At 38.1% G+C, this 71393-nt stretch overlaps 6 protein-coding genes across 19 annotated transcripts in view; 2 read left to right on the forward strand and 4 right to left on the reverse strand.

Annotated features, from left to right (window-relative positions):
* Positions 1-77, reverse strand: part of LOC143857807 (protein IN CHLOROPLAST ATPASE BIOGENESIS, chloroplastic-like) — a 5877-nt gene extending 5800 nt beyond the window's left edge. The window contains exon 1 of one of the 2 annotated variants that reach the window (XM_077368315.1): positions 1-77. This exon is cut by the window's left edge and continues 120 nt beyond it. In XM_077368315.1, coding sequence (XP_077224430.1) covers position 1 — 1 coding nt within the window. In that variant the 5' untranslated portion in view covers positions 2-77. The other variant, XM_077368306.1, reaches the window with a different exon arrangement.
* A 1476-nt stretch (positions 78-1553) lies between these two features.
* LOC143857844 (small ribosomal subunit protein uS9) lies at positions 1554-2472 on the forward strand. Its single transcript, XM_077368363.1, has one exon. It carries the CDS (start codon positions 1723-1725, stop codon positions 2152-2154), a length of 432 nt encoding a protein of 143 aa, XP_077224478.1. The 5' UTR covers positions 1554-1722; the 3' UTR covers positions 2155-2472.
* A 6458-nt stretch (positions 2473-8930) lies between these two features.
* On the forward strand, positions 8931-14150 carry LOC143857834 (wax ester synthase/diacylglycerol acyltransferase 11-like). The gene is made up of 7 exons (XM_077368355.1): positions 8931-9183; positions 10305-10859; positions 11763-11832; positions 11937-12007; positions 13199-13411; positions 13509-13646; positions 13757-14150. The coding sequence occupies exons 1-7, from the start codon at positions 9010-9012 to the stop codon at positions 13913-13915; spliced, it is 1380 nt and encodes a 459-aa protein (XP_077224470.1). The 5' UTR covers positions 8931-9009; the 3' UTR covers positions 13916-14150.
* A 437-nt stretch (positions 14151-14587) lies between these two features.
* CLF (SET domain-containing protein) lies at positions 14588-50691 on the reverse strand. 3 transcript variants are annotated; one of them, XM_077368335.1, is made up of 17 exons: positions 50408-50691; positions 47768-47869; positions 47198-47511; positions 35835-35996; positions 32695-32779; positions 31958-32113; positions 31809-31856; positions 31655-31729; positions 30585-31321; positions 24299-24434; positions 23968-24188; positions 19291-19422; positions 17278-17368; positions 17135-17182; positions 16934-17062; positions 16782-16859; positions 14588-14997 (listed from the first exon to the last, which is right to left on the reverse strand). In XM_077368335.1, exons 1-17 carry the CDS (start codon positions 50468-50470, stop codon positions 14806-14808), a joined length of 2769 nt encoding a protein of 922 aa, XP_077224450.1. In that variant the 5' UTR covers positions 50471-50691; the 3' UTR covers positions 14588-14805. The 3 variants fall into 3 exon arrangements, with proteins under 3 accessions (XP_077224450.1, XP_077224440.1, XP_077224460.1); XM_077368325.1 differs by having other exon boundaries at positions 24278-24434; positions 50408-50687; XM_077368345.1 differs by lacking the exons at positions 47198-47511; positions 47768-47869 and having other exon boundaries at positions 24278-24434; positions 50408-50682.
* A 6739-nt stretch (positions 50692-57430) lies between these two features.
* Positions 57431-59575, reverse strand: LOC143857853 (caffeoyl-CoA O-methyltransferase). The gene is made up of 5 exons (XM_077368373.1): positions 59402-59575; positions 59230-59309; positions 58977-59121; positions 58386-58517; positions 57431-57875 (listed from the first exon to the last, which is right to left on the reverse strand). Exons 1-5 carry the CDS (start codon positions 59495-59497, stop codon positions 57582-57584), a joined length of 747 nt encoding a protein of 248 aa, XP_077224488.1. The 5' UTR covers positions 59498-59575; the 3' UTR covers positions 57431-57581.
* Positions 59576-66475: 6900 nt separating this feature from the next.
* The window catches only part of LOC143857861 (NAC domain-containing protein 54-like), a 15290-nt gene continuing 10372 nt past the window's right edge, over positions 66476-71393 (reverse strand). For 8 of the 11 annotated variants that reach the window (XR_013238791.1, XR_013238784.1, XM_077368406.1 and 5 more), the window contains 3 exons: positions 68521-68649; positions 66908-67099; positions 66476-66767 (listed from right to left, as the gene is read on the reverse strand). Coding sequence is in view for 6 of the 11 variants with exons in the window: in XM_077368406.1 (XP_077224521.1) it covers positions 66962-67099; positions 68521-68649 (267 nt within the window). In the remaining 5 variants the exon portion in view is untranslated. Of the gene's footprint in view, positions 66768-66907; positions 67100-68520; positions 68657-71393 lie in introns of all 11 variants that reach the window. The other 3 variants (XR_013238793.1, XR_013238790.1, XR_013238788.1) reach the window with 1 other exon arrangement.

The following is a 71393-nucleotide window of genomic DNA, read 5'->3' on the forward strand; positions in this document are numbered from 1 at the left end:
TATTCTCTTCTCTCCTCTCAGTAACCACCACTCCTCTTCCTTTAGTATCAACCTTTCCTTCTCTAGGAATATCCAAAATTAAAGGGTGTAAATATCAACTCTACCCCAGCTGATATTTCCACCCCCTTGTTTATTTTACAGACTAACAAAAGTACCATTGTATATTACGAAAATGACAGATATTTTTATCTCATACAATGACGAAATTACCCCTATCATCCAATTGAGGTGCATTAATTGGGATTTAGATCGGAAAAATTGTACGGATTTTATGAAACCATGTGCTATGGCTCGATAGGAGCAGTTCACAAGCCGGGTTTATGGTAGCCGATTACGTAAATTTAGGAGTGTAACAGGATCCACTTCAGATCGGATCCACCCATGTCTTAGCCAAGATCTATGAAAACTTCTTATCGGTCGGATTGGATTTACAGTGTTCTCCAGATCCTACTTCTAGTGTCCTGGTCGTGATCCATTTCAAATTGGACCGTCCAACGAAGTGGTCTAGTACCTACTTACATTTTGCACAGTTAAATTATCAAAAGAAGATGAGCATGAGCATGAGCATGAGCATGAGCGATAGTTGTGAGGGGGAGCTGAGCGGCGGTGAAGCAGTCGGCTAGGGACCTGAGAGAGATGAATGAAAGAAATACTAAAAATAGGAATCGATCGAAAATTCATGACATATTTTTATTAAAATTCCCCTAAAATAAATTAAAGTTGTGAGAACTTAGAAGGTCTTTTTGTAAAATAGTATAATAAAATTTGATTCAGGAAAGTCTCATGAGCTTTTGTCAGTTATTTAGTCGGATCGGTAATAATTTCGGATCCTACGACAGGTCCCGAAATGTGTCCATGTATTCTAGTAATATGTTGCCGGATTAAGTTTGAATTTGGATGGATGGTCCTTCAGACCGTTTAGGTCCATTCACACCCTACCCTGTATCATGGTTTCAAATCTCAGTTTCGGAATGCGTTTCGGTCCTCACCGAAATTTCAAAATTTCGGCCGAAATCAGATGAAATCAAATTAACGCCTATTGTATCTCGTATAGAATTTTGTCTAAAATTACTGAAATTTCAGAAAATATTAAATAATTATCTAAAATTGAGTTTTTTGGGTGAAATCCCTTAAATTTCGGACGAAATTTGGGGGGATAAACAAAATTTCGACCCGGCCGAAATAAACCACCATTTCGGGTACTACCCATTTCTGTGTCGGTCTCTATTGAAACTTGAAATTTCAGTCGCAATTTAAAAACTATGCCCAGTGTCTAATCTCACAAAGACCGACAAATATGCCTTAAATCTCAAAAAATAGAAAAAATGAGACTAAAACAATTGTATCTCATTAAAATGACGAAACTGCCCTTATCATCTAATTGAGCTGCTTTTAAAGGCATCGGCCAGACATATAGTAGCAGGATCAATGGACCAGATTACCTAAACAATGTTTTAGTGGGTCCCAGTGTCTTTTAGGAAGGAGCGTAACAGCTCATTTTTATCAGTTTTCTCTCTTTCTTTTAGGACGGAAAGGCTGGAAGGCGTTTAAGATAAAGTCCGGGGTGTCATTATCAAACCAAGCGAGAGTGTGAATATCATTTTCCCGTCCCCTAAAACCCTAACCCTAACCCTAACAATACAAAGCCTCTCTTCCTCCTCTAACCTCACCCATTTCTTCTCTCCCCGTATCTCCTCTAGGGTTAGGGTTAGGGTTTCAGCAATGACAACAGTAGAATCCGTTCAATGTTTCGGCCGGAAAAAAACCGCAGTTGCAGTAACACACTGCAAACGAGGCCGAGGTCTGATCAAGATCAATGGATGTCCAATCGAACTCATCGAACCTGAAATTCTCCGTTACAAAGCCTACGAACCGATCCTTCTTCTCGGCCGGAACCGATTTTCCGGCGTTGATATGAGGATCAGAGTCAAAGGCGGTGGTCACACTTCTCAGATCTACGCGATTCGTCAGAGCATTGCAAAAGCCCTAGTTTCTTATTATCAGAAGTATGTGGACGAACAATCTAAGAAGGAGATCAAAGATATTCTCGTAAGGTATGATCGAACTCTTCTCGTTGCAGATCCGAGACGTTGCGAGCCGAAAAAGTTCGGTGGACGTGGTGCTCGCTCGAGATTCCAGAAATCCTACCGTTAGATCGTTTGATTTTGATATTCGTAATCTAGAACTTGAAATTTCGGCTTTTTCCTCTTGTTTGGGGAGTTTTTATGGAACTTTTCGTTTTGGTTTGTGATTGTGCGGTTATGTTAATCTGTTAATGTTAGGGTTTTGAATTGATAGAGTAACTGCTTAGATTTTGGGATTTCGTATGGTTTCTACAGGATTTGATGTTCTAATACTATTGCTTACAATGCACTGTTGCATTTCATAAGAACATATTAGGTCTCTGTGGTGAGATCTTGAATTATCTGTTTTGAAACTTTGGTTTTGTTTATAGTGCATTCTGTTTGAGAATCATTAGTAGGAATGGTTATGATTATGATATTTGTTGGAATTTTATTCATCTTTAGCCAACTTTTTGTTTTTGTTTGGGATGAATCTGTAGTTATGTTCATCCGTTAAGATTAGAGTTTTGCGTTGATAAAGTAACTGCTTAGATTTTGGGATTTCATATGGTTCCTCCAGGATGTCATGTTTTAATGTTATTGCACACAATGAAATGTTGTATTTCATGTGAACATCTTAAGCCTCTGATGTTTTAATACTATTGCACACAGTGTGATCGTAGGGTTATGTATTTCATGTGAACATCTTAAGTCTCGGATTTTGTAGGGTTTTGGTTACAGCATTTGATGTTTTAATGATAATGCACACAAGTGCAATGTTGCATTTCATGTGAACATCTTAAGTCTCTGCGTTGCTGTTGTGAATGATCTCTTTTGATACATTGGTTTTGTTTACAGTTCATTCTGTTTGAGGATTTATAAGTAGGAATGGTTATGATTATGATTGTTGTATTTGGTGGAAATGGGAAGATAGTAAGATAGGAAGTGGGGCATCGAGAAAGAGAGAGCGGGGAAAGGTGAGTGATGGAGGAACCATCTAAAGATGCCATAAAGAATCACGGAGTTAAACGGATGAGGCTCATCATTAATGTTTAAAGAGTTTTATTTAGTTTTTAGAGTGTTAATTTAAGTTTAATTAAGTCATAGGGGTTAGTAGTCTTTTCTCATTGGAATCACTTAAGCTCTTTTGAGTTATGAGTGTTTTAAATAGTCTTCACACATGTATTTTAAGTGGGGAATGTAGTCAAGTCATTAGAGGGGATTTTAGTCCAATAGTATTAGGTTTTTATTGTTTTTTGTTCCTCCTTCACATAGGGTTTCTCAGGCGAGATTTGAGATTTCTTATTTTCTTCCTCGACCTTTTTTTTTTTCTTGTTTTCTTGCTTTGGTGTTATTTTTCTTATAGTTTTGACCACCTCCATTGTGTGGCCTTTTTAATAATTTGTTAATTTCTCATAAAAAAAGCTTCAAGGTTTTATTTAGGGTGTTAGAACTTTCCAGTTCTCTTTCTTTTCTTATATGTGTGCGTGCGTGCGTCAGGATTGCTACTGTGATTCTAGCATAACCTTCTTCTATGGTGAGATGCGAATAAATGCCTTGAGATAAGTATCTTATTTCTTCATTACCTACAATTTATATTTTTCTTATTTTCTCTCTTCTTTTCATGCTTCTTCTCCACAAACAATATGTTCCCGAATTGAAAATATTCATTCTCCTTTTTTAAATTCTCAAACCCTCAATTATTCTTCTTGTTTTACCCATCTCATCTCACCCTAAATCTGACATGCCTTTATCTTGCCAAAACCTTTGCGCGCACCTTATTGGCATACCCTGCACCTTCCCAGCATACGTATTCACTTTTCCGGCATACATTTGCACTGCTCCAAACCTACCCTTAACCTAATAAAAATATGTTTTCAATCTAATCACATATTTTAGGATTCAAAACCTTAATTTTCACCTATCATTTTTCACTCATATTCACTACTATGTAACACACTATTGATAGTAAATTCATATCCCTACAGCCTAATCTTTGAGGGATATTTCCTTCAATAGATCTGTCCTGCATTAGCGAGGCAAAGAGAATATGTCACATATTCACTATGAGATGTGCTGTCATGACTCGAGTGCTCAGGTGTGTTGATCTTCTTATGGTTGTTGGATATCTCCTATCAGAAGCAATCCATTTGAAAGTTCATCATTATGATGTCCACATATTCCTTCACTATGGATTGTAGCTGATTTGCACAACATGAGGACGGGGGACTTCCTCCTTGACATGAAACATGTAAACCAGTACTGTCCTTTGATTCCTGAGATCGAGTCATGGTGAGAAGAGAATGACTTCCTCTTTATAAGATTTGGCTAGATCCCTTCTTTCATATGGACAAGGGTCACCTTCACGTTGGCTTTGATGATGTGTTACTTTTCCCTTAATAAACAGAATCCCTATCATATTGCTAAGGGTCTCTCCAATATGATATGAAAAGCATCCGTATCAACTACATCACTGTGTCCCTCGTCTATATTTTTCCTAATGGAAAAAGGAAATTAAACGATGTTGAGCTACCTTCTCTTCTTGGCATGCTTGAGCTATGCAATCTTATAGGGCTCTGGATGATTTCCTTTCTTGCCCTTGGGCTCATGTACCATGACTTGACAAACTACTCATTTACAACTCCCTTAATCAATAGTCATGTGACTCATGTCGCAAATCTTTCCTCCCATTATATTACATGTTCAGAATATATATTGTGATGAAACTAGTTCTCATCCAATTCTTTAGGCTGGACATCATTCTTTTAATTCCTTGAGCTTCTCCATCATCTTCTTTGCAAGTTAATTCATATTTCGGTACTTCTATTAATCCATCATCCTTATGAATCAAGGACCATTGTGTAAAACCTGGTTCTCATGAGCTTCATTGAATCACATCCGATGAGGAAGAAACCTTTTCCTTTGTAAAACCTGGTTCTCATCACCGTTGGTGTTACAAGATATTTTGCTCCACTTCAAATCTGTTCAATGGAAGTCCTAATTGGCTTCATCCTGCCGACAGGACAGTATCTCCATTCTTTAATGCTATATTTGTATGCCTGAAGACCAGATACTCCCCTGCATCTGGGGCCTTGGAGGGGCGCAGATGGGAATCAGTAGCAAGATGATTGTGCATATGGGGGAGTGGAGAGGCACCTTTCCAAGCAGCCCTACTAGGTTCTCTCTCGGGACTGCTAGGAGGGTCTGCAACGCCGTCTTCTTTTATGCTGGAAACTGTGTTCTGCAGGACTTCCACTGAAGATTGCCCACGGACCATATGTTCTCATTGACTAAGGTGTGTGTAACTGTCAGGGTGTCAGGGTCTGGTTCGCGTCATAGACTCGGTGAGTAGTAGAATAAGTAGTCAACATGGAGGAGACAAGCATTGGATTTGCCTGGAATTACCTTGGAGAATAGTGGTAAGCAGTGTTTGTTGCGTCACTTGCCTGGCGTAGACTTGGAGAGTAGGGGAATAAGTAGGGAGTGTCATTACAATATAGAGAGATAGAGAGATAGATAGAGAGCACCATTCCCAAGAAATTTCAAGCAAAACTCTACCTTTTGTGGATTTTGGCTTTCAATGTTATGAGGGGACAGGAATGTCACATCTACAGACATGCAATAATTACCCGTGAGACATCCGTGGGAGTCTTTAAGGAGTTGACGTGACACTCAAATGCCAAGCAAAATCCCTAAGGCCTGGTTTCTGTGATGGTTCCTCTTGATGTTGGAACTCGATATAGTGAAAAATATGAGGTTTGGTGGTATGTGTTTTTGGTATTTAGACTGTAGCAACATGGATAGGACAAGAGTAACAGCAATAAAGGTTGAGTCGCCAAATGAATTTGTTGCCTTGCATGTTTAGTTTAGATTATTGTTGTGCCATAGCCAAAAAAGAAAACCATAGTCAGATTTTTACTTAATGATGCGTTTTCTGAGATAGGAGTGCTCCTAAATTTTGTTGAATGTTATTAGTTGTAGCCAAGGAGTTGTTGCATTCTTCCTAAGACCTGTTCTTTGTTGACTTGGAGACTACTTTTCTTTGCCCCTCTCAGTACGGGGATAATGAGCTGGTGGACAGTATGTATTGTTTTTGGGTAACGGAAATGATAAATACACCCCTTTTCAACCATGACTACTCTTTTATTATGACTTCAATCTTTTTAGTGGACTATTTTGCCATCTTATTTTATTTGAGAAATTTTCCTCCACATTTACACTACAACAATTCATAATTCATAAAAAGGAATAGGATATTCTCACCCCTTTTTAGTTGTCTTTTCCTAAGAATAGCTGCATTCTTTCCTCTTTTTTGTCTTTTTCTAAAGGACAATTTTGGAAAAAAAAATTCTTGGTTCCCAAACTGGGGCTTCCACACAGATAACTATGGTAGCTCAGTTTTGAAATTGATAATTGGTTATGAATATATTTATATTTAGTAAACTGCATTGATTTACACAGGATTATATGTGAAATTCCAAACACCTTAATTACACAGCAAGCAAATTTTATGCTCATGACCCAACAAAATCCGAAGCGATTGCATTTGACTCCATTGGAGTGAAACAAATCAGTGGTTGTACTCATGGTTTTAAATTTCGATCGAAATACGAACTTTCTCGGTGAGAATTTTTTTATTTCGGTGGGGACTGAAACCGAAATTTGGCGAAATTTCGAATTTCGGCCTTTTCGAGAAAATACAAATTTTTTTTTTAAAAAAAAGAAAGAAATGTTACAAAATTTCGGCCGAAATGTTGGAATTTCGGTCCGAAATTTTGAAATGAATTAAATAAGCTTTTTAAATTATTACCAAATTTCGACCGGAATTTGGAAATTTCAAGGGGTTCGAAACTGATACCGAAACCGAAATTTTAAACCATGGTTGTACTAGCTGTATTGCATTTGTCAATTTCGGTGATTGGGATTCTTTTGTTTCATTCAATGCATTCGCAGTACAAGTTGAGGCAAGTGAAGGGCCAACATTTCAATTTGTGGGCTTTATCCAAATCCCCATTCCCCATCCCTGACCACTCATTCGCGAAGATGCATTTCCCTCAACACATGGAGAATCTCGCTATCAGATAGCAGAGTCAATCTATTGATTGGTATAGTTATGTTTGCTAGGCACATCTCTCCTCCTCTCCTCTATCCCCTACGAAGAAAGAAGTGCCAACCTCTCCCCTCGTCATACAGGATTCACTTATTTGGACCAAGAAGTCAGGACGGTAGCCCTTTTGAGACAAGGGGTGCCTCAAAAACCACATAGGGTGAGATGTACTGCTAAGTTTGTCATGTGCAGGGAATAATGGAATGTGAACAAAGCAAGTGAGTATTTGAAAAAGGGAAAAGAAAAAGGGAGTTATATGACTCGAGCAATTCACAATGGTTTAATCCACAGCTCTCAGGTGGAGCTTCTTAAGCCAAGCTCATCCAAGTTTGGGACTTTAAGACTCGTGAATGAGCAGTAATGTCATTTTTTACATGACCAATGTCATAATCATGATAGAGGAACTTCACTAAAAACCAATTCTTAGGGCTCCATGGAGGCTAGATCTTTCATGAGGATATTGAGAGAGAGAGAGAGAGAGAGAGAGAGAGAGAGATTACTTTTGAAGATTCTGAGGTGCTTAACTGGTTTTAAAAGGAGGTGAATAGATGATCTATAGGGAGATTTTTTAAGATTCTGAAGTGCTTTACTGATTTTAAAAGGAGGTGAATAGATCTATAGGGAGATTTTTTCTTTAGCATGTATTAGTAGATTTCAGTTGGTGTAACTAATAAACAATAATGCAGCAATATCAAATAAAACTCACGAGCTGAAAAAACTTGCCCTTACTGGACATATCACACCCAAACAAAATGAACCAGATTAGCCTTATATTTAGGGGATGATTATTGTATTTTTGTATCCAAAACTCAAATCCAAATCCAAATCCAAATACAAAAATATGAGGTATCCAAATATGGCCTCATGGTTACCAGACAGGACTTTTCCAAACCCAATCCGACCCGACGAAATGCCAACCCAGACCAACCAGAAATCTGGTTCGGGCTGAGCCCGACCCAAGTTGCACCCCTTAATATAAGGTTAATAGAGACAGATTCCCCCCCCCCCCCCCCCCCCCCACACACCCAACCCAAGTTGCACCCCTAAATATAAAGCTGATAGAGACAGATTCCCCCAACCCAAGATTGGAATGGAGGGTCAAACAAGTGTAGTTTTCAGTTTGTCAATGTTCTAGTGCCGTAAGGGTAATGTGCAGCCATTTCTGACCGTATCCTAATTAGTCCAATTTGACACAAGACCCATATAAAGCTGAACTTTCTAGACATAGTTACTACAGCTAAGGGTGTCAATTTTGGCTCGAGCTCGGAAGCTCGCTCGAGCTCGGCTCGAATCCTTAACGAGCCGAGCCGAGCCGAGCCTGGCCTAGATCGGGCTCGGTAATATATTTAAATATATATTATATATTAATATATACACTAAAAGGGTTGTCCAAGGAGTGAAAGGGGGAGGCAAAATATGTCACTTCATTTTTGGAACCCCATTTGTTACTTGGACCACCCCCCATAGTGTAAAAAAAGTAGTCAAATTACGCTAGATATGGCTGTCCAGGGAAGATGAGGGGTGTGAACTTAATATAACCCGAGCTCGGCAAGGCTCGCGAGCCTGGCCGAGCCGAGCCGAGCCTGGTTCGAGCCTGAGCCGAGTCCGAGCCCGAGCCGAGCCTAAGCCGAGCTCGGCTGGTTTACACCCCTAACTACAACTTACATAGTCATCATCAAAGTTGACCCCACATGGTGCTCCAATTAAAAATTTCATCTGCCCAGGTGTCCATTTAATTTCCTATGTATTGAATAAAATACAAGAAGACTAAAAAAACACATAAAACACAAAGCCCTTTGCTTTCTCTTCTCAGAGAGAGAGAGAGAGAGAGAGAGAGATATGGAGGAAGAAGAAGAGTTGCCTGTAACACCTGCAGGAAGGTTTTTTCTACAGCCAAAAATGCAGAACGTGATTCACTGTGTAGTGGGTGTGCACTTACCAATCGATATCGAGAATACCAAAGCTGAATTAGAGAAGACCCTCTTGAAACACCCCAGATTTTGCAGCCTCCTGGTATTATACATACCCTCTCTTCTTCTTTTTTTTATACTGGCACCCCTCTGTTTTCATGGGCTAATCTTTCATTCATCAACAACCAATCATAGAAGTTCTGAAACCAAAAATATACCCTGAGATTTTTTATGGCGGAGAGCCCTTACGGTCCGATATTTTTCAAAAAGTACTGTACGGCCCACACCATAGGATGATCCAAACCGTCCATTTGATCGGCGACATCGTAAATAGGTTGTTCCCAAAACGTCATATCCATTGGATTATCCGAACCATCCGATCTATAGAGGTTTCCATGTAGCCCCTTCATATCATAGGGTTAGGATCATTCAGTGGAAATGATTTTTTGGGTACAACCTATTTACAATGTGGACCATCAAATGGACGGTTTGGATCATCTTACGGTGTAAGCCATATAGTACTTTTTGAAAAATACTAGACCACATCGGCTTACACCGTATCAAAATTAGGAACTATGATGTATGGCCGTACAAACCCGTATTTTCTCAAAGTATGGTACGACCCACACTATAGGATGATCCTAACGGTTCGGGCCAAAATGTAACCCTAAAATTAAGGGTGGCAAAATTGGCCAAACCGAACCGGAACCGAGCTGAAACCGAACCAAAAATTCAGTTTCGGTTTAGTTAAACCAAACCGATTCAAATTCCGGTTTGGTTCGGTTTAGGGATCAAACCGAATATTTCCCAACGATTATGAGTAAGGATTGGCAAAATTGGCGGAACCGAACCGAAATCGAACCGAAAATTTAGTTCCGGTTTGGTTTTTACCAAACCGATTCAAATTTTGGTTCGGTTCGGGGGTCAAACCGAACCGAAACCGAACCATTGCCACTCCTACCTAAAATCATTTCCATAGGATGACCCTAACCCTCCGATCTATAGAAGTTTCCTTTTATAGATTGGTGCGTTAGGATCATTTTTTGGAAATGATTTCCGGGCCGCAATAGGATTGTGGCCCATCAATTGGACAGTTTGGATCATCCTATGCTGTGGGCCATATCATATTTTTTTTAAAAATACAAATTTTTAGGGCCATACATCATATAAAATCTCCAAATTTCCTTTTCATCTCTAAAATCTCACATATATGTTTATTTGAAGGTTAGAGACAAGAATGGGGTGGAACATTGGAAAAAAACCAAGGTAGAAATTGACCGACACGTGTTCATCCGGACAACCAAGCCCGAATACGAAGACTCAGAAACTGAGGAAGATTTGGTGAACCGTTACTTATCCGATCTGGCAATATCTCCACCGTTGGATGAAACAAAGCCACTATGGGAAATCCACGTGTTGCAATCTCACAAGTGTCTTGTTTTGCGGGTCCACCATGCTCTTGGTGATGGCATATCATTGATATCTCTATTCCTTGCTTGTTGTAAGAGAGTGGACAATCCTGAGCTCCCACCTACAATACCCGGGCCAAACCCGAATAGGAGAAATTCATATTCCATGTTTGGTAGGGGATGGAAATTGATTAAATCGGTGTGGTTCACGTTGATATATGTGTTGGATTTTGGTCTTCATAGTTTGTGTGTTAGGGATGCTCAGACTGTGATTAGTGGTGGGGCCGGGGTCGAGCTTTGGCCGAGGAGTTTGGCAACAGCAAGATTTAGCCTTGATGACATGAAAGTGGTGAAGAAGGCCGTCAATGGGGTAAGGAAATGTTTGTTCTATTGGCTTTAATTCAAACTTGTATTCATCATTTAGCAGGGGTGAAGCTGAAGCTTGGGTTGGAATCAAAATCAACCCAACCTGATTTTATGGTAAAAGCTCAACCCGAATTCCTAAGTCTAACCAAGTTGAGCTCCTAATTTTTTGTTGGTCTATTCCTCATTAGGATGATCATGTAGTTTGTACATTGTTGTTTTTCATTAGCCCTTGGTAGGTTGTAGCAGCATGCTAAGTTAGGTCCTTGGTGGCCCGTTCTCTGTATTTCTCCGTTTCTTTTAATATATCTGGTGGGGGTCTTGCCTAACCGCAGCTTAATCATCAAAAAAAAAAAAAAAAAAATTCCGAATCTTTCGATTTGTGAAGGTTTCTGTGTTGTCATTTTAAAACATTTGTATTCACATGTGAGGGGGAGCGTTGAAATATAAATGATAAAATAACACCAACTCTAACACCACATTATCATATTAAATCTCATTATTTTGTAACACTACACTTGATGATGTATACATAGAAATGGAAAAACCAAATTAAACAATGAGAAGTAACATGGTTGGAGTTGTGTGAATTTATGCGTGTCAATGCTCCTTTCTTTTCTTCTTATAGTATTTTAAGTAAAAAAAAAAAAAAATTCTGTCAGTTGAGCTTAATTTTGGAATTTCGGTCCGGAATTTCGAACCAAATTACCAAATTTCAGAAAGAAATTTCGGTTTTCGTTGGGGTCCGAAACGGTTACTGAAACCGAAATTTTAAACCATGCTCAAGGGAGTCAAGGGTACCTGAATTTTCTTCCAATTCTTTTATCATTTTTCCTCCACACTTTCCTTTTTAAAGTTAATTACATGTTTAAAATCGTTGTAATAATGTGTGGATGTATGATGTTTACAGACCATTAACGATGTTCTCTTCGGGATCATTTCATTTGGATTAGCTACATATTTGGAGCTTCGAGGAACAAGTAAAATGCTTTTACACTACTAACATTCCTTTTATGGTTTCATCTTATCAAGATTTCCAACACTTGATTAGCCTAACTCATCATCTTCCAATTTTCTCTACTAGAATCATCACAAAAAAGGCTTCGAATCACTGGGTTGGCATTGGTTAATACAAGACATAGTCCTGGATTGCAGGTTTTACTTCAACCTTTTATTTTTATTTTTTGTCTCATTTATATTATTTCTCCTTCTTTTATTTAAACATGTTAGATTGTGGCCGTCGATCGTAGATCTATGATGATTAGATCATGGCTTCTGACTATCATCATCACGTGAAAGAACACCGACACATATGATATGGCAAACCCACTTGAATTTGATTTTGATTTTTAAATTAAATTTAAATTTAATATTTTATATAAAATCAATTTCAATAGAGATGTGTTTATAAAAAACAAGGCATTTGGATTGAGGATTTTGGGAGAGGATGAGTCATACCATGATGAGTCAGATGGATGTGTGACCCATCATGTGGTTAGACAAATATCCCATCTAGTTAGGGGTGGCAATGGTTCGGTTTCTGTTCGGTTCAACCCCCAAACCAAAACCAAACCGAAATTTGCCAAACCAAAACCAAATTTTCGGTTCGGCCAATTTTCCCACCCCTTCCTCATAATCATTGGAAATATTCGGTTTCGGCCCCAAACCGAACCAAACCGAAATTTGAATCGGTTTGGTTTAACCAAACTGAAACCAAGTTTCCGGTTCGGTTTCGGTTCAGTTCCGTTCCGGTTCGGCCAATTTTGCCACCCCCACATCTAGTGAGAGGTTGATTGTTTTAAATTGCTATGTATAATTGGTGGAGACAATGTTTTGGATTTTGAGAAACAATTGTCAGTCCAAAACTGATTATTGGACTCCAATTTAGCTAAATTTGGAGTCCAATAATCAGTTTTGGACTCAATTGATTCTCAAAACCCAAAACAAACAGGGCTTAAGAGATCCCTCTAATACGATGTGGACAAGCAATAATCTACCGAAGGATGAATTTTCAGAGAAGAGAAAAATCAAATCTATTTTGAGATATTTGAAAATCAATGGCTACCTGAGTGAACAAGAGAGATTTGATTGGAAATCTTATACCCATACTCTCCCAGATTTCTTCTTTGGAGTGCTTCATCTTCCCCATCTTTGATTTTCAAAACAATAGCCTAATCCATTCAAGTGGGTTGTCTTGTTCAACTTTTCCATTGATAAGATTTCGAATTGATTTAGCCCAATTCATGTTGTTCCATTGATAAGATTTCGAATTGATTTTCAAAACAATAGCCTAATTCATGTTGTTCCATTGGGATAGATGATCAAGTTGAATTTTTTTTCCTGCAGGATCTCCAAAGTTTGATGAGAAAGAAGTCGAAATCAAGATGGGGAAATCAAATGGGGTACATTCTTCTCCCTTTGTATCTGCAAGAAAAGGTTGACAGCCCTCTTGAATATGTGAAGCGTGCTAAAACCATGCTTGATAAAAAGAAGCTTTCATTGGAGGCACGTTGTTCTTACAAGTTGGGGTCTTTTGTTATGTCTCTCTTTGGGCCAAAGGTGAAAAAAATTCTTACCAGAATAACCCAATTCTGAAATTGGAACCATCCCTCCCTCTCTCTGGTTTGGTTATATGAGTCTGATTCTTCTCTTGCAGATTGCAACCTCAATCAATTATAACATTATTGCAAACACAACCTTCACAATCTCAAATGTGGTGGGTCCAAAAGATGAGATGATGTTTGCTGGGAACCCTATAACATATATTCGCACCACCTCAACCAGCATACCTCATGTGAGATCTCGAAACCTCTCTCAAAATTTTCACTGTTCTACTCTCCTGTTTTTGCATTAGAGAGAACCACAGATTCTTATCTAATATGTTTCTACTTGTTCTGGGTACAGGCAATAACAATGCACATGATGAGTTATATGGACAAGGCAGAGATGCAAATTCTAGTGGCCAAAGAGATCATCCCCGACCCTCGAGTCCTCGCCAAGTGTTTCCAAGATGCATTGCTGGAAATGAAGATTGCTGCTTCTACCAAGATCAAAGAGGGATGAAATTCTTGATTTTTCAGCTTCTTCATCTTAAGGCTTTCAATCTCTTGCAGATTTAGTGAGAGGTTTACAAATATGGAAGAAATACATGTAAAAGTGATTATATCTTTCTTTTTTGTATTGGAAGATAAGATGAAAAGCTCATACAACAGATCATGTTGACAGTCATTTATAATTTGTAAAATTTGATAAGTTTCTGGAGTAAGAGAAAGGAGAAAGTTTTGGAGCACAGAAACAATATTGGTTACGTTAGATACTAGAATACTCCAAGCTGTATCTAGACCTAAAATATATAGGACATATGAACAAAACAAGGGTGAATGAGAGGGCTAAATATCTAAAGGAGATTTGAACAAAACAAGGAAGCAGAAGGGTGAATGACAGAGCTAAATATCTCAAGGAGAATTGAACAAAACAAGGAAGCAGAAGGGTGAATGACAAAGCTAAATATCTCTAGGAGATTTGAACAAAACAAGGAAGCAAAAGGGTGAATGAGAAAGCAGCTTATATTGAAAATGAAATGGGTTCTCTCATATAGGCCATTCTTATCTTTCTCTCATATATGTTGACTTTTCCTTACCCTAACCCAACCCAACCCAAATTGACATCATGTTGAACCCGTCAGGCTCGGGTTGAGCCTGGCCCAAATCATTGTAAACATGGAAGCAATTGCAATTAAAAAAAGGAATAAAAAGTTGGTTAGGATTACTCAGAAAGTACATTTAATGTCGAGAATTACAATGCAATTTGAAGATGAAGGCTGTCCACCTCATTGTAGAGTTGTAAATTCTGTATCAACATCAAAAAGAGGATTAAATGTTCCCCTGTGAATGAATTGCCAAAATATAAATGTCTAATGCAAAAAATCATGACATTAAAAAGCTTGATTTGATTCAAGCAAGCTTCTTTGCACGACCACTAGAAGGAAGTGTTTCATCCTTTTTCGAACACGGAGCATCGGGCTTCCTCGCCCAAGCAGGTGCTCTGTCTGGCTCATAACGGTAATCATAAAAGAGCTCCTCTCCGGCGCTTATCCGTTCCTTGGCAAATATTCCAACTCTGTGATCACCCGCAACCATGATGACCTATCACCATCATTGTTGTGTGAGAGAGAGCGAGAGAGAAAGATACCATACCATGAGAAATAAAAATAAAAATAAAATGAGGAATGATAGTTGCATGCGCAAGGTCTACCGAAGCTATGTCCACAAATATTTCCGATATTTTCAAAATATAGCAATTTTATCATGACATTTTGATAAAACGACAAAATCTCAATAAATTCTTGAGAATTTAAAAAAAATAGAGATATTTTCATTTATCACGATAATGTCACAACAATATCACAATATTTTTACAATATTTAATATTTTTTTCTGAATTTATATATTTTTAAATAATTCTATTTTACTATTTTTTCCTGGTATAAACCAATATAAATATATATATATATATATATATATATATTATATATATATATATATATAGCAGAAGAGAAAAGGAGAGAATTTTTTGAATTATTTCAAAATTCTATGAGAATTACACATCACTTTTTTTGACTTTTTTTAACAAAGGCACCCATTCAACCCACATATTTTCAATCCTACCCCCTCTTTTATGCTTTTTAACAAAGGCACTCATTAAAGCCACATAATTTCAATCCTACCCCCTCCTTTATGCTTTTTAACAAAGGCACCCATGAAAGCCACATAATTTCAATCTTACCCCCCTCCTTTATGATTTTTTTACCATCCGATTTAAGAGGAACAACATATTATGGAAACCTCTATAGATTGGAGGGCTAGGGTCAGCCTATGGAAATGATTTTTGGGGCACAACCTATTGTGTTGTGTTCCATCACATGGACGGTTTGGATCAACCTATGATGCGGTCCGTACAGTTCTTTGTCGGCCCGTGCATTGCACGGGGTTTTTTACTAGTCTATATATATATATATATGGGAAAGGTGTGCGTACTCGGTCGAGTAGATAAGCTTATCTACTCGGTCGGGTTAAAAACAGTGGGGCCCACATTTTTGGGGTGATCCAAACCATTCATTTGAAAGGCCCTTACCTAGATAGGGTGTCCACAAAAAATCAGCCCCATAGGATCATCCTAACCCATGCAACAGTGGAGGGAAAAATGGGGAAAAATGGACAAACACAGCTTGTCCACAAATCTGCCCATTTTCCCTCCACTGTTGGATGGGTTAGGATGATCCTATGGGGCTGATTTTTTGTGGACACCCTATCTAGGTAAAGGCCTTTCAAATGAATGGTTTGGATCACCCCAAAAATGTGGGCCCCCACTGTTTTTAACCTGACCGAATAGATAAGCTTATCTACTCGACCGAGTACGCACACCTTTCCCTATATATATATATATATATGAGGAAAGTATAAAAGATAAATAACGCCTTTCTCCAACAGCTTAAGCTTTTGGAGAAGTTGGTAAGTTAACATGGTATCAGAGCCAAAGGTCTCGAGTTCAAACCTCCCGGATAACAAAAATCCACATGCAATGGACGGCCCAAATTGGGACCAAATGTGCCACGTGTTTGCCAAGTGGGCCACAAATGCAGGGGAGTGTTAAGTATAAAAGATAAATAACGCCTTTCTCCAATAGCTGAAGCTTTTGGAGAAGTTGGTAAGTTGACATATATATCCCAGGAATGTCCCTTGCTGAGAAATTCGTGAGAAAGATATTTGTGACATAGTACAGAAGCACCTAAAATATGATTTCAAATATATAAATAAATAGCATGATATTTAATTCGGAGTGACATATGTTTGAAACATGATAGTTTGACTAATAGAACTATCCATGAAAAATCTGATATAAGAGAGAGAGAGAGAGAGAGAGAGAGAACCTTGGCATAGCAATTGGGATCTGGTGAATGATTGGCAAATTTCAGCTTGTCACCCTTCCGATAAGCGTCCAGAACAAACTGTGAATGACAAAATATTAGAATAATACCATGATTTGCACATAACTCAACATTTATAAAAGATAACAGCATACCTGATCGTTCAAATTGAAGAGAAATGATGAATTTTCACGGTCGTAGATTTTTCCGCGCTTGTCAGCCTCTCTATGTGAGATCAATTCTCCAGTGTATTCCCCTAGGTATTCATGTTTGCTCACGCTATTCTGAAGAACAAAATGAACATTTATTACCAAAGAAAACAAAGGAATCAATTATTTTTCTGAGAGTGAAACTACCTTTAGGAAAGCCCCCCAGCCGGAAACATCAGATCTTCCAAGTAAGACCTGTACATGCAAGTGAATAAAGCATAATATTGCCAGAATATTGCACAATAAATTCAGCATCAACTCTATAGCCTTAAAAGAAAAATAATAATTACCCTTTGTTGTTGTTTAAGGAGAAGTTTCATATTCTGACATTCATAATTATCACCTGTTTGGGGAGGACCTCCAAGAGTATCATCACCGCAACTGGAAGGGTAAATCAAACAACTCCAATCAAAAGAAGGCAACAACAAAGTAAGGCAAGTAAATCATAGCTATGAAAGTGGCTGTAAAGACAACAATATCAAAAAAATACAATGCCAGCAAATTTTCAAAGGATGAGAGAAGAAAAGAGAAAATAACAAACTATCCAATGAGACTAACGAGTAGGACTCAATGGCCTTCCTTCACGAAAAGTCCAAAAAATATAAATCAAACCATAGTTACCAAAAGTGCAAAGAAGCGAGAGTATGATACAAAGCAAAAGAATGTATGTACCATGTGAATGCATGAGCTAGTGGTATCTATTGCCCAATCAAAATGTACGACATATCACAATGATGCAACTAACATTGGATGAGTCCATAAGCCATGATATACATCTAACATATTTAGTAAACATGCCATTAAAAAACATATTTAGCAAATACAAATAAGTCTCATGAATCAAGCAAGTTATCAAAATTTATAAGATGTCGGCTATTTTGTGAAAGAAGACATAGATAAATGTGATGTGTTTGTGTGTGAACCCATGTCAATGGCATACATGATGCATCTTTCAAAAAAGATACAGCCTAAATGTGAGGTCAAACAAGCAGGGAGAACCTAACATTCCAGAGGGCATAATTTTGTGGCCAAATATATGATTTTGTCTAATCTATATTTTGTTTTGGAGATATTTGTGAACGTCAGCAGCACGGAACAGTTCTTGATTTCATAAAACCTCGAAATAGCTCCAGTTTGCGTGTTTTATCTGCGAATAAAAAATATTCAAAAGCATGACCAAGTCTTCTCTTCAAATGGCATAGATCATGGACTCTTATCTCATATTATGCCACAACTGAAAAGCCAAGATCTACAAAAATGTTTATTTGCGACTAAATGTAAAGAACATAACCAAAAAGGAGGAATCCAAGGGCATACAAATCCACCCTAGTATTTGTGCCAAAAAGAGGGCGAGCCTTGGCAGAACGGTAAGGTTGCTCCATTGTGACCTGGTGGTCACAGGTTCGAGTCACGGAAACAGCCTCTCAGCAAAGCAGAGGCAACCTGGTGGTCATGGGTTCGAGTCACGGAAACAGCCTCTCTGCAAAGCAGAGGTAAGGCTGCGTACATCTAGCCCTCCCCAGACCCTGCAATGGCGGGAGCCTCGTGCACTGGGCCGCCCTTCTATTTGTGCCACACGAATGCACAATGTATTAAGGTAGACCCAATTATCATCCAAGCATCATCTCATGCACATCTCATCTAGGTATAAGTATAACATGCATGTATAAATTTTTTCCAATGACATAATGTCTTCACATTTTACATATAAAGTGTAGTCTTCTGAATGTTTGCCCTATTTCGATGGCTTCTAGAATATTTTCAGTTTGGATGGGTAATTTATTGCTAAATAATGATAATTTACTTTCAATTTGTTGAATTGATTAGAACAATCTAGTTCTATTAAGATTGTTCTATTAATAGGGCAAGGCAATATATACAAATTTAGAATTACAATACAGGGAAGTATACAACGACGTGATATGAAATAATATGGTTCTGCAGATCACTTTGGTATACAAAATAAGCTCAAATATTTATCTTCCTTTTCAAATTATGTCGGTCTAGTCATTAAGTTATCACGGCACCATTTGGAGGTTTAAACCTCATGCCACTTCTTCTAGTAGTATAGTTCAGCCATCCGGAAGATTTTAACAACCTTGCCTTTGAAACATTGATTCAGAAAAGGTTTAACCACGAGACAATTTGTAAAAATATTCAATATTAACAGGAAATAATCCAATTATACCACAATGATAAAAATAAAACTGACAAGGTATTTGAAAACAGTGTATTTAAGACACAAAAGTTTTGAAACACATCATTAGTAGAATGTAAGAAAGGAATCAGGAATGAGAACTTACCCAATCCAGCAATTTCTACAGACATCTGGATCGCATTCCCTGCCAGCAGCAAAGCATGGGCATTGACGACTTCGACATTGACTCTTAGCACAATGACAACCTCTAAACCGATTCTTGCAACTCTTGGGACACCTATTTAGAAAGTGGAATTAAATAAAGGCAGTGTGATCAATATCAATAAATATTTAAGTTAACCATTCAAAAAAAAAAATATTTAAGTTGGAATGAAATGATGGAAACAATAAATGAATGCCAAGGAATATTATAAAATGCCCCCATAAAAATGATCAGACACATAAATTAGCCAAGTGAAATATATTCATGCATGACTAAATCACATTTATTACACACAAGGACCAAATGTTCATGTAAAAATACCATACAAACTAGATGACCTGAACAGAAGCCCTTGACATGAAACTGATAAACTGAATCACTAAAATGTATTTAGGTTAAAAGCGAGCAGCTAACTTAATAAAGCTTAATCAAAGAAATATGTGCATTCTAAAGAGAAGATGCCAATGCTGGTGCCACAGAAAGCACTTCAAACCAATATCCAAACTTCATTTGAATTCAAAATTGTCACTAAATCAGGAAATCAAGCAAGGCTAAGACAAACAAAAAAAGAGCAAAGTCTGGGCAAGTAGAAAGCCGCGGCTGCAAACAAGCCATTTCGCAGATGGTTTGTTGCATGTCAGACAAGCCACATAGGCTCACTTTTGAGCAGCTTTTGTCCTAATTCACGAGGTGGCTGGTCTGACATGCAACAAACCATATGCGAAATGCCTTTTGCAATGGACGCTAGCAAATCCCACAAACAGTTTTCCCTATATATATATATATATATGAGAGAAGAGAAGGTACTCCCTGGAGTAGATAACTTATCTACTCCCTACCTCAAACTAACAGTTGGAGCCACATTGTTTGGATGATCCAAAGCATTCAATTGATGTGCCCTCACATAGATAGGGTGTGCCCAAAAAATCAGCTCGATAGGATCATCCTAACCCTATGAACTGTGGGGGCAAAAAATGGACAGATTTGTGCAGGTTTATACACGTCCATTTTTGCCTCCACAGTTCATAGGGTTAGGATGATCCTATCGAGCTGATTTTTTGGGCACACCCTATCTATGTGAGGGCGCATCAAATGAATGCTTTGGATCATCCAAACAATGTGGCTCCAACTGTTATTTTGAGGTAAGGAGTAGATAAGTTATCTACTCCAGGGAGTACCTTCTCTTTTCTATATATATATATATATATATATATATATATATATATATATATATATATATATAGAGAGAGAGAGAGAGAGAGAGAGAGAGAGGAAAATGATTGTGAGCTTGAAGCTCATATAGCTTATATGAGCTTGAGGGCCCAAACACATGGGTCCCACAATTTTTGTGGTGATCCAAACCATTCATTTGCAAGGCCCCATCATAGATAGGGTGTGTACCAAAAATCAGCTCCATTGGATCATCCTAACCCTTCCAAAAGCAGAGGGCAAAAATGGGCAGATTTGTGGCAAAGGGTGCTGTCCATTTTTCCTTCCACTTTTGGATGGGTTAGGATGATCCTATGGAGCTGATTTTTTGTACACACCCTATCTATGAAAGGGCCTTTCAAATGAATTCTTTGGATCATCCTAACAATGTGGGCCCACATGTGTTTGGGCCCTGAAGCTCATATAAGCTATATAAGCTTCAAGCTCACAATCATTTTTCCTCATATCTATATATATATATTACAATCTGATACAATTCGTCCCCTGTTACAATTTACGATTCGTTTCCGATTTTCAAAACATCGAATAGGGGAATAACCCATTTGGACTTATTAAAAATAGGTTCAAGACCCAAATCTAAAAAGAGAAAAGGTCAAATTTCTATTTCTAGAAAAAAATTCAACCTTTTTCGGTCATTTCGGGCTGGATCAAAATCTAAACTTCCAAACGATAGGGTATTTTTCCAATTTTAAAAAATCATAAATTCTATCGTGTCCAAACATTATTAAATCCAAAAAGGTCCCCGTAAAAATCTCATAATTTGGTCTCTAGAAATTTTCCATCTAGTCAGTGATATAGGATCACAAAGGAAAAGCTATGATAAAAAATTGATGTAGGCTAGGGCAGAGAAATAGAAGAAAGAGGAGAAAGGAGAAGGGAAGAGAACAAAAGAGGAGGAGGATAATAGAAGAGAATAAGGAGGAAGAAGAGATCTTTAGAGGGGAGAAATCTGTATTCAATCTTTATTCATCCAAACTAAAAATATTTAATATATGTGGCCTATTTATAGGCAGTTGAAACAAAATTCCATAGAAAATAAATAAATTCTCTAACTCTAAATAACATTTAAAATAAAAGCCCTAAATTTAAATACCATGGAAATAAAAATCCTAGAAACTAAATAACATGGAAATAAATCCCTAAAAAATCCTAAAGGGCAAATATGCCTCTTATTGGGCCTACAATCTGCATTAGCCAGGCACTGGTCAATGGGCATTTCAGTCGACAATCATTTTTCTTCAAGTATATGTTGGATCTTTACAACCTTGACGTTATGATGGATCGGGTTGAAGAGGATGACCATGTTGTTACATTTTTTATTTTTATGGATTTTTTAAAAATTTTAACTATTAAAAAAATTTCTCTCGTTGTAGTGTCTTTTCCGAAATGAAACGCAGAAATGGATGAAACGCCGAAACGTTCCATTCCATTGACCAAAACAGAACGAAACATACAACTAAGAACCCGTATGTCAGGTTTAAGATCAAGTCGATCAATAAATCCTCCATTCGAGACTGAGGCTGATCATATCCGACTGTGGCTTTAAGATCATATTTGACCACTCGAATCTTTAGCATGATTGAGTAAAAAACGATATTTCACATGAACTTTTGAAACTTAAAATTAAAAAACAGGATGTCAAGTCTCCCACAAGAAGCGTGGTTTTAAACTTCCATTGAAACCAACACAAAATGACCTAAATGTTCTCGTTCCTCACCCCACCAAAACCAAAACGACTGAAATGCATAAATCAAAATCTAAAGTGTTACATAATTAGGTGTTACATTATTATATTTATTTGAATTGTATGCAAAATGTGGGGCATGTATTACGCATAAATATTTAAACAATGTTTTCAAACATATACCATATAAGTAGGTGTTACTAAGCGTTCGATGTTTTTAAACAATTATAGATGCTTATTTTGCTCATGTGATGGTTTCTAAGTGTGCCTTTGTGCTTATTCTAGCATTTCCTGAAGTTTATCTATAAATTCTATTATTTGCATTAGGTTTCCATACCTTTTCGTGATTTTAAAGGACTCCCACCAAACTTTCCAACAAAAACCAAAACATTTCCATTTTCTTGGCGACCGAAATCGAAACCGAAAATATGAAGAATCCTTTATATAGAAGAAGAGAAGATAAAAACCTAGGCCATTACACTTCTAGGGTTGATAGAGGCATCACATCAAGATCGAAGTGGACATCACATCCATAGTTGTGTAAGCAAGCTTCAAAGTTTTACTCGCCATACCATCATAATCGAGAGCCCTGATATACGCATATATAGACTTCCTTCCTTGCAAATTCTAGACACTTCCCCCAACTTGACTTACGACATGTGGGCCCTCAAGACAAAACTCTAAACTCTGAAAAAATCCCCCCAAAACCCATGAATATAAAATATCCCCTCTAACTCCACGACTTAACTCCCTCCCAACTTAAACATGTCGAGCGAAATATATGGACCCGATCTTGTTTCAAAAATCACTTAAGAGAATTAAGAAGGAAAAGATTGAAATACCCATAGGACTCATAGTGACATAAATGACTCAATTAAAACCTATAACCAAAATAAAAAAGATACATATGATGGACCCAACGCTATCACCAAAATAAAAAAGATACTTTAACACGTATGATGGACACCGTAATCCATTTTAATTCCTCCCCAATTCTTGGTCCCCATCAGGGTACCAAGTTGAATGCAGGTGTACGTAGTCAGTAGCATCTCCAACAAATATATTAGTCTTCTTGAAAGGTGAATTTTTAAGTTCTGATTGTTGTTTTTCCTTCTTCAATAACATTTTCCCTCACGTTTAACATCTTCACTTTCCCCCAATATTGCCATAAAAGTTTACAAAATAAAGGTCCGTACTGACCATGATTTGGTGAACAAAATCTTATTTCATTTCACAGTTTCTAATGTGGAACGACTTGGACTTCCTTTAAGACAAAACCTAGAACATCTCAACTCATCTAGAATATTCACAAAAATAAAATAAAATAAAAAGTAAATAAACAAACCATGTGAGTTAACTACCAAAATTCATCAAACTAGAAAAGCAGCTGTAGGTTTTACAGTCGTTAGTGTGGAAGTTTAGCTTTTCAACCATCAAATGGAGGAAAGCTATAATGGTTCATATGCTAATTAGAATTACAATAAAGTTCAACAGGAGAGGCTACCAAATAGAGGAGAAATTAGAGTTCAGAATAACAAAGAAAAATGGCAATTACGAACAAAACTAAAATTTTGCTACATTAACATTTGTTTCACTACCATTTTAAGTAAAAAATACAAAAAGAAGTCGAGGGAAAGAGCCAACAAGAACATCGATAATTCAGTTCTTTTTCAGATTATCACCCAAAAGATCTCATAAATGCGTACCCGCAATATTTTTCGCAGCAAGTCCCACTTAGATGGCAAGTGCACTCCTTCCCACACGGAGATTGACAGCTACAAGGGGTATACTGGCGGCATGGTTGATCCTTCTTCTCGGTGATATGCTTCCTAATTAAATGATTACCAGCAGACTTCCAAGTGTATTTTGACCGACGAACTCGACCCCTCCGTCGCCAAAACCTTGATCTTGTTCGTAGTTGACTACCCTGAAATTCATTTCCATAAAAAACACTCTTTTTGCTTTCAAACAAAGGATTCAAACTAAGAAACATAAAGGGGGAGATAAAATACCAACCATAACATCATTATAGTCAACCTTTCCATTGCCTTCGATTAGTGAATTTGAACCATCCCCTGCTCTATAGGATAACTTAGTTTCAGTGCAACTCATGTAGTGAGAGACTTCTGCACACGTCTTCATACCATTCAAAAGGTTTCTAGCAATTAGACAGCTGTCCAGACAAACACGAGAACCCACATTAGAAGACAAATGCAGCATGTTAAGATAAAAAAAAATTAAAAAAAATAAAAAATAGCCAACAAGATATGTGCACTATCAACTAAAACGGAAAAAGGGCTAATGTAGCATAACATTTTATACTTGAGCGATATGTAAATATTTTCACATAACAGATACTATAAGCATCAAACAGCTCAATGTACAATCCAAGAATAGTAAAAAAGAAAAAAGAAAAAGAAAAAGAAAAAAGAGCAGACCCTCAAAAATAGTTCCAGCAATTTACAATTAGCATTCTCACAATAAGCTAAAACTTATAGTAGAGCTGAAAGGGAATCCAAGCCTATGCCCTTATCGCAGGGTAGGATCCATTGTTCAGAGATGCATTCCTTGAAGTTACTTTACCAGGCAGCGTGCAAGGGGATGATTGTTCTCGGTTTTCAGGGCCCTTGGCCCTTTTGGCAGCTTTTCATCTGATTGAAACTACTATACATTGGGATAAGAGTAAGAAAAATTGTTGTTCTATTTTTTTTTTTTTCTTATTTCTAATTATTTCTTTGAATAGGCAAGTAGCCTTAAACTGCTATAAAAAAAAAGGTAAGTAGCCTTAAAACCCTCCTGGGGAGATGGCTTTGAAGATTCGGAGAGGAAAGACATCCCTTGTGGGTGAAGGTGATACATTCCAAGTATGGAAGTGAGCTGGGCCATTGGCTGGGGACAGATCCAGGATGAGTGGAGTCACAGCATGGAGGGGTAACTAAAGCAAAGGTTCAAGTTTTCTGAAGAGATCAGGCATAGAGTGTACTCGGGTGATCGAATTAGTTTCTAGTTCGGCAAATGGGGTAAAGCATCCCCTAAGCATCCCCTGAAATACGTGTTGTTCTGTATTAATATATGAGCTTACTATGCTAGTATGGGACAGCATAGTTACCTTATGTATTAATATCATTTAGTATATGTTGGTATATTTATTTATCTTACAGTTGCATCGTACCATTCAACATTCACATGCATAACCCTGACCGGTGGGGTTTCTGATTCCTCTCTCAAGAGTGCTATGCGTTCTGTGCATTCTCACATTCTTAGCCACACCAGCTAAGTTTTGTAAAGATACTGAAAAGATAAGGATTCTGAAAGCCTATGGGCGCCAATTCTGTAAATGCCTGCGGGCTCTGTAAACAAGGGTACGCCCCTGGCACTCTTGGGTTGTGAGAAGATTCTGATTCTAAAAAGATTCTGATTCTGAGAAAAATTCTCACTAAATTCTGATTCTGATTCTGAAAGAGAAGATTATTCTGAGCATACATACATTAGCATTTGCATTTGCATCTAGTTCTGATTCCGATTCTAATTATGATTCTGGTTCTAATTCTGGTAGTGCCGTATTATTGGCCCAGTTCTGCTATGATATATACGCTTTTAATTATAGGGAAATAAGCAAGAATATGATACATATAATATAGTACATATTAATGAAACTAGTAGCAGGTAGTGTTACAGTGTTAGAATACTTTGTTGCTTACAATCTTTATGCTTATGCAATGTTGTTGCATTCTTTTCAGATATTGAGTAGCTGATCAGAGAGAGGAGTTGATTCATGGTGTTGTTTCTTTTGAGAGCTATAGAGAGACTATACTGTAGGGTGAGTATGGGTTGTATATACTTTTGTTTTATTATGTCAGACGTTCTAGGCTCAGGTGGATATATGAGAATGAAAAAGTTTTTTTTATGTACTTCTAGTTCATTATGGATATTATGTTTGTTACCATGCTTTTCTGGATAGTTAATTGATTCAGAGGCCTTACACGCTTGCCAGGTCCGCCTAGCGAGCGTGCGGCGCCTGTCACGTGCCCCGAGGGTCGGGTCGGGGGCGTGACATCCCCACTAAAAGAAGTCTTCCCGAACCTATTCTCAGTGGTTGGGGATAGGGAAATTTTTGTTAAGGAGTGCTTTGATTGGGAGAAGGATATCTTGGAAGCTAAATTTTCAAAGGAATTTCTTTGATCGGGAAGTGGATCAAGTTGCTACTCTAGGGCAAACCTTGGAGGCAAATTACATTAAGAGGTCTGGCGAGGATAACAGGGTTTGGATTTGGTACTCCTCCATCTGGTTGTGACTGTGAGCCCTGGCTCCTCGCTTTTGGCGAGGGTGTGGAGTACTCCAGCACCACGCAGGGTTTACGCATTTGGATGGACTGCTTTTCAGCATAAGTTGATAGTGGACCATTATGCCTTGTGTGAAAGCTGGTGAATCAATAGATCATATATTTCTCCATTGTCGAACAGCTAGAGAAGTTTGGGGAAAGATCCTGAGAAGGTTTGGCTAAACGTGGGTCTTCCCGGCAAGCTTTTTAATCTTTTGGAGGAGTGGTCTTGTGTGCCCTGGCGCTCTAAAGGGAAGATGCTTTGGAAAGTGACCCACTTTATGGGTCCTTTGGAAAGAGGGGAATGCTTGGGTCTTCAAGGGCATAATTAAGTCACCCCACTTCATTTATACAAAAGTAATAGCATTAACCAACACTTGGGTCAAAATCTTCACACCCCGCCTTAATAGGCATGCAGACCTCCTCTAATCTTAGCAAGTGAAATTTTTTCTTATCATTGGAACCACCACATAAAATCTTCTCTAAATCTGCCCTATCCTGTTGATAATGCTCATTGGACATTGGAACATGGACAAGTGATAGATAGGAATGTTGACTAGGACGGCCTTGATCAAAGTTAACCCCCGCCCCCCACAACCCAAAAATAATAATAATAATAAATAAATTTAAAAAAAAAAAACCCAAGGATACCGTATAGCGCTTCCATGTGTTCAATCTTCTTTCCACTCGAGCTTTAGGTTTGTATCCGCTTATGACTTCTGGTAGGCGTGGAGATAGGTATGCTTCAGTTCTGATGTGAGGTCGGTTCATTTGTTAGAATGAAACGGATGAAAGGGCAGTATTACAGATCATGTGACTATTAGAGAGGCCAACCATGGATAGCCTCGTTGTAAAGGGCGACTCCTTGGGACAGGAGCTCCCCTCCCCATGGAGGTTTGCGCATTTGTTTGATGAGATTCATGACCGAGCTGAAGGGATTCCTATATCCTTTAGACATGTGAGAAGGTCAGCCAACGGCAAGGCCGACAGATTAGTCAGGGCGGGTGTTGCCAGCAGTGTTTAAAAATGCAGATGCGGGTCAAATGGCGGCCAAGAAAAATTCTTGTCGACTAGGCGTGGACTCAAGTTAAATGCACGGTTGACGAGAATGAGTACTCGATTGGCGCGGTCATAATTTGGAAGAGTCAAAGGAGCTTTAATTGACTCTATAGGGCAAAATGCGGAACACAGTGGCAAAACGCGAAATGCGGCCAAGGGAAAAGAGTCAAATCGGTGGAGTCCACGATGATGCGTGGGAGTTTTAAAACTATGATTGCCAAAGTTTCTTTGGAGTTGTTCGATTTTCTTCCTCATTGAGATTTTTCGTCTCTCTCTCTCTCTCTCTCTCTCTCTCTCTCTCTCTCTCTCTCTCTCTCTCTCTCTCTCCGCCCCTTTTGTTGTATTTTCCTCTTTTCTGTCCTTTGACCATCTCGGTCATTGGATGTCTTTCTCGCTTTTCTTAATATAAAGCTTTGCCATTCAAAAACACTACGTCATACAATAAAGGAAGCTCGAGGAGAGAAAAAAAAAAAAAAAAAAACTCCAAACGAGCCCTATTAACTCCCGCTCAGTCCAACCAATCCACATCACTATTGGCTGAGCTCCTTATGTGCTCGAAACGGACCAGACGCCCCTCAACTCAGTCCTGAATCTCTTCGATCATATTCGCGAACCTCCGTCAATGAGGGCGGCTCCCATCCATCCACCTGATGACGTTAAGGAGTCTCCTTCCACAATCAGCCTATCCAAGTCTGTACTCAGTGATCTTAATGCCCTACAACACCGCCCCAATTCCGTTTCATTGAAGTCCGTAAGCCCAATGGGGCTAAGTAAGGCACACCTAGTGAGCCATGTCTTGTCTCTGAGAACTCACCCTACTTCAGCGGGAGCCGGGTTACCCATGCTCAGTCCGTCGAAGTTTAGATTTACTAAACACAGTCCAGGAAGAGTCCATCTGGGGAGTCTGTCTCCTTGCTAGAGTAAATATCCCTCCAGCACCATCTAATATCAGAGCTCGAGATAATCTTAAAGCAAGGTAGGATCTTCACCCATGAGATAGTAAGCGATATAACCTTTAAGTAAATAATGTATGAACCTTTGGCAGAGTTATAAAAGTATGGGTTCCTCTCCTTCCATAGAACCCAGATAGTGGCCTACAGCAATACTCTCCATAGTTTCTTCCCTTTCCATAGAACCTAGATAGTTGCCAATAGCACTTCTCAATATCTTACTTTTAAGATCTTAATTTTATAAATGGAAATAGTAATGCTTTGAAATTAATTCTATCGGGCTGAGTTTTCATAAGGAGAATGCACAATTGTGAGCTTTCTTGTTCAATGGAAGTGAAAACTATATTTTCTCCCAAGAAATTTAATCACATTGTCTCCTTTTTCCTTTTGAGGCTGTGCACATGGGTGCGTGCGCATGCGCGCGCGCGCGAGAGAGAGAGAGAGAGAGAGAGAGAGCAATAAAAGGTCAAAACATAATGTAAATACACAGAGTGTACATGAGTTTTGGTTCAGCCTTGACCTATGCTACCTAGTTCACCGATTTGCACAGCTCGAGCACAGGTCCGCAGTTCGCTGTTTGCAACTTTCATTTGAACAGGTTTCACCAGTTCTGCATTTTTTGCTTCTACTAGTTTCAACTCAGAGAGTGTATATTCAATTCCACTATCAACCAACTTTTATTTGGCACGGATTTTTAGGTGTAAAGAAAAATGGAAAGTCATGGCAGAAATTTTAGAAAAATAATAAAAGAAATAATGATTCCAGCCGTTAGATTGAGGGGAGAGACTGGTGAACTATTAACATCCAGTATGAATGTGTGTAGCAATTTCTTCTTCCAATATTTATTTTTCTTGTGGGGGCAGGGGTGTTCTTGTCTTCCTAAAAATTGATCAAATCACCTCAAACCCATAAATTTAAGGAAAGGTGAAACGCCAGAAAGCACGGAGATTCGCAGAGGAAACTAGTGCCGAACAGTTTATAGTGAACCAGATCGTGAAGCCTAGCAATATGAAGAAGTGCATACCATATCAGGTAATACTAGTCCTGACCTATTTTTCAATGCAGACAAATTTACGCGAGATGAATACTTCAATCAATCTCATGGTTTCTCTTTACGTGAGCTGTCATTCATGTCCTTGCTTATGTCATGGTTGCCAAAGTTTTAAGTGGGATTCAATTCATCCCAGGCTAGATTTCCTAAAAAGAAATGATGAATTGTGAAAGCCACCATTGAAGATCATTCATGGATAAACTGCTTAACAAGGGTTGAACTTCGTTACAATATTAATGTAAGTAGCGTAAACAAAGTAAAATCAGTGATGCTTTCACAGTATCCAAGATTCCCAACCTCACCTGTGGATGAAGATTGAACAAAGGAATGTGCATATTAAGAAGCAAGGGGCAAGCATTATAGTTAGAAGATATTCAAGGCAGACGAACTTGTTGTGATTCATCTACACGAGAGTTTTCCATCAGGAACTTAATACAAACTAAAGAAATAGAAGATTTGACCATGCCATTTTACAAAATAATTCAATGACAAGGTGGACAAGGTTGAATTCCCAATAGTGAACAGTATTTTCCGATTGCCAATGTCGACAAGTAGCCAATCTCCTTGAATTCACAGTGATCAGCCCAACACTATTATTAAGGAAGACTTTGAAGTCCAAGTTTCCAAGCAAATAGAAGAGAAGATATGAATTAAGCAAAAATGAATTCCCACTATAGAAATTTATGACAAGGATAGAATGTAAATAGAAGGGCAAGCATTCCTAGTATTCTACTGTTCAATCATAGATTTCTGGCCGAATTTGGGGACTAGTACATTATAAGAAAATGAGTAACAGAAGACGTGTATATAAAAGCAAGTGCCACAATATAGTTTTTGTTAATAGGCATTCTTGTCAAAAGATCTATACAACTGACATGCAAAATAGACTTACCAAAAGAGATCATGACACATAAAATCAGTTTAGGAATGAAGTAAACTGACCTATTGTTTCCGAAGATCTCTACACCTTTTGCAAATAGGCCCTTCTCAATAACTTTCCATGATCTATCATCAGTTAGTTCATGTTTACAAACATTCTCATCAACAAACTCCTTCCCCGGGATATCACTATAAACTGTAGTAGATGGTTCCTTATTCATCTCATTTAATAGTTCCTTATGGACATCAACAGACACAGAATTCTGAGTATCCAGGACTAAAGATTTATTCCTTCTAGATTTTCTAGCAGTTACAGATTTTAAGACTTTCCTCTGTGAAGTAGAACTAACACCTTTTTTTGCTTTACGTGAATTAGATCTAAGCATCATATCTCTTGGCCAAAGACATCCACCTACAACAGAATCAGAGTCAGAAACAACCATTTTCTTTTGTCTTTCCCTCATGCAAACAAGAACTCGCTCAGCAACTCTTTTTTTGCTTCTTTTACGAATTCCACATTTTCCAACAAGCTTAGCTTTTGAGGGAGATGGAGATTGGCGAATGGATGCACTGTCTTGCTGAGGCCTAATTTCCGACTCACTGCTATCTGATACAATTTTTGCATTCGATGAAGCACTTTCACTCTGATTAGACTTTGGTCTCCTCCCAACAAAACAAGCAGTAGACTTCTTTTTGGAGAATGTCTGACCACCAGCACTACTAGTCGAAGTAATTTTTTTATGTTCAAAATCATCAGGCAACGAAGAGCTGACCGTAGCAATACTTTCTAACTTTAAGCCCTGAAATGAATCAATTTCAAAATACATGAATAAATTTAGACAACCCATGAGTGTTTCATATAAACATTAACCAGTTTAGCAACTTATTAGAAAAAAAGAATGATAGAAAATAAATTATAGTGTGACACAACCAATTACTCCAAAAGCTTAAGCCGTTGGGTTGGCCATTACATGTGGATTTTTAATATTTTTAATATCAAGGAGTTTTTAACTCAGGGCAATTGCTCTAATACAATGTGAAACAACCAATTACTCCAAAAGCTTATGCCGTTGGAGATGGCGTTATTAATCTTTTATACTTTAATATACAGCAATCATGCATTTCATAAATACCAGTCGATAGCAATGAATGCCACATGGTATGCCTTTTTCCTCATCTGAATAACTCCATGGAAGGTGTTTCTCTGCCTGATAAAAACCGCAACCAACAAATATTTTAAGTCTCAGATACATTTAAATGATGCTACTCTTATTATCAACAACTTACAGGAAAAACAAGATCCTGAGAACACCCATGTAATCTGCAATCAAAGACCTGCCAGAATTAAACAGGCAGCTCTTAAGAATGTTATTATGGGAAATAAGAAATGGAGTATATAGAGATAACCTACGTACTGAACAGAACCTAGTGCTTACCAGACATCTTCGACAAAATAGGTTATCAAAAGAATCCAGAGCCGCATCCAGATCTTTATCAACAAACACGTCTTCAACTTTCACATCTGCTTCGAAATCCGCCTTCTCAGTACCCCTTACTATTTTTTCTCTCTTTAGAAGACTTTCGTATCTTGCCTGTATAAGATGTTTGACGTTGTTTCATACCTCTGTAAAGCCAGCACAAAATGAATGGGAAAGAGCTAAACCCAAGCTTCCCTACCAATAATATTGGAGAAAAGTAAGCAGGGTAGATAAACAACCAGTAAAAATTGTTTGCAGAAAAAGAATTTTACATGATCATAGTTTTAAATTTCTCCCAAAATCCGAAATTCCGGCCAAAATATTTCAGTTTCGGTTTGGACTGAAACGGAAATTACATTGAATCGGATTTTTACATGATATCTGAAATCCGAAATTTTGGTTTCCACCCCTTTTTTTTTTGAATGATTGGTTTTCACCCTTGTTTACAAAATTTCTACCGAATGTAAAAGTTTTTTTTTTTTTTTTTGAAAGGTACCGAAATGTTGAAGATTTCCACCAAAATTTAAAGATTTCCACAGAAATTAGCGAAATTTCCACTGAAATGGCCGAAATTTTACACATTTTGGTGAAAATTTTAAAAATACCAAAATTTTTGGAATTTGGGCCGAAATTTCCACCGAAACCAACATTTAAAACCGTGTGCATGATTAAGTTGCCTGTAATGAAGAACACACCTTGATCTCACAAGGCCTTCTCTCAAAATACTGTGCCAATGCATCCAGAGCAGCATCAGACAAACCAACGTTTTGGATGGTCATTCTGACATTACACAATAAAAAGTATAGTGTAAATACCATTGTCATTTGAGAGAGAAAAAAATAAAAGTTTTGCACATTATAAAACTAATGTATGCTCAATGAATTCTTCCAATGTAATTGAGAGCACTTATATGACAGGATGGCATCGAAACCTTGAAAAGAAAAGTAGACATTGTTCCAGATAAAAGAAACAAGAAGCAACCAGATAAACAACAATATCGCAAACAATTACATAATGAAATAAAGACATCACAAAGCCAATCCTATAGATTTTGGACAATTACTGAAAGGAATCAAACATCCCATTCGTATCAAGTCGATATTCAAATGCCAACTGCAATTCAGAAAATTGCATCTAAATTGAACGACCTTAAAGGTAAATAATACACAGCACCATGCATCCAAGCACAAAATGTCATCTTGAGTAGTTCTAAGTCTACACCATTATTTTCCCTCAACTGGATATACATTAACAAAATCATTATGGAATGTAATTTCTTATTGCAAATCATCATTTTTTAAAATTTACCAGTAACTACATCAGAACATCTTTCAAACCATTACACATTAAAGAGCTAGTGTGCTTAAGTTTTTTTTTTTTTTTTAATATTAGATCCAGAACTTTATTTTTTGTACGGTAATGGTAGAATTTATTATAAGTTAAGAAAGAGAAACCGGCGACGGAGATGGTCGATACATGGTAAAAGACAACAGCAAAAACAATAATATCCCTCAAGGGGGGACATAGTCAAAGATCTCCTCCAATGAAGCCCTTGCGACTCCGGCTTTCGCAAACCTATCAACCTCGCTATTCGCCGATCTTTTCACGAGCTAAAATGAAATAGTATATCCTTCTATGCGATCATGAACTTCGTCCAGCCAATGGGCCAATCGCCAATGAGGTGAAGCCAATCCTTTTAACCACCAAATTTATTAGCCCAAGGTTTCCAATGGATTCAACTAATCACGTTTTCCTTGATGTTTTTATGCTAGAAAACCTAAATTGATTAGTCTTTATGGACTAATGTGTTGCCTTGTAGTATTGTGCCTTAGACAGGAATTTCGCATGTCAATCCAAAGACTAGCTTGTAATTTCCTTCCGGGAATAAAATATATTGTTATCTTTAAAAAAAAAAAACCCAAAGACTAGCACATTAGCACAATACAACACAACACATTGGCTTCAGGATCAACATGCACAAAATAACCAAATGAGCTTGTACAAACAATGGAGACATCATCCTCGAAAGATGTCCAAGTCAAGAGCTCAAGTTAAGGGTCGCACAAGCATGCCTTACACAATGCCAAGAGGAGCTTGGAGTTGAACTTGTCATTGGTGACCTTCTCAAGCATTCAAAGTGAAGATTTCATTCAAGAAGAGAAATCACATGGACCAGAGCTATCTCAAGTGCTCAATCAAGCACAAGAGCCCATGAAGATCTCTGAACTAACGCAATCAGGTTTCCAAGTATTTTATATTTTCTAGATTGTATTGGAGATCTTTTTCAAGTGGCTTTGCATTTTCAAAGTGTTTTTCAAACCATTTTCAAAACCACCTTTGGACCAATTAGTATTTCATTGGAAATCATCTTTACAGGTCACAAAACATGTTTTGAAATGATAGACCAAAAACCATGGACCAAGGCCCAAAAGTTCTCAAAGTATAAAATTAAAAGTGGATTTTATTGCAGGGATGGTCGACCAGGTTGGGAGGTCGACCGCGGATAGGTTGCTGGAAATACAGTAACCAATCCAACTTAGTTGGGCTAGTCGACCGGGTTTGGTGCTCTCTCTCTCTCTCTCTCTCTCTCTCTCTCTCTCTCTCTCTCTCTCTCTCTCTCTCTCTCTCTCTCTCTCTCTCTCGAGCAAAAATAAAATAACAAATCCCGCAGCCCTAAGGTTGTCGACCGGCCCCCGTGGTCGACCATGTCTGCAGAAATATATAGCCGTTGGGGCTTGAACGGCTAGTTGAATTTTCGTCCGGTTTTTATCTTTTCTTACCCATTCTACCCCCAAACGGTCATGAATCATTATGGGGTATATATATGAGGTTTATTCATTCATTTTACAACTTTTGGAAAGATTGAAAACCCTCTTTGAGCTAAAACTTTCATATATATCCTATTCTACAAAGAACATTATGTTATTTAACTGAACAAAAAACAAGTTCAGTTCAATTATAGGTTTTGAATTAGCATTATAGTTTTTATTCTAATGGATTTTTTTTATGGTATATTCTATTTGATTTTTTTACCACTTTTTTAGAAGAAAAAATAGAAAAACCGAATTGTATAATTTGAGTACTTCACCAAGTTCCCAGGCCACTTGGAATGGGAGCAAATTTCAGTCAAGTATCAAGTCCAAACCTTGATTGTATAACACCAGATGGTAAAGAGTGGTACTATGCTTAGCACTAGTACAAAAGAATTCCAGGAAGTTCATCGACATATGTTATCAGACGAGATAGGACACAATTAACACACTAACCATGAACTACACTGCATTACTGCAAATTACATAGTACATTTTAAACACTCTTGATTTGGAACATTAACACTTTGCTTTAAAATTGGAAGCCACAAATTATGAATTTGGTATATATTTCCCCTGGTACCACTTTATTTTTGTGAATTTTTTCTAGCAATTGATCAGAGAAAGAAGAATGATAGAAACACAAATAAGGTAGGATCATAATTACGGTTAAAAACAATGACATTAAAGTATCAATTTGAGCAGTTACATTTCTTGCCGTTAACAACAAGCCATGAGATAGTAACAATTGAGTTATTACAATAGCGTAACATCATGCTCTATCTTGCGTTGGAAAAGGACATTCCAAATTTATGAGGACAAAATAAAGGCAAAAAAAGGCATCCAATAACTTCATCAGTCCTAATGGTTATACTAAACATTGTTTTAAATTTCGGCTGAAATTCGAAATTACGGATTTCGGTTTGAATTTCAGCCGAAATATGGCTGTTTTGGCCTAAATTTGAAAAAAAAAAATCAGTTTCGGCACCGAAACCGAAATTTAAATCCATGATAGTGATACTAACCGAAGAATATAATCTTCAGAATCACAGAACTCTTTCTTTTCTTCTCCGTCCACTGCAACGTCCTCCTCACTGTCACTGCAAATTAATGCTTCTCCACCAGTTTGATCATAATATATTCTCCTTCGGCCAACAACAGACTGATCTTCTGTCATTCTTTGATTTCTGAACCAAGTTTATTTTGAAACCACTCAAATTCAGCAATAGTACTCAAAACAAATGATAATTGAAATTCGAAAAATAACTTGCTAGAGAGTAACTAGTAAGTAGCAACTACTAACAAATATTCTAAACCACTAAACTAGCCATAACTAAACAATCAATAGTGGTAATCATTGAGCATTCACGAGTCAATATATTATATAACGATATAATTCATAACATATAATAACCATCGAGCAAAGAGATTGCGCTATTGCAGCCTACTTAGTACATACATAAACATTTATTGAATCATTCTACAATGAACATTTATTTATTTTTTGAAAAATATTCTACAATGAACATTTATATTTTGATTAATATGTAAATACAATACCAATTGCTTGAGATTTAGAGTTTAAATGCCAACATGAAAGGAATTGTACGAGCCACACCTAAATGCAAATTGCATGCTAACAGCCACTGAACAACCACGAGCTAAGTCACACTAAGACCCTTTTCCTAATCAATTAAAGGAACCCCTCTTCTTAAAAGAAAATTATATGTCAGGTATAAAACATTTTTTTTTAAAATTAAGTATCAAACATATTAAAATGCCATTTAAAAAAACATGTTAACTTAAAATGTCATTCAAAAAACATGTTAGGAAACTATATGATTTTGTAATTTCATGTTAGACACCTCGTTAAAGGTGCTGGACACTTGGGACTGTTTTTTAACTGCCCAGAATGAGATACCTTCAAATGGACTGTCAAGTATCTAACACTTAAGATCTCATCATCTTGACACTTGGGCTGACATGTTATATCGAAAAGTGTACAAGGTATCACTTGGTCCATCCAAAAAATTGTAGTGTCCGGGTAACACAGCTTTGGTTGGGGAGGCCCTTGGTAGAATCATCAATAAATCCGTTGCGGTTCAGTTTCGTGGTTTGAATTCACAGGGTTTCATATCCTTCATGAGGGAAATAGCAAGGATGTCGAGACGGTGAACAGAACAAAATCGTCGTTAACGTTCTCTAAGAATAGTTATACTCGTGTCGAACAACCCCTATAGGACAAAACCACGGGCATGTCACGATCAGGCAGAGTTAGTGAGTAATATTAACTGCTATAAGGAAATGGTTGAAAAGTTGGCCTATCTTATTTACACAACCTGAAATGGCTTAACCAATAAGTGTAGTAAACCAAAGTGTGGACACTCCACGCAAAACTCACCTTGATCCTGATCAGAAGATACTGAAGTACTCAAAGCTCCATTAAAAAGTCATGATGGATGTTATCAAGGGTTAAAGCATACATTAAAGTTGATTGGGCTACTTTTCATAAAGATAGATGATCCACCAATGAGCATGTACTATTGTAGGCATCGTATTAAGTTTCCACCGAAGCCTGCATGAAACGACCGAAATGTTTTCTCTTTCATACCTACTGAAACCGAAACTAAAATCATAAGTGAGTTAGTAGTATGCTATATCAAAATGTATTACATTATTATATTTATATGAAGTACATATGAAATGTGGTGTATTTATTGTGTATAAATATTTATATTAATTACATGTGAAACGTAGTATGTACTGAATTAAGAGACATGTGTGATCACGCATGTCTCTAGTGTAGGATATTGCTAAACTAATATGGATAGTTGTCTTGCTTGTGTGATGGATTTTAAGTGTGTGTTTGTGCTTAGTATAGCATTCCCTCAAGCTTCATCTTCAAATTCTATCATCTGTATATGTTCCTATACGTTTTCGTGATTTTATAAGATTTCCACAGATATGTCCAAGTATAAAGCACTAAGTCAAAAATATAAATAACTATATGCTTGTAACTTGCATGCACAAAAATAATTAAGTCCTGTTGGAACTTAATCATGGGGGAAAACACTTCCTTGCTTTAGATTTGTATCCACCCATGATTTATGATACGGTTGGAAGGAGATTTGTGGTGGTATAGGCCAAGAACCCAAGATTGTACTAGACTGGGAGCCTCACGCACATGGTTTTTTTAAGCTAAACTTTGACGGGTCTAGCATGGGGAACCTTGATCCTGCCGGAATTAGGGGAGTCATGAGGGATGAATTTGGAGCTATGAAATGGGCTTTTGTGGGTCCCATTGGCGCAGACGCTAATGAAGTTGAAGTCCATGCTATCTACCAAGGAATAAAGTATCTTGAGAATGAATATTTGAATAAGGTAGTGGTAGAAGGAGACTCGCTCAATGTGATAAGATGGCTTAGTGGATCTCACTCCTTCCCTTTGAGATTTGCCTCTTTCTTCGATGAGATCAAAGACAGGGTGGGGGATGCATCGATTTCTTTCCATCATGTTAGGCGGTCAGCTAATAGTGTGGCGGGGAGCTTAGCTAGAGATGGTGTCTCTACAGAGAGAGTTGAGCTATTTGACTTCGTTCCTCCTTGACCCTTGCAGTGTTGCTTGTTCTTGTCTTTCTTTCTTTTTTTTCTCTTTATTCGTATAGACCTCTTCAATCTTTTTTTCACATTTAATGCAATTGCCTACCATTCCAAAAATAATAATTAAGTTCTAAGTTCCAACTTCCAAGTTTTCAACCATCAAAACAAGAAAGCCCAAGCCCAGCGAGTCGACTTTAATCGTAAGAGTATTAGTTTTTCGACTCGACTCGCAACAATTCGTAAGAGTAACCAAACGACTCGTAAGAGTCTTCAACATAGGCGAGTCACTCAGACGACTCACTCAAAAGCCCAGCGACTCGACTCAACTCGACTCGAGAGTTGGCTTGTACGACTCGTACAAGTTTGACAACTATGTGTCCAACTGAAACTAACACATTTCCGTTTCTGTACAGACTGAAACCGAGGCTGAAAATTAAAACCATGATTGTAGGAGGTAATATGGGTACATTGAGAAGTGAGCATAATCAGTTGTCACATGATGAAATACGGAGGTAAAATATCATGCCATAGCACATGATGCTTGAGAGCTGATTTAGCTTTAGGTTTCTTCTCGCAAAAAATGGGACGAGAAGTTAAAGTGACTACAAAGCTTTGTTGTGGCAATCAAGCTACAATTCATATCACTTCAAACACTATGTTCCATAACAGAAGTAAGCAATTAGAAATGTGTTGCCTTTTTGCCTAGGAAAGGGTACAGGTTAAGTGAATATCACTCTCTATGCTCATTAAGATCCTTACCATAGATGTCAGGGAAAATAGATCTAACGGAATTCTACACAAGTTGCATAATTGACATCCACACTCCTTCCGAGGAGAATGCTGAGAAATGTGCATTAATCCTTGTGATTATTGTTGAAGAGTGTTGAAGGGTAGTTTAGTCATTACGTGTATTGTGAGGGGTATTGTAGCCTTTGTACCATGTTGCCCTACTTTGGACCTATATATACATCATATTCATGGGAGGACTTCTAAGTGAAGACTCTCCATCCTCTCCATTCCTCTTCTTCTTCCACTCTTACCTTATCTCCATTTCTAACATGATGATATCAGAGCCAATGGATCTGATCCATTGAAAATCAAGAAAACAAAAGAAGGAAAGAAGAAGAGTCCATCTCTCTCTCTCTCTCTCTCTCTCTCTCTCTCTCTCTCTCTCTCTCTCTCTCTCTCTCTCTCTTGTTTTTTTTTTTTTTGTGAGTGTGTGTCTAGGGGGGGTTGCCAAATGCGCAAAACCCAAACCTTCTTTTTTTTTTTGTGGTTGTCATGACCCACTCGCACATTGCCCATTTGCGCATTAAGTGAACAATACCCTCTTCCCACTTTGTCGTAAACCCACGTTGGATTCTCCTCCACCACCTATTCCTTCATATTCCTCCTAATTTGCATCCGAAATCACATATCTCACATCCAAATCCCTTCTTCCTCCATACTTTCTCACCACCATCCCATTTGAGAAAGGAACCTTCTTCCTAAATCCCTTTTGGCATCCCCAAACCCTAAATCTCCATCCAAAACCCCAAATCCCTAAGCCCTAAACCCTAACCCTTCCTTGTGAGTCCCTAAACCCCAACCCTTCATTGTAAATACCATGTGTAAATCCATCCATCCAAATCACCAAAAAAAAACACAAAAAGATCCATTCTTTTCCTTTTTTTTCTTTTTCCCTTTTTTGTTCTAACTCCATGAATCTCTTTCTTTTCTCCATAAATCTCGTTCTTTTTTGTTCTTGTCCATTGTTGGGTTATGCCACTGTGAAAGCTATATGTCAACAATGACTTCATGGTAGCTAAGAGGTTTATATAGAGCAACCTTATGGGTATGTTGCTCAAGAGGAGTTAGGTAAGGTCTGTAAGTCAAGAAAGGTAAGGTATGGTCTGAAAAAGCTTCCTTGCACTTGGTTTGGAAAATATTTAGATATAATATTACCAAGTATGGATTTCGCCATAGTCATGTGGATCACCATGACTTTGATTCTGGTTGTATGTTGAAGGGATAAACATATCATTCTGGTTGTATATGTCGAGGGAACGATCAAAGGAAAATAGTCGCAGTTAAGTACTTGAAATAATATGTACATACGAAATATTTGGGGCAGTTATGCTACTTCCTTTCAGTTTTCATTCGGTTTCAGACTTTCGGTAGGCATTTCAATAGTGAGATAAACGGAAACTTAGCAGTTTCATGTGGAAATTTAGGTAGAAATCAGGTAAAATTATGGAAATGTATGGAAACAGATGTAAATAATTGACATTTAAGATGAAACTTTAGGAAGTGCTAGGATAAGCAAAAATGCACACTAAAATATCATCACATAAGCGAAAACCACCTGTAATGGCTTCACAACATTGAACGCCTAGTGACATACGTTGTTGCGAACATATGATAATTCGGTACATACCACATTTCACATGTAATACATATAAATGCACATATATATATATATATATATATATATATATATATATATATATATATATATACAAACAACAAATTTCACATGCAATTCACATAAATATAATTGTGTAACTGTAAGAACTATTAGCATACAATACCACTAATACATTTATAGTTTTGGTTTCGGTGGGGATAGAAATAGAAACATTTCGGTCGTTTCGTATCGATTTAGGTGAAAATGTAAAACTATGGCAAGGTAAAGTCAGGTATTATTTTTTTATTGATCTCTTGTAAAAGACGAGTATATTGAGAGCAAAGCCTATTCAGACCACAATAGACTCCAATATAAGTTTTTAAAAGACAAGGGAAAGCTAATTGAACACCCCAGAAGATATCGGTCTTGTTGGAATGCGTAATAATTTAATAATTATTGTTGGGAAAGTTGCCTTATTTCCCACTATACATGTGGAAGGTCAGTGAGAACCAAAATAGCAACTTTTTTATGTTTTCTAAAAACCCAAGGCATAAATGGTTCTCAATTTTCTTTTGTGAGTGTGGCTACACGCCTACACAAGAGAGGGAGGCTGAAACGAGAGGGGTTCTCGTGTGCTCTTTGCGGCAAGAGGTGTGTCGGCTGCCTCTTGAGCTAGAGAAGAAGAAGAAGAAGAAGAAGAGAGAGAGAGAGGGGAGCGAAGGGAAGAGTTTCATCTCGGGTTCTTCTTCTAGGGTTTTCTTCTCGGGTTTTTCATTTGGGGTTTCTCTCGGGTTTCTTCCCAGGTTACTCTTTGTCTATGATCTTAGCCGAGAGAAGCAAGGAAAGGGATGCATGTTGTGGGTTTTGGGTTAAATTCATTGTAATCCTTGTATATTGTTTTTCTCACAGTGGTAGATCATGTTTTACCCCCGTGGAAGTAGGCTTGGCCAAAATCTTGGTGTTCATCTTGTGGCTTGTTTTATTATTTTACTTTTCTGTTAATTTGTGCACGATCGGATTGGGATTTGCCCGGCGGGTTTTCTCATCAATTACACGTTCAGATATTGCTTTTCTTTTTCTTTTTTTTGGGAAAATGGTAGCCAGATGTATAAATAAAAAGACCGAGATGTTCAGAGTACAACGAGAAAAAATAGAACAACAATATAAAAGTACAAGAATAGTGAATCACAGCTGAAGAGAGTCAAAGAGAGCTAGAGAGTCCATGTAAACTCCTACTCTAGCTAAACCATCCGCTTCCTGATTAGCGGAACGACGCACGTGAAGAAAGACAAGCTCCATAGACTTTACCCAATCAAACATTCCATCGAATCATCTATCAAATCTCCATGGGGGTTTTTGAGGTCCTTTGAGCCACCAAATTACATTAGAAGAGTCGCCTTCGATTACTACATTATTGAGGCGATTTTTCTTAATGAGCTCCAATCCTTGATGCACTGCACACACTTCCGCTTATGTAGCATCCGCCGTCCTAATAGGCCCCGCATAACCCAAAGAAACTCGCCAAACTCATTTCTTAGAACGCCCCCTATTCCAGCGAGACCCGGATTACCCAAGCTAGAACCATCAAAGTTAAGCTTTAGAGAACCTGAGGGAGGGGACTTCCATTGAAGAACTATTTTCTGTTTACTCTCACTATTGTTACAAACTTCTCTCCACCTTTCCCAAAGATCATAGGCTGACAAAAATTTGAACAAAAGAAGAGATTTAGCATGATATCGAAAGCGCTATCACTTTTACAAATAAGTAGGATGCGCTCTTAGTTATGCCTAATGCACAATCCTACAATTGACCATTGGGAGGCAATTCGACGCATTTCAACGTATTTAACAGGTGCGCCAGATAGACTTATTTTCAAGAGAGACAGCCACTTAAGAGTAGAAAGTTCTTCATATGTGGATTGGGCAAGATACCCTTCTGATAGATGATGGACAACAAGCTATTGTATCTTTGTTGGAGGTAAACTTGTCGCCTGGCACAGTAAGAAGTAAAATGTGGCTGCACGACCTAGTGCAAAAGTATGGCATCATGCAATTGAACATGGTGTGTAAATTGATGTGGTTGAAAATGCTTATAGAAGAGCTGGGACTTGAAGTGTGCAAGCCAATGAAGATTTATTGTGACAATCAAGTTGTACCTACTCTACATTGCTAGCATTCCTGACAGGGCTAAATACATCGAAGTAGATTGTCATTGCATTTGTGAAAAAGTCGCTAGTAAATTCATATCTACTCGGTGTGTGAGGTATAAAGACCAGTTAGCAGATATATTTAGTTATTTACAAAGGACTTGTGGGAAATCAATTTGGAAGTATTTGTTCCCAGCTAGGCATGGATGACATCCACGCTCCAGCTTAGAGGAGGAGTGTTTAGAGTTTATAGAATGTAGTTAGAATATACCTAGTTTCAGTGTAATTCTTTTTAATTGTTTATGTTTATTTTTAAGGGCTAGTGCGGGTAGGAAGAATAGAATATAATCATTGCTTGTGGATGGGATTAGGGTGCCTAGCAAGGAGGATATTTCAAAGGAGATTCTCGACTTCTACATGTCCTTGTACTCATCTGATGGAGTTCTTCGTCCCATCCCTGAAGAGGTTTCTTTTGGTAACTTAAGTTTGGAGGAGAATGCTAAGCTGGAATCACCCTTTTTGGATGAGAAAATTGAGAAAGGCTTGTTTTCTTTAGCAAGAGATAAGGCTCTTGGACCTGACGGCTTTTGTCTTGCTTTCTTTCAGGATTGTTGGGCATATGTTAAGGATGATATTATGCGATTCTTTAAGGAGTTCTATGATGGACTGATTCTTGACCGAGGTACTAGTGCTACTTTCATTTCTTTGATTCGTAAGGTAGAGGGGGCTTCGAAGGTGTCAAAGTTTCGTCTGATTAGCTTGGTGGGTTGTCTTTATAAAGTTTTGGTTAAAGTTTTGGCGGATCGGCTCAAATTGGTTCTTTCTTCAATTATCTCAAACAATCATATCGCTTTTGTTTGTAAAAGGCAAATATTGGATTGTTCTCTTATTGCAAACGAAGCAATAGATTCATATATGAGAAGTGGAGAGGGCGGGGTTTTGTGTAAACTTGATATGGAAAAAGCCTATGATAGTGTGGATTGGGATTGTTTGGATTATTTGCTTGGGAGGATGGGCTTTGGTAGCCGTTGGAGAGGGTGGGTTAGGAATTGTATTTCATCAACCTGGTTTTTTGTCCTTATTAACGGCTCCCCTAAAGGTTTCTTTAAATCTTCTAGGGGGTTGAGACGGGGGGATCCTTTATCTCCTTTTCTCTTCGTGATTGTTGCTGAGACCCTTAGCAGATTGATGCAAAAAGGAAATGGTTTGGGATTGTTTGAATGATTTCCCATAGGGAGGGATAGAGTGAAGGTTTCGCTCTTACAATTTGCAGACGACACTCTTCTATTCTGTGCTCCCGAGGTTTCCCATATTTTGAATCTAAAGGCGGCCTTAAGGTGTTATGAGCTGGTTTCTGGTCAAAGATCCAATTTTCCAAAATCAAGGTTATATGCAATAAATATACCTTCGAATGTAGCATCTGGTTTTGCGAAGATTTTGTGTTGTGCTTTGGAGTCTTTGCCTGCGTCTTATCTTGGCCTTCCGCTGGGGGTGGGAAGTCCGAACAAGCATCTGTGGAACCCAATTGTTCACAGAATAGAGAGGAGATTGGTTTCGTGGAAGCATAATCTAGTTTCTAAAGGTGGGAGGTTGGTTCTAATCAAGGCAGTGTTATTTAATATTCCAATTTATTTTCTCTCCATGTATAAGCGCCCGGCAAGTGTGGTTTTGAGAATAGAGCAAATTCATTGTAGATTCCTATGGGGAGGTACAAGCAATAAGGGAGGGATTCCATTGGTGAAATGGGATTCCGTTTGTTTGCCGATAAAGAATGGAGGTTTGGATATTAGGAGAGTTAAGGGTTTCAATCATGCTCTTTTGGGAAAGTGGCTTTGGAGGTTTGGGGTGGAGCAATCTTCTTTGTGGGAGAAGGTGATTGGGAGTAAATATGGTTTTAGGGAGGGGAGGTGGTGCTCTGTTGATGAATATAAACCGAAAGGGTTGACTGTATGGCGTGATATTATGAGGGTGGATCATGAGTTTAGCAAAGGCATTAGCTTCAAAGTCTATGTGGGCGATCGGATTCGTTTTTGGCTAGATGCTTGGTGCTCGGTTGTGTCTCTTAAGGAGCACTTTCCTGCATTATTTTTGGTTTCTTCCCACAAGGAGGCCTTTGTTGCAGAGTGTTTTGAAAGGGTAAATATGAAAGTGGTATGGAATCCAAAGTTCAAAAGAGGTTTCTTTGACAGAGAATTAGATTCAATTCAACAGATGTTTGAACTGATTGAAGGGTGTTATATCAAAAGGAGTGGGGTTGATAGTAGAGTGTGGGTTTGGAGCACATCAGGGTTTTTTTTCTACTATCGTTTAGTGCCTTGTCGAGCGGTGTCTCTGCCATCAAAGATTTGGAAATTCCACTGCCCTCCTAGGGTGAGTTTCTTTGGGTGGGCGTATCCAGACTATTGAATTCCTAAGAAAGAGAGGAATGTGGTTGGTGGATCATTGTCCTTTGTGCTTATCAGACGGAAAGTCCATTGATCATTTGTTTATTCATTGTAAGGTCTCGAGAGAGGTTTGGGGTCTTATTCTATCGCGCTTTGGTTTTTACTGGGTGTTCCCTAGATCTATTCCAGATTTGATTAGAGCTGGGAGTTGTGTCCGTGGAAAAAGAAGGGAAAGGTGCCATGGAAGATTTGTCTTTTGGCCACTTGGTGGGTCATATGGAAAGAAAGAAACTCTAGGGTGTGTTTGAAGGGGTGGCTAAATCTCCTTATTGGTTGTATGTCAGGATTATAGTTGTTTCAATTCTTTGGGCAAGAAGTCTTCATCTCTTTAGATTTGTTTCGGCATTTGATCTTTGGGAAGGGTGGCAAATAATCTGCAATGAAGGGGAGCACAAAGTTCAAATAAATCAACATTGGGAAGCCCCTCCTGCAGATTTGGTGAAATTGAATTTTGATGGTTCGTGTTTAGGCAATCCAGGATCAGCTGGAATTGGAGGCCTGTGCAGAGATTCCATGGGAGAGGTTTTATGGGCGTATTCTGGGCCCAATGGAATAAGTGATTCAAATGAGGCGGAGGTGAGGGCGGCTTATTGTGGTATCAAGCATCTGGATAGCGAATTTTATGACAAGGTTGTTGTGGAAAGCGATTCTTCAAATGTTATCATTTGGCTCTCGGGAGTTGTGGCTCCTCCATGGAGATTTATTTCCTTCTTTGAGGAGATTTCAGACCTAGTGCTTGGTTCTTCTATTGTTTTTAAGCATGTAAGGAGGACTGCTAATAATGAAGCAGATTCCCTAGCTAGGGTGGGTGTGTCTAGGTTGGGTTTGGAATGGTTTGACTTCCTTCCCCCTTGATTTTGTTTGCTTCTCTTTTCTCTGGTTGTAATCCTTAAGGACCATCTCAGTTCTTTCTTTTATATATATATATATATATATATATGAGGAAACTGTTGGTGAGCTTAAGCTCACCAAACTTATGGTGAGCTAGCTTGCCCAATCACATGGATCCCACATTTTGGGGAGTGATCCAAACCATTCATTTGCAAGGCCTTATCATAGATAGGGGGTGTACCAAAAATCAGCTCCATAGGATCATCCTAACCCCTCCATTTGTGGAGGACAAAAATGGGGCAGATTTGTGTCTGTCCATTTTTGTCCTCCACAAATGGAGGGGTTAGGATGATCCTATGGAGCTGATTTTTGGTACACCCCCCTTCTATGTAAGGGACTTTCAAATGAATGCTTTGGATCATCCTAACAAAGTGGGCCCCCATGTGATTGGGCAAGCTAGCTCACCATAAGTTTGGTGAGCTTAAGCTCACCAACAGTTTCCTCTCTCTCTCTCTCTCTCTCTCTCTCTCTCTCTCTCTCTCTCTCTCTCTCTCTATATATATATATATATATATATATATATATATATATATATTATGTTGCCATTTCAAAAAAAAAAAAAAAAAGTTTATTTTTAAGTGCATATCATGGATGGCCCTAATGGCATAGATCATTAATTCATCTTTAACATTAAGTGATATCTATAAAAAGGATAATGGCCGCGGGGTTGCTATTCAACCTCAACAAAAATATGTTTCCTCCATTTGTTCTTTCCTCTTTTTCTCTTCCTATCTTCGTCTTCTTCTTTCTTCTCTCTTCAAATGGGCTAAATAATGATGATGATTGTCTAGACATTAACGGGCGCATTGGCCGGCATTGAAGTGGCCAAACACACCAGTGGGCACAATCGATCCATCCAAACAGACATGGACAAACATGGCATGAATAATTTAATGCATGTATATAATATGTGTTAATGTACCTATCCAAAAAAATCCATGTAGTATAAGGAGGTAGCTTTGGCAATTCCAGGAGCTTGATAGGGCGAATAACATTCCTTCCACCAAAATTATTCCCCAAAAGAACTGTTGATGAGGTATACAAACTATCTTCGTGGGAGTTACTGTTATCCTTTTCTCCACTAGTTACATCAAGACCATTTAGCATACAAAGTGCATCTTCCTGCCTCCTTGTCAACAGATCAGTATCGTTGCCAGTAGTTTTTCTTGCCTTGGACAAACTATAAACATGATTTGTGATATCAAGCAGTTTCTTCTTGTTCTCGTCCATTTTTGCCTAAAATAAGAGAGTTAATACATATAAGAGGATAATGAGGAGTTCTAAAATGAAGGGTTCCCTTGTAAAAAAGGGATGAAAGGGTGTCCCCATTGGTTGTAAAAACATTAAATGAACTTTGGTGATTTATAACCAATGGGGGCATCTCTTCATCCCTTCTTTTGCAAGGGTTCCCTTCAGTTTAGAACTCCTCTATGTATAAATGGTTAGCATAAAAATTCATATCATAATAGCAACAGCTAACATAAGAATGCACCTTTATACGAATGCAACGGTCAACAGCAACTTGTTTCTTCAGAGAATCTATAATAGATAAAACATCCCCAGCAATTTGACTCGCATCATGCACGGCAATCATCTGTGGCAAATCAACAGAAGGCCAACACACTATCGTTATAAATTACTTTCCAGATTAACAGCAGAGAACACAAGCATTGAGGATAGTAACAGCAATGCAAAAGGTTTCTGATCAGAAACTACAGCAATGCATCAACATATCTCTATGTTACATGCCTAAACGGGACCCACTTGTGGTGGAATAAATTAATATGCTATTTTAGAGAATAAGATCGGATCTTACCAGATCTGATATATTTAGTAGTTTGGTTAGATTAGGATAGTCTTTAATTAGTTATTTCTATTATTATAACAAGATCTTTCTATGTTTATCTTCGAGTGCTTTTATATAAGCACATGTTATTGTTAATGGAAATCAATGAAGAAACTATATTAGAAATTGTGTCTTTCTGCACAATGGGGGATTTATCCTTCCCTCGAAGTGGATCAAGAGGCTAATCTTCCCTCTAAAAAGATCAATTCCGTTGCAAACCGATTCGGGTTTGTAACAAGTGGTATCAAAGCAGCACGATCCGTTATCATGTCGAAGCAAAACGAAGGAGCAATGGATCAGTGGGATGAGAATATAAGAGAGATCTTAAGGCATCTAGCTTCTATGAAAGACGAGTTCAACAAGATGGCGCTGCCCCTTTGCATGAAGACAGAAGAACCTCCATGTCTGCAGAAACGAATGGAAGAGTTCAGTGAGAGCGTCGTTGAGAAGGCTTGCAAAATGAAAACGAAACGACGAAACAGAAAAGAGGAGAAAAGAAAAGAGAAAAAGATCAACTAGAAGAAATGGAGAAAAAACCACGAAAGAAAGTTCGACGCCAAAGAGTCTACAGTTCCTCTCAAACTGTCTGACGCCGTCGAAAAAATTCTCACCCACAACCATCCATGCGTCAACATCCAAATCATTCCAGGAAAACAAAACGAAGGAGCTTTGATCAACGCCACATTGATACCGGTTTGAAAATGGAGTTGTCTCAACCTTGGAAGCAGGAATCTTCCCTCGAGGTGCCGCTCCCACCTCGGAACCTCGATTCGGCGCTCCTTAGCAAGGAGCTTCCAGGGAGCGCGACCCCAAAGAGCAGGAACTACTCCCATGACGCTCCCAGCCTACTTCTATTACTCCATAAATCCCACCATCACCAACTTCCTTACATCAAACTCCTCCAACTCTTCAAATTACTTCATTGGAGTAAGCACAAAGGCTTGTGCATCTTCAGAAGGCACAAGGAACGAGGCGCTCCCAAACTTAGATGGTTAGAAATTACACTTCAAAGATGGTTAGAAATTCCTGGTTTTTTATGTACTTAACTTTTGAAAGATACATATGAAAATGATTAGAAGCTATTATTTTTTATGTACTTGAATTTTGAAAGATATATAAAGAAAATATTACATTACACGCTCCCATCGCGCTCCCAAACTTAGAATCTTCTAGACCCCACGCTTCCCCGCCCCCGCCTCCGCCCCCGCAACCGCTTCGTGCTTCTAAGGTCTCAACCATTGATGACATACCGCAAGACAAAGAGAAGAAGAAAATGAGGGAGACAGAAAAAGACTTTCGAAAAATACGCAAGATTTGATTTTTTACCAATTGGTCCGCAATTTCCAACCTTGAGGACAAGGTTGATTTCAAGGCGGGTGAAATGTTACATGCCTAAACGGGACCCACTTGTAGTGGAATAAATTAATATGCTATTTTAGAGAATAAGATCAAATCTTACCAGATATGATATATTTAGTAGCTTGTTTAGATTAGGATAGTCTTTAATTAGTTATTTTTATTCTTATAGTAAGATCTTTCTATGTTTATCTTTGAGTGCTTTTATATAAGCACATGTTATTGTTAAAGGAAGACAATGAAGAAACTATCTTAGAAATTGTGTCTTTCTGCACAATGGAGGATTGATCCTTCCCTCGAAGTGGATCAAGAGGCCGATCTTCCCTCTAAGAAGATTAATTCCGCTGCGAACCGATTCGGGTTCATAACACTCTAATCATAGTAAATAATTAAAAAACCTAAAAAATTACAACCTACAAAAAAATAAAATAGAATCTCTCCAACTAACATTGCATCAGGGGAAAAACCAACCATTCAAAAAAAAAAAAAAAATAGGGGAAAAACCAATGCATCAACTTATCTCTAATCGTATTAAATTGTTAAAAATTGTAAAAATTGCATCAACATATGTCTAATAATAGCAGATAAAATAGAATCTCTCCAACTTACATTGCAGCAGGGGGAAAAAACAATGCATCAACATATCATTAATAGTGGTAAATAATCTTTTATTAAATCCTAAAAATTGTAAACCTAAAATAAAATAGAATCTATCCAACTTACGCAGCAGCAGGTTTAAAAAAAATGCATCAAAATAATTCATAGTAAATAATTAAAAATCCTAACAATTATAAAGTAAAATAAAATAGAATCTCTCCAACTTACATTTCAGTTTTCCCACATTCACAGATCAGAAAAGATAATCAACAAAAACATCAAGAAGGAGGAAGAGAGAGAGAGAGAGAGAGAGAGAGAGAGAGAGAGAGAGACCTCATGGTCATGAGAGGGTTCTGATCTGCTCGCGGGAGCTGAAGAGGGGACCTTAGCAGTCATTGCGATCAAAGATCAAAACCCTAACCCTAATTTGAGAATCATAGATTGACAATGCAGGGAGATGGAGGCAAGAGATTGGCGTGAAAAAAAGGAACTTCAAACCCTAACCCTAATCTCAAATTCTTTAACCCACGAGATTTTCGATGAGGGATGTGAAATATGGTGGGAACTCAAACGCCTACCCTTTTTTGAAATGTTTGATACGTACACCCCTCTACTACGACTAAATTGTACATCATCTTTGCCGTCCCTTTTTGCTTATACGGTGATCAAAAGCTAATGAAGGATGGGCCCACCACTGTTCAGAACCCTATATTTTGTACCTATTACATGATGATGATGATGACTAGTCATTTAATTGGTTGCATACATATGGTTAAAACAAAAATTCCTTTTATTTGATGAAAAATTGCAAAAACCGCTCTAAATTAAAGTTTGGTTGGCGTGTTCGGCAACTATTCTTTTACGGGATTTCCCCTTTTTTAGGGTTGGAGAATGACAAAAGCTAGAAAAATCTCACGCAGCCGAACTATTCTTGTTCGGTGCGTGGCCCGCTAAGGTCCGTTTCCAAAATATCTGCTACTTTTTGGACTAAAAAATAGGATTCTTTGAAGCGATAAATAACCGTTTCTAAAGTTTCTCATCACTCCGTTTCCGCCCGATTCTTTACACGAGAATGAGAAGTGTTGCCATACAGTAAAGTTTGATGAATGGGGTTTTAGTAATTTTCCCTTTATAATTAGTGTGTATGGGAACATAACAATTCTTAGGTTATGGGTGGTCCAGGGCGGGGACCACAAAAAAGGCCAATCTGGTTTGGTGACCAACCCATCTTCTGTACAATGAAAGCATGAGAGTTTTAAATATGGGTATTTGGTATGGGTAAGAATAAAATGGGTGTTAAACATATTTATGCCCATTTTCCACTTAAAATTAGGACTAAAATTTGATTAAGCCCATTTTTTCTTAGAGAGAAACAGACTCATTTCCAATTTTTAGAGTGAATGAGATCCAAGAATGACTTTTGCTTCTGGATCTCTTATTTGAATCCAAAATAGCCTCAATATGATTCAAAAGAGTTACTCTAAGGATAACACCAATGTTGTATTCATCTTCTATTCCTACATTTAGACTTACCAAGAAAAAAACAAAGCATGTGGCAATGTATTGTGTACTAGAGAGATAATGAGGTGGGCTACTATTTTGTTAGAGGACAACGAAAACAAAATTATATTTGAGAGTGAGATAGAGAGAGAAAAGGTATATTAAAAGAGAAAACGGTTGGTGAGCTTAAGCACACCATTTTTTTGATGCGCTTAAGTTGTTATAACGCCTCCCATTGGTGTGCTTAAGCGGGACCCAAATATTTAAACGATTAGGAGGCGTTATAACAACTTAAGCGCACCAGCACACTAACAGTTTTCTCATATTAAAATATATATTGTTTTAATTTAGTAGGGGGATGGGAAGGTTTGTCCGCCCACCCCCTCCACCTCAACTTATGAGATTGATTTTAATTAGCCCCAAAAAGAGTAGGTGAGGGGGAGGTAGTATAGATGTCTATAAAGTAAAGTATTGTGAATAAAGTAAAGTATTGTGAATGGCTATTAATATTTGCACGACAGTGTTTTGATAAAGGGGACTCACCTTGTTTTACGCTTACTTTAGTTGGCTATTAAGAGCTTTTGGGGAATTGTCATAACTTTTGACTATCTGGTTAAAAAAAGTACAAAACAATGTGATTCGTCCCTTTATCAAAACGTGGTCGTGCGACTATAGTAGCCTTTTTGAAAATGTCAAAATACCCCTTTTGTTTTTACTAAACTACTAAGAGAGAGATCTAAGTGCGAAAATACATTGTTGATTTTACATCGATGGAGGGACTACACCAATATAAAAAGAACAACCAGTTTCCATGAATATTGAGAATTATACCATTTTGATCATTCAATTTTAACATCTCTCAAATGCCCTCTTTCTTTGTAATGTGGACAAAAGTGTGACCCATTGGGTGGACGGTTTTTTTAGATAAAATCCTCATGGTGGATCATCTAAGGAATCACAACATGTTGATCATTGATCATTGCTCCCTATGCATTGAGGCAGGGGAGTCAGTGGCCCAGATTTTCATTCATTGGAGGTATGCTAGGGTCATTTAGAGCCTTATCCTTAATAGATTCGGAATTATCTGGGTCTTTCCTTCTTGAATGGCAGCACTTCTTGATTGTTGGTCCTTTGCACCGTGGAAAAGAAAATGAAGGATTTTGTGGAATTTAGTTCTTTTAGCAACTATTTGGGTGAGAGAAATGATAGAGTTTTCCACCATGTTGCAAAGAGCTCGTTATATGCATCTACAAAGATTATTTCCCTGTGATTTTTTGGGCAAAATCTCTTTTGTGCTTCCGGTTTATCTCCAGCTCTGATTTATTGCGACGGTGGTGCGAGATTTGCTTCAAAGGGGAGTAGAGAGACCTTCCTTGCCCTAGGTGGAGTTCTCCTCGTCCAGGTTTGTTCAAGCTAAACTTCGACGAATTGAGTTTTGGGCAATCGAGGTCCATCAGGTGTTGGAGGTCTTCTTAGAGATGAGAGGGGATCCACTATATGGGCGTTCTCGGGTTTGATTGGTAGAGTGGATTCTAATGAAGCTGAGCTTAAGGCGGTCTTTCCTTGTCGCATTGGCGGCAGAGGGTGATTACGTCAACATTAATCGGTGGTGGCTTGGAACTCATCCCCATCCTTGGAGGTTTTTGCATTTGATGGATGAGATTATGGATATAGTTGGGTCTCGATATATCTCGTATCGTCATATTAGAAGGGCAGCAAATAGTGAGGCTGGTGCTTTGGCTCGTGTGGGAGTGAACATACGCAATTTGGAGACGTTTGACTTCCTTCCCCCTTAGGCTGTAGGGGTTTGATTTTGTTGTAACTTACCTATCCCTTTTGTGTTTTCCTTTTTTAGCCTGACCATCTCGATCTTCTTTTATGGCTCTTTTATTTTACATATAATTTTGTGATCATTCAGAGAAAAAGTTTTATATGAAAATATTGTAAATCAAGTTGAGCAAGTAGAGCACAAGAATAGACTAAAAGTGTAAATAAGATGCTTGCTTCGGATGAATTAGATGCTTGCTTGGGATTTATTAGGGACCATTGCAGAAGACATTTTGCAGATGGGTTGTTCCATGCGAGAGCAACCACCTCAAATGAATTAAATGAATAAGACAAAATCTGAGCATGTGTTCACATGCAACAGCCCATCAGCAGAATGCCTTCTGCGATGGTCCCTAGCAAATCCCTATGTATATTAATTAACTATCAAAATCATTAGAAATGATATTAACTTAACAAATGGCATGATACTAACTAAAAAATTACATCCATTATATGACATGACATTAAAAATGACATGCTAATAAAAAAAAGACTGTATATAACATGATATTCATTATAAAAACGACAGGATATTAAAAAAATTGACATTATAATGAAAAAAAATAATCATATGCATGGAAAAAATTGATATTAAAAAATAGCATAAAAAGTAAAAATAAAAATAAAATCAAGGGCTTGGGGGGCTACCTCTTCTTCTTCTTCGTCTTCGTCTCCTTCTTCTTCACAAACTGGAAGGGTGGAGGCCAGCAGCTGAGAGAGAGAGAGAGAGAGAGAGCAAACATGAGAAAAATATGCTTTCAGCTTTGTTTAATAATAAGACCTTCAGCGTTGACAATTTTTCCGTCGGTACAAAGTCAAAATTAGCAATAATTATCAAAATCGCCAAAATATTCGTTTTTCCCTGTGTTGAATCACATATGGTCGACATGTTGCGCTTTGGCGATGGTTAATGACAACCTTCGCCAAAAAAGCAAATGGCGGCAACTATTGGCAGGAAAGTAAAAAAAAATAGCGCCGACAGAAAACAATTGTTAATTATATATAACGGAAACACTACCCGTCGCGATAAATTAAAAAAAGTTGATCTTTAACCGTCGCTACAAAGACAAACATAGCAACATTTGAAACTACCTATATCTGTATTTTAATAGTTAACGACGGATATTATAACCATGGTAATTATAGTTAAATAGCGACAAAAATTATCTGTCGCTATATCCCGTTCTTCTTGTAAATAACCACATGTGACCACCAATGTTTTTTCATTGTATATAGTAAATAGACGGAAACCTATATCTATAAGGTACCTACTATCCCTCAAGCAATTTGCATATATAAGATATTTAATAGCTATAAATAAATCTACATTTATAAGATATGTAATAGTCAAAAGAAATTTCACATTTATATGATTTTAATAATTCTAGTGTTGCTCATGACAAGCTTAGTGTTTACTTTGTATAAAGTATATAATAATATTTTGGATAACATAGAGACTTGTGCTCGTAATAAACTAAACTTGATTTTGTTGGAGTTAAAGATTTGGGTGACAGCCCCAATTCTCTAGTTACTGATTAATATAAAGGGGTTTCGCTAAGGGCACTCGTTAAGGTGCATTCGGAAAGAAAATATACATATGTTTTGATAACGAGGGAAGTGCTATCAGCACTACTGTATTTTGATGAGGGCACTCCTCACTTTATTAAAAGTACGGTATGGCCCCCACCATAGGATGATCCAAACCGTCCATTAGATGGGCCACAGCCTAAATAGATTGTGCCCCAAAAATTATTTCCATAGGTTGATCCTAACCCCAAAAATTAATTCCATAGGATCAAACCTCTAACATTCAGATCGGAGGGTTAAGATCAACCTATGGAAATGATATTTGAGGCATAACATATTTAGGCTGTGGCCCATCTAATGGATGGTTTGGATCATCCTATGGTGCAGGCCATACCGTACTTTTAATAAAGTGAGGAGTGCCCTCATCAAAATACAGTAGTGCTGATAACATTTCCCTAAAATCTCAAAACATGTGTAAAGGTACGAAAACATCTGTAAAATAATTGTAAACTTTCTTTTCCAAACGAGTGCTCTAACATGGATTTTCGTGCTTTTTAAGCAAAGGGACAGGTTTTTTTTACAAGGAACTGTTGTTGACACTCGCATATAGAAAAAATGCAGGATACCTCCAACATGATTGGTCAATGGGCAAATTGAACATGGGATGATGTGCATAAATATACCCTACTACCCAATCAATCTATTGCTATTGTAATATATTTTTCATTGGAGAGTGTCATTAGCGTCTCGTTTACAAAGTGATATTAAGGCTTATAAAATTGGGAAATGTTATCAGCACTACTTTATTTTGATGAGGGCACTCCTCACTTTATTAAAAGTACAGTCTAGCCCGCACCATAAGATGATCCAAACCGTCCATTAGATGGGCCACCTACATAGGTTGTGCCTCAAAAATTATTTCCATAGGTTGATCCTAACCCTCCGATCTATAGAGCGTTAGGATCAACCCTCTAACAATCAGATCAGAGGGTTAGGATCAACATTTCCCATAAAATTTCTCCATAATGTCATGCATTGAGTGATGTCATGAGTTAGTAGATTGAATTTCTAAAGCATGTCTCACTCGGTTTTGTATATAAACGAAGGGGTGGCCTTATTAAAATGAGGTACTCTGGATATCATTTCCTCACTCCAAGTTTTTTTTTTTTTGAAAACTGATATTCACACTACCATATTTTGATAACGGTACTCTTACTCTGTCTTAGCTTTTCACGGCAGTTACTATGAATAGTGTAAAACAAAGTGAGTAGCGCAATTATCAAAACATGGCAGTGCAGATATCAGACAAATCTTTTGTGTTTGTATTCATAAGTAAAAATCATATTTCCTCTTTATTTGGGAGGAAAGTCAAGAGGCTAATGTTTAGGAAAGTAGAAAGAACAATAATGAACGACAAACAAGCATTACTTGGAAAGAAAAATGACATTATTTTACTACTTTTCTGAGTGAACAAAACACTATTTTGGTTGCAACCAAACAAAAGGGATTTGGTATAGACTTTAAGACCCTACTTTCTACAAATTCTAATCTTTAATGGCCCTAAGCATGCACAGACAACATTCCTCAATCATAGAAGGGGAGAGTTATCTGAGTCTCATTTAAGGAACTCTCTCTCTCATCAATGGAGAAGGTTAGGGTTGGTGACTAGGGGTGTAAACGAGCCGAGCCGAGCCGAGCTTGGCCAGGCTCGACTCGGCTCATAAAGCTCAAAAGCTTGGCTCGGCTCTGCTCGGGCTCGAACCAGGCTCGGGCTTGACTCGGCTCGGTCAGGCTCGCAAGCGGCTTGCGAGCCTTACCGAGCTCGGGTTATATTATGTTCACACCCCTCATCTTCCCTGGACAGCCCTACTAGTGTAATTTGACTACTTTTTTTACACTATGGGGGGTGGTCCTAGTAACAAATGGGGTTCCAAAAATGAAGTGACATATTTTGCCCCCCCTTTCACGCCCCGGACAACCATTTTAATGTATAAATTAATATATAATATATATATTTAAACATATTAAATTCTTAACGAGCCTTAACGAGCCGAGCCGAGCCAAGCCTGGCCTAAATTAGGCTCGGCTCGTTAAGCTTAACGAGCCTGGTGAGCCGGCTCGGCTCGGCTCGTTAAGGATTCGAGCCGAGCTCGAGCGATCCTCCGAGCCTGAGCCAAAATTGACACCATTATTGGTGACTGTCTTTTCTAGGACCCATGCAGGAGATAAGAGGGTTAGGACTCACTCCCTCTCTCTTTCTTTCTCAAAGGACCCATACGAAAGCTGGTGACTTTGTCTCCATGGCACCTATTCATAATGTAAGTGGGTTGGTGAGAGAGAAGAGAAGAATAAAACAAAGAAAAAGAACATCAAGAGGCCACACACAAAGCAAAAAAGTCAAGCATTCCACATTCACCACTCCTTTATATTTGAATTATCAATGTCCCAAGTGGTCCACTTTGCACCACTCATAATATTCAAATATCATTCAACTTGCTAATATAATAGAGAATGGTGAATAGTCTGAATATAGAATAGGAAATAGAGAATTGAGAATAACAATCCACAAAACAAAGCAACAATTGAGAAAGAAATACATTATTTTTCCCACAACTGAGAAAGAAATACATTATTTTCCCTCCCTGTGACATTCTCATTTGATACGCCGGCATAAGGTGATACCATCGCCGACGGGGAGCTGGCAAATCTCGATCCGGGGATCTACGGCCAATGCCTTATTGAGCTCAATTACAAAGTCCCTATAATATCTAACGTATTTACGAAGTGGGGCGTCCGGTGGGGCCACGACCGAGCCGTTCCACAATGTGTTATCATAGCCAATCACTCCCCCAACCTTCACAAGCTCGACCAATCGCTTGTGGTAATTTATATAATTGTCCTTATCGGCGTCCACAAATATAAAATCGAACGACCCGTGATATTTCTTCTGCAGAATGTTGAAACAATATTAGCTTATATGGCTCCAATATTGAATTGGTAGATAGAGATGAAAGTATGATATTTAAAAATGCGACCGAAGACAAGAACTCGGCCAAAGTTTACTGATTCGACTCAGGCGAGTCAATGATTGACACAAAGAGTTCTTTAATCTCTATTGGCTTTGGCGAGTAAAATTTCTTAAACATGGGTACAAAGTTACTAACTAGGGGTGCAATTTGGGTCGAGTCGGGTTGAGATTTTGCTAAAAAATAAATAAATTTGAATTTGAATCAGCCTGAACCCGACGGAATTTTATGGTAAAAGCTCAACCCGAATTCCCAAAAATCTATCCAAGTTGCACCCCTAGTACTTAAATTGAGATAAGAGCTCACCCAAGTCAATAATTGGCCCAACAAGTTTTTTATTGACTCTGATGATCATATATAGACTAAAACCTAGTCGACTCGACCGAGTCATAGATTAATTCCAATAGTTTTAAACAGAGAATAGAACTTACATCCTCGACCAATTGATCGAGAACGGGCATGGCAGGGCCCTCTCGAAAATCGATCTTGTGGGCGACTCCCGCCTTTTGGATCACCGGCAAGCCCAAATCAAAATTCTCACGATTGATGTCCATGGCCAAGATCTGCAATCAAATTCATCACATCCAATAAAAAAACCACAATTTACTTCTAATAAAACGAGTTTCTAGTCCAATATTTTCAAAACTACTGTATAGCTTCCACCATTGGATGATCTAAACCGTCTGTTTGATGTGCCACTTTGTCGCAGACTAGTTGGAGTCGGCTAATGAATCCTTTAGAAATACAACGTAAATAGATTGTGACCCAAAAATCATTTCCATAGGATGATCCTAACCCTCCGATCTATGACTCCCCATAGATCGGAGGGTTAGGATCATCCTATGAAAATGATTTTTGGGTCACAATCTATTACGTAGTGGCCCGTCAAATGGACGGTTTATATCATCCTACAGTGTAAGCCTGTATAGTCCAGTATTTTTCAAACATATTGTACAGTACACCATATAAAATCTCTTAGTAAAATAACTCAAATTCCTCTGTTTTTTTCTCTCCATTTTTACCTTTCCATCGTCGGGCAGAGCAAGTGCGGTGGCTAGGAGAGAATATCCAGTGTAAACGCCGATCTCCATGGTGTTCTTCGCATTGATTAATTTGAGAAGCATGTTCAAGAACTGCCCTTCATCGGCCGAGGTGGTCATAATATTCCTAATCCATTAAAAAACCATCAAATTACTATATGAATGAATCCAAATTTTGTTGAACAAATCTGGGTTTTGAACAATCATTTACAAGTTTCAAATTTAGATTGATTACCATGGATGTTTGGCAGTGATTTCTCGAAGTTCTTTCATGGATTCGGGTTCTCGAGGGTAGACGCTAGTCTCGAGAATGTACTAGAGAAAGGAAAAACAGAGAGATTTGTTACTATATTAATGGGTGGGAATGAAGAGATGGAATGTGAGAAAAATGAAGAAAAATAACAAACCTGATAAAGCTCATCGCTCTGTAAAAGGCTCTTGTGGCCAACCTCTTGATGTCTTCCTGCCTGGGTTTGTTGTTGTTCTCCTTCCTTGGTTGCCATTTCCTCTGTTTTCCTCTGTTTTTCCTCTGTTTTTTTTTCTTTTCTTGTTGTTGGGGGCCTGGGGGGTGTTGGAGAGAAAGAAAGGGGGGGTATTTATATAAGAGAGAAATAGGGAGACAATAATCAGGTCGCCAAGTAAAGCAGGGGTTGGTGAGCTTCCTTGGTATCGTGAAAGGGTGGTTGTGGGACCCACAAACATATGGTGGAAAAATTGGAAATCCATTAGCCACTTACCAACTACTATGATGTGGACGTCCTTACCAAACTAGGCTTCTTTAAATTTAACTCCACCAAATGATGGAATTTGCACCCTTTTGTTTTAATAACGGCACTCCTAAATTTATTAATTAAACTCTTTAGAGTCTACCTTTGATGGCTATTTGGGAAGAGGAATGATATCAGCACAACCTTGTTTTAATAATTGGCTAATTGCATAAACCCAGCTTGTCTTATTTTTAAAAAATTGGCTTCTGATAGCTTTTTGGGAAATGCAATTATAGCAAAACTTAAGGAAGCCTAAAAGAAATGTGGTGAAGATCGCGTTTGGGTCCCAACTTTGATTGATTTCTTCTCCACTTGAGAGGCTTTGCTTTGGGAGGAATGATAGATGCAAGGGCGCCTTGCATAGTAAATAAAATTGGTCGTGAAAGTAAATTCGGTTGCACTTAATGACGTGGATCCAATAAAGGGACCTTTTCCACCCCTTTATGCAAGGGCGCACTTGCATCTATCATTCCTCTTTGCTTTGGATGTCATGCAAGTCAAAACTTAGTCTAATTATCAAAGCATCTAATATTGGTGCTACCATATTTTGATAATGGCACTGCTCAATTTGTTTTACAGTTTCTGTTGGATGTTGTTAGCATCATGCTGAAAATAAAGAAGGGTATTGTAGCAATAGTTTAAAGCTAATTAAAATGTGTTAAACAAAGTAAGTGGTGCCATTATCAAAATGGTAGTGCAGATATCAGTTCCCATTATCAAATCCTAGAATCCAGTTTTTTTGTTGATCATGGACGGTTTCAACCACAAAAAACACATTATTATATGATTAGGGCCCTTGACCTAGTTTAGAGTTCTAAAAGAAAAGCTAATTAATTTACTTTTATTTATCTTAAGCATGAGATGTTCCTTCTGGATGGGAACAAGACCATGTGGGTCACCTAATGATGTTCTACTAGATCAACGGTCTCGATTTCACATGCCCTTGCAAAATGGTTTTATGCGAAATTGCTTAAGCAAACCCAATTAAAAAACATACAATTGACAAATTCCAAAGGGAAATGATATTGGCACTCCAATGTTTTGATATCTCCCCTCGAAAGCTTCTTGTCTTTTAGTATCTAAAGGGCTTGTGAGAGCTTCTGGGGAACTCTAAGAACCTTTTGACAGCCTTTAAAGACTAGAAGACAAGAAGCTTCTGCGGAGATATCAAAACATTGCAGTGCCGATATCATTTCCCGTTCCTAACACACTAGTCAAAATAGAATAGTTGTCAGTTCTTTGTATGTGATAGATTCACCTCCTTTCTTCCCCGGGCCAACCCCTTTTTAGTGCGTTTGTGATTTTTTACACTACGAGTGGGGCGAATATATCACTTCTCAAGAAGATTAGGGACAAAATGGTGGGTCCACACAGCCACCAACCTCAAGCCCTTCTTCGATTGGCTCATTGGCCAAGAGACTTGTTTCCTTCATCACAAAGGCCACGTGTCAAGGATCTAGCTCACATTGTGTGGTAAGCATTCTCTAAGACAATGACACTTGGCAGAAAGGGATTGGCTGAGGACGGGTGTTTCCTACTCCACTTTGACAAATGAGGCACTTCTTGGTTGCTCTTGTCCTCGTTGTCTCCACATACTTTTCCCTTTTCTTTTACGCAATTGTTTTTTTTGTCAAATTTGGTGGTCCTCGGGCTCGGTTTGGTTGCACGTATTTACCTTGTAAAATCAGGGGTGGAGCCAGGAATTTACACTTGGAGGGCCGGAATAATTTACACTCGGCTGCATTGGTCATTGGGGGGCCATGGCCATTAAGCTAACTAAAATATGCATGTACATCCATCCAGTATAGAAAGAATTTTGCAAGTCATGGGAGGCCATGGCCCGTGTCTCCGCCCTTGCGTAGAGTAGTGGTGTAAGTAGTCAACATGGAGGAGACAAGCGTTGGATTTGCATGGAATGTACCACTTAGAATAGTAGTAAGTAATGTTTGGTTGTCAACCTCGTAGAGTAGTGGTAGTAGTCATACGGGTTCCATTTCCAATATTGATAGAGAAGAGAGGGAAGATAGGGAAATTGAGAAAGAGAGAAAAAGCATCATTCTCAAGAAATCCAAAGCAAAATTCTATCTTTTCTTGTGGTTTTTGGGTTGGACTTCATAGGGAAGGGACAAGGATGGCACATGCAATGATTAATCAGGAGACATCCCTCGTAGTCTATGGGGATTTCAATGCTATATTGGCAACCTCACAAGAAGTTTTGCTGATGTGGCACCAAAGTTCCAAGCAAAACACCTATGAAATAATGGGTACTATGAGTGTTGAGATGGACTACGAGCTTTGGTAATCCAAGGACCACCATAGTTCTCAACCTTTTGGTAATTTATTTATTTATGTTAGATTATTTTTTCTCCCTTGCTTTTGGTCAAAGTATTTCCAACAACTAAGAAACAAGGTAGGTGATAGGGAAGACTCTTCTTCTCTTACCCAATTATTAATCAAAGGAGACAGACAGACAGAAGAAAAAGATTCCACCCCATGCTTTGCTTGTTAATTTATTTATGGGGGTAGTTGGATACAGAGAAAAAATTCCATGAAAAATAATATTCCATCGAAAAAACAGGGGAATTTTTTTATTTTGTAAAAACATTTTCATGGAAATTGAGTCTACCAAATGCTGGAAAATTTATTTACCATAGATAAAAAATTTCCATACACCCAAACAGCCCCTGAGACCCAGTTTGGATTGCGAAGGAATTTTGTTGGAAAAGTATGAAAAAGAAAAACTTTTCCAAAATTTATTATTCTTTTTCCATTGGTTGATTGCAAATGGAAAAAAGTATTGTTTGGAGGGGGCTTCAGTTTATAAGCCTATCAAGTTTTGTTTGGAGGGGCCTTCAGTTTATAACGGTATGTCGGTATCCTTCTAAATTAGCCATAACTATATTATTTCAGGGGTTGGCCCCGTAGCTCAATGGTTGAGGCTTTGTTTCTCAATCTTGAGGTTGCAGGTTCGATCCCAGCTTACCAATAAAAAAAAAACTATATTATTTCCCTCTAAATCCTGGGGAAAAAAAAATTCCTAGGTGAATTTTTACCAGCAATCCAAAGCAGGCTTTGAAGGGAAAAAAAAATGCTAGAAAGAGGTGGTTGTTAAGCATGTTATGCTCTTTTCTAATATAGAAATACACTAAAAAATGTGTTTAATACGTTTAAAATTTTGACATTCACAAAATATAGCAGGTTAGAGTTGAATAGTTGGTTAAAAAACATGCTTTAAATGTTTTCCTAAGAAAAATGAAGTTTTCCTGGTGTAAAAGTTTTAAACGGGGTATCAGAGTTGAAATGCGATGATTTTAATAAACTATTTTTTAAAAAAATGCAAAGTAAAGATAAGTAGAATATGCATGGTGGTACAAACATGGTATTGGTAGCTCCGATGGGAAGGAAGAAGTTTAAAGGCGAAGAAAATGATAAAATTATATCGATTTTTCAACACCTCTCATTCTCCACTTTCCAGAGAAGGCAAAGCGGGCGAAACATAATCGACTGGAGACTCTACTTCATTTTGAGAAACTAGCAGTAGTGGCTATGGGTTTGTTTGGATGGGCAGTATAGTCTCAGAGAGTAGTGGAATAAGAAGTTGACAAGTAGTAATCAAGCATTGGATTTGCCTAGAATTACCTCAGAGAATAGTGATAGGTAGTGTTTGGTTGTACAATATGGGCTCGAAGAGTAGAGGAATAAGTAGGGGTATCATTACCAATAGAGAGAGAAGAGAGAAGGACAAGAGAAAAGCACAAATCCCAAGATGTATCGAACACAATTTCACCTTTTCGGTGGATTTTGGCTTGGAGGCCATAATGAGGGGATACGAATTCCACCTCAAGAGAAATGCAATAATTACCTAATGCAATAAGAGACATCCATATAGTCTCGGGTAGTTCAATACAATATTGGCAACCAAATGAGGAATGGCATCCCAAATTAAAACAAAATCCCAATGGCTGCAGGGATTTTATGCAACCAAACACAGATTCGAACATCATTCCCTAGTCAATTCTTACCATTCTAGAAATGAAAGAAGTACATCATCCTCTAGTACATTTTCAATTCTTGTCTTACTCAGCAATGAAAAAAGCGTGGAAGCACTACCAAGAAGGGTTAAAGAACGCAACCATAGAGACCCATCCCATGATGCACATTTTTAGTTGTCGAATGCCAACTGTTGGCTAATTTTAGTTCTAAAAATATCAAATTGTGATTTTTCATGCCCTGTTTTAAACATGAGAGGTGTGTTTGGCAAGCATGGACTTTTTCCCCATGGAATACTAGCTTACCCAATGGGGACTATTGGGGAGGGAGGGCAAGAGGAGAGACCTAAGAGGGACAAAGTGATGAGAGGTAAAGAAAAGGCTGGAAACAAAGGGGCAAAAGAAACTTAAACTTTTCCCCCCATTTATGCTCTCTTATGTCACTCGTCTCACCTTCCCTTCTACTGTCTTACCACTTGAGAAACTAATATTTCATAGAAACAAAATTCATGGTTGCCCAGCATGGCCTAAAAGTTCCCTAAAATTTCAAAAACTCTAGCACAAATTTCCAAATAAAATACAGATTTTTAGAACAAATCGTCGAATTTCTTATATTATTCATAGATCTTGGCATTATTTAAGAACTTGTAGTAGGAATTGAATCTGCATCCTACTCTAGTGACACCTAACCATTTCATACTTCTTCATTGCGTCGTGGGAAAACTATGTTTATATAAATAGTAAATATGTGTTCTAAATTGAAGAATACATGTTTTTTTTCTTTGAAATTTCCCCCAACTCTTCCCAAACATTTTGAAAATTTGCCTTGACAAATTATTCACAATCCCAAACCTTTGAACTATGTTAAGTAGGATCCCAAGCCAAAATACTAAAGCAGTTTATGTTAGCTCTGAGATAAAGGAGATACTAGAATTCAAGTTGGGCGCTGACTATTCACCCCCCCCCACCCCGCCTCTTGACGGCTGGCTAACGTTAAACGTTAGGTTTTAACGTATATGTCACGTTTCCCACCATTTGACCTCTCTCTCTCTCTCTCTCTCTCTCTCTCTCTCTCTCTCTCTGTCTCTCTCTCCACACACACACACACAACAGGAACAGTCGGTGGGCCCAACAGAAATGGTGGGCCCATCTTTGAACAAAGTAGGCCCCGCCCATACCACACCATAGGATAATCCAAACCGTCCATTTGATGGGCCATAAACGTAAATAGGTTGCGTCCCAAAATATCATTTCCATATAGGCTGATCCTAGCCTTCCGATCTAAATAGAAACTACATCTTATGCAACCTCTATAGATTGTAGGGTTGTGATCATCCTATGGAAATGATTTTTGGGGCACAACCTATTTACATTGTGGCCCATCAAATGAATAGTTTGGATCATCCTATGGAGTTGGTCGTACAATAACATTAAGGCCCGTCCACAACATAGGATGATCCAGGCCGTCCATGGTTTGGATAATCCTATAGAGTTGGTCGTACAATAACATTAATGCCCAATCGTAGGCCCCACCGATATTTTTCAAATTGAAGCGTACCGTCCACAACATAGGATGATTCAAGCCGTTCATGGTTTGGATCATCCTATGGTGTGGTTCGTACAGTAACAGTAAGGCCCAATTTAGGCCCCACCCATATTTTTGAAAATGAAGTGTATCGTCCAGACCATAGGATGATCCGAGCCGTCCATTTGATGGGCCATAACGTAAATGGATTGTACCCCAAAAATCATTTGCATAGGATGATCACAACCCTCCAATCTATAGAGGTTTCCATAATAAGCAATTTCTCTTTATATCTGAGGGCTAGGATCATCATATGGAAATGGTTTTTTGGGACACAACCTATTTATGATGTCATCCTATGGTCTGGACGGTACACTGTCATAGTGGGTTGGATTTGGGCACCAAGGAGGAGAATTTTGGGGGCCCATCAACTGTTCATGTTGTGGAGAGAGAGAGAGAGAGAGAGAGAGAGAGAGAGAGAGAGAGAGAGAGAGAGAGAGGGTCTAAAGGTGGGAATAGTGCACTAACATGATTCAAGGGGGGGTGGGGACACACTACGTCATAAAAAGAAAAAGAAAAAAAAAGGGAATATAACCTCCTTTTAGAGTTAGCCATTAAAGCCTAACGTTTAGAGCTTGAGAGAGAGAGAGAGAGAGAGAGAGAGAGAGAGAGAGAGAGAGACCTCAATTTGGGAAGATTCTCAAAGCAAGTTCGGCCCGGCCAAGCCACATAAAAGAAGCTTAAAGCAAGTTCAGTATATGTGTTGGGACCCGGGTAGACCTCACCCTTAAAAGCTAGCCGTTAAGGGGAGGGCTCCCAAGTCCTTATAAGTCAATCCACATCAATTCACTTTTCTGATCTGGGATCCTTTTCTTTCATTTGGAACCCCGACGATCTCCCCCTCCACACAGAAGCAATGTAAACAATCTCGCCCTTCCACGCGGAGCAGCATGGGGAACTACGAGACCTTCCCTAGGGGATTTTCTCTGTACCCATCTTCCTCGGGGGATTTTTTCCATCCCAAAGAGCACGTAGGAGTTACCATTCCCAGGCTCTAATACCACTTGTTGGACATGGGTAGAACTCACCTTTAAAAGCTTGCCGTTAAGGCGAGCTTGTCCAAGTTCACATCAATTCACTTTTCCAATGTGGGATCTTTGTTTTCCCTTGGAACCCCAACCATATGTAGAATACTAATCATGTAAAAAATCTAATTTCGCAATGCGGCACTGTAACTTCAAGAATGTATATCTCAGTTTAAATAACTACATAATTAAAATTGTATTGTCATCATTTAAAGATAAAAAGATAATATAAATACCAAAAGAAAATTTAGAGAAGATATGGGTTTAGGAATGGAAAATACTCTGTTGTGCCAACTAAGAAATCAACCTTCACAAAAAATGGAACTGGTGTAAGCTAGCCATAACTTAGTGCAGCATATTACTTGTAACAGCAACTCCCAACTCCCTATGAACATGAGAGCAACTGCCTGTGAAAATACACAAATGTTGCAACACATACACATCCAATCCAAAAGATGAAATGAGTAAGGGGAGAATTTCACACACAAAAAGGTTTTATTCCATAAACCATAACTGAAAACATAACACTAATCATCAATATAATTACCTTAAGAGGTGAGATAATCCCGTCATTATCAACACCCATATGCATCTCTTTGAATCAGCCGTTGATGTCAGGGAGAGGAGACAGCATGTCGTCCAACTCCATGAAGTCCCCCTCTAAATTTTCATGATCCATTTGCTCACCTAACACAGCATCATCAGCGCCAGCACTAATAAACCCGTTAGGGGATTCCACCTGCACATCATCCATCATGCTAAATGTTATTAATCAGAAATTTCTTGCCAACCAAAATGAGGAGAGTAATTAAACAAGAACATATAGTCGTTTTCTGAAAAGGGGAACTGAACAAATGTTATATACGTTACAAAAGATGTAAACTGAAATTCATGTTGAAATTTTTGTGAACAGTTTCCTTCTAAAAACCTGTATTTTTTTGGAAGGGTACTTCTAACAACCAGTATAAGGATGAACCTATTGGCAGGACAGGATAGGTTCTTGAAAGCAGCCAGCGTACAACGTCTCAAAGAACAAACTACTGCATCCATATTTGAAAAGACCGCTAAACACTCCTCACATTGTAACTGATAGAACAGCAACATAGCCAACTACCATTTGCCTTTTCCCTCCAATATAATTAAAATCTGATGCTTAAACCTCTTCAACAGAGAGCCAACTGGATGTACTGTGTAACAGGAGATTCTCTTCCTAGTGAAAATCATAGTTGTCAACCTGTGACTTGACTCGTGACTTGCTTTCTTAATTTTAGGACTCATGACTCGTAAGAGATTTTGACAAGAATAGAAATTTAGTTGAAAAAAAAATAATTATATATAAAAAGATGAAGAATTTAAAAAATATAACCCAATAGCACATAAATAAAGCACTAAGCCAAAAATATAAATAGCCATATGCTTGTAACTTGCATGCACAAAAATAATTAGGTTCTAAGTTCCAACTTCCACGTTTTCAACCATGAAAAAAAAAGAGCCCAGCCTCAGAAAGTCGACTTGACTCGTAAGAGTTATTTTTTCGAGTCGACTCCCAACGACTCGTTTGAGTAACCTGATGACTCGGATGAGTCTTCAACAGAGGCGAGTCACCCATGTACTCGACTCGGGAGTTGATTCGTACGAGTCGTAAGAGTTTGACAACTATGGTGACAATCATCCTATGGACTTCACTAGAAAAGAAATTGGTGAGTAACTGCAGCATGGTACTCTCAACAAAATGGCCTCAAGTGAAAGAACCAGAACCATGTGGCTTGGGGGATATAAGATCCAAATGAGAATATTCTTCTAATCACCACCAGAGAAACATATGTTTTTTTTTCCCATTTTTGTAGTTTACATGATTCCAACACAGGAAATGCAAAATGGAATAGAAAGGTCAAAAATGCATTTGTAAGAAAAGTGGAGCAATATTTTAAACAAAAACTGGAGAGTATGACAGAAGCACATGAAAATCATTAAGGCCCTGTTCATTTCAGATTGTGACAACCGATTGTGAGCCTAAAACCTATCGGACTCAAAATTACATTTAAATTTGAGTCCGGTAATAGGTTTGAGGCTAACAATCGGTTGTCACAATCTTAAACGAACAGGGCCTAAAAGGTAATGCCATGAACAATGACAAAACAGACATATAATCTATTATACCTGATGATCAGGTTGTGGAATGTTCACATGTGCAGCAAGGTTATTCTCAGGAGCACAACCCAGTTCGTGCTTCAATATCTTCTTTCCAGCACCATGCTCAATGAAAACACAGCATAAGGCGAATGAGTCCTGCACACTTGAACAGTTCTAAGCTGATTGATGGCAGAATATAAAATATTTAAATTAAAAGGAAAAAATGGGAAACAACCATAACTTTTATGAATCTGAATAAATGAAAAAATTATCCCTTCAGTTGTTTAAATGCCAAAAATACTCTTGCAAATGTCTTTCTCCTTTTCTATTCTTATTAATCTTATAAGATGTTTCAGTAACACAAGGTAAGGTTTATATTGAAAGAGTTTCAATATTTTAATCGACAAGAGATTTGTGTTTCCTTTTTTGTGGAACCACTCTTTGAATAGAATTTCCATCATTTAGAAGAAGTAAGATTGGTGCAAACCTACAATTGGTGAATCAATAGGTTCTATTTTCATTAAAAAAAGCACCATACATTTCATAATAGAACAAACAACACTAGTAATCAAAATACTAGTTTTTACAAGATTACCAAGCTTTAAAATATTTCATTAATGGTATCAATTCAGCCATGGGTGTTGGACAAATTAGATGTTGTCCAGTAGGGTCTGATATATGGCTTGATTGAATCCAGAAATTAGAAATGTAAATAAATCAGTACTTAGCTTTTGTAGAAAACGTTTCTGTAAAACAGATCGAGAAAAAGAAGGCTGAGTCGTGCCACTGGCCACTCTCCTTAAGAATCGTATCCGCCCCCTACCGGTGCAAACCGGGATCCGCGAACCGATGCTCCAAGATAAAACAGCCAAAGTTGGCTCCAGTCCACGTGCACTCGCTGACTGGTCCACCCAGAATCACCGTAGAACTGTGCTCAGATCAGAACGGAGGAAAGGAAGAAGACAAGCAGAAACTTTGATGTTTTTTTTTTTCTGTAAAAAACTATATCCTCCAATGGTGCTGTTCTCTTCTTTTTATAGATGAGAATATGACTGTTGGAGGATAATTAATCACCATTAAAAGACCAAAACGTTTCTCTTTTAATCACCATTAAAAGACAAAAAACGTTTCTCTCTTAATCACCATTAAAAGACAAAAAACGTTTCTCTTTTAATCACCATTAAAAGACAAAAAATGTTTCTCTTTTAATTACCATTAAAAGACAAAAACGTTTCTCTTTTAATCACCATTAAAAGACAAAAACGTTTCTCTCTTAATTACCATTAAAAGACATAAACGTTTCTTTCTTAATTACCATTAAAAGACATAAACGTTTCTCTCTTAATTACCATTAAAAGACAAAAACGGTTTTGGTTTTGAAAACACACCACAAGCACACTCACCAAGGTCTTGGGTTCAAGTCCCCACATATGCAAAAGTCTTTTGCTTTAAAACAAGAGAGGGAAACATAATTTGAATCTTCCCTCCAATTTTTTTTTAAACAAAAAGAAAAAGCATCTTTGACTTTTCAAATCTTTTTATTATTTTGTTTTTAAAAATTCTAACAATCCCCCACAAGATTCAAAATACAGTTGAAAATTGAAAACGGTAGTATCTGAGCACATTAGAAAATAGAGTGGATTCATACCGGTGTCTTTTGGACTTCAACCGATATTTAGGATAAACAGATTACGTTACCGAGTACGAGTAGAGTTAGACTCATTCAACCTTTCCTCGTGGGTGTAACTGACTAACCTGTTATCCACACTCTACATTCGATTCCTTGGTGATTCATTCACAGTTTTGGAATATTTTGGCCTTGTTCCCCTCTTGGTTCTCATGAATGTTCTAGAGAATTACTCGTTAAATTCTCATAGGAAGCGGCCTTACCTCCACATTCACTTAGGTCAGTCATCAAGTATGCACTGCAAGTAACATACCACCCAATACAGGTTATGATCTGATTAAGAGTCTATAACTCATCCTCCCTCATTTGCAGTGAACACTATCTTTCATCATTTTGCATCTAGGAGTAGGGGGTGATAGTGTTAACAAACCATCCGGTGACTTGTTAGTACCCATTGAACCAAATTCCAGGGATCTCCTTTCACATTGGTTGGGTGTCCATCACTAATGATTCATGCCACGAGCTTTAACCCCATTCCTTGCGATGTCTCATAAACCACCTTGTTTATCTGTGGTTTTGTCAGAGGATCTGCCAGATTCCTCTCCGACCTTACAAAGTCGAGTGCTATTGTTCCCTCACTCAAGTATTGCTTTACCAAATTATGCCTCAGGCGTATATGCCTTCTTTTGCCATTATAGGTCTTACTTTTGGCCTTGGCTAAAGCGGCTTGACTATCACAGTGTAAAGACACTGAGGGAACCGGCCTTGGCCATAAAGGCACATCTGCCATAAAATTCCTGAGCCATTCGGCTTCAGCTCCTGCTAGGGCTAAGGCTATAAATTCTGCTTCCATAGTGGAACTTGTACTACAAGTTTGTTTAACCGATTTCCAAGAAATCGCACCACCACCAAGGGTGAATACATATCCACTGGTAGACACTGAATCTCTTGAATCAGAGATCCAATTCGCATCACTATAACCTTCTAAGACAGCAGGAAACCCCCTAAAATGCAGTCCAAAATTTATTGTACCTTTTAAGTACCTCAACAACCTAGTCAAAGCCCGCCAGTGTTCATGTCCTGGTCTATGTGTGTGTTGACTGAGTTTTCCAACTGCTAGTGCAATGTCAGGTCTAGTACAGTTCATTAAATATGACACTGAACCTATAATACTTGAGTATTCCTTTTGGGATACCAACTCACCTTTGTTTTTCTTTAGGTGTACCTGACAATCTAAAGGTGTCTTTGCAGGTGAACTATCATATTGTCCAAA

This window comes from Tasmannia lanceolata, unplaced genomic scaffold (assembly GCF_043159265.1).
Source record: "Tasmannia lanceolata isolate RefF3 unplaced genomic scaffold, GAP_Taslan_0.1 ptg000003l, whole genome shotgun sequence".
Lineage (NCBI taxonomy): Eukaryota > Viridiplantae > Streptophyta > Magnoliopsida > Canellales > Winteraceae > Tasmannia > Tasmannia lanceolata.

Excerpts from the sequence above, each read along its gene's own strand:
- LOC143857844 (XM_077368363.1), top strand. The coding sequence starts at position 1,723 with ATGACAACAGTAGAATCCGTTCAATGTTTCGGCCGGAAAAAAACCGCA.
- LOC143857834 (XM_077368355.1), top strand. The coding sequence starts at position 9,010 with ATGGAGGAAGAAGAAGAGTTGCCTGTAACACCTGCAGGAAGGTTTTTT. Across the intron at positions 11,833-11,936 it reads TTTGGAGCTTCGAGGAACAA|AATCATCACAAAAAAGGCTT; the intron begins GTAAAATGCTTT and ends TTTCTCTACTAG. Across the intron at positions 13,412-13,508 it reads TGTCTCTCTTTGGGCCAAAG|ATTGCAACCTCAATCAATTA; the intron begins GTGAAAAAAATT and ends CTTCTCTTGCAG.
- CLF (XM_077368325.1), bottom strand. The coding sequence starts at position 50,470 with ATGACTGCTAAGGTCCCCTCTTCAGCTCCCGCGAGCAGATCAGAACCC. Across the intron at positions 31,730-31,808 it reads CTCAGGATCTTGTTTTTCCT|GCAGAGAAACACCTTCCATG; the intron begins GTAAGTTGTTGA and ends GGTTTTTATCAG. Across the intron at positions 19,423-23,967 it reads TGCTGCGAAAAATATTGCGG|GTGTCCCAAGAGTTGCAAGA; the intron begins GTACGCATTTAT and ends CTTTCTAAATAG.
- LOC143857853 (XM_077368373.1), bottom strand. The coding sequence starts at position 59,497 with ATGGCAACCAAGGAAGGAGAACAACAACAAACCCAGGCAGGAAGACAT. Across the intron at positions 58,518-58,976 it reads CTCTGCCCGACGATGGAAAG|ATCTTGGCCATGGACATCAA; the intron begins GTAAAAATGGAG and ends ATTTGATTGCAG. Across the intron at positions 57,876-58,385 it reads TCGATCAATTGGTCGAGGAT|AAGAAATATCACGGGTCGTT; the intron begins GTAAGTTCTATT and ends AACATTCTGCAG.